Source organism: Brassica rapa, chromosome A09 (assembly GCF_000309985.2).
Source record: "Brassica rapa cultivar Chiifu-401-42 chromosome A09, CAAS_Brap_v3.01, whole genome shotgun sequence".
NCBI classification, from domain to species: Eukaryota; Viridiplantae; Streptophyta; class Magnoliopsida; order Brassicales; family Brassicaceae; genus Brassica; species Brassica rapa.
In genome coordinates this window covers 20,425,652-20,497,096 of record NC_024803.2, presented here as the reverse complement: position 1 = coordinate 20,497,096, position 71,445 = coordinate 20,425,652, and the positions used below count along the sequence as shown (strand labels likewise).

General features: G+C 40.4%; 3 protein-coding genes and 5 non-coding genes across 9 annotated transcripts in view; 3 read left to right on the top strand and 5 right to left on the bottom strand.

The window, feature by feature from the left end:
• Positions 1-94, top strand: part of LOC117128681 — a 106-nt gene extending 12 nt beyond the window's left edge. Inside the window, exon 1 of the small nucleolar RNA XR_004452075.1 lies at positions 1-94. This exon is cut by the window's left edge and continues 12 nt beyond it. This is a non-coding gene — a small nucleolar RNA (small nucleolar RNA R71).
• A 16,007-nt stretch (positions 95-16,101) lies between these two features.
• On the bottom strand, positions 16,102-16,173 carry TRNAD-GUC. The gene has a single exon. It is a non-coding gene; the product is annotated as a tRNA-Asp (tRNA).
• A 724-nt stretch (positions 16,174-16,897) lies between these two features.
• On the bottom strand, positions 16,898-17,004 carry LOC117128666. Its single transcript, XR_004452061.1, has one exon. It is a non-coding gene; the product is annotated as a small nucleolar RNA R71 (small nucleolar RNA).
• Positions 17,005-25,707: 8,703 nt separating this feature from the next.
• On the top strand, positions 25,708-25,818 carry LOC117128674. The gene has a single exon (XR_004452069.1). It is a non-coding gene; the product is annotated as a small nucleolar RNA R71 (small nucleolar RNA).
• A 13,856-nt stretch (positions 25,819-39,674) lies between these two features.
• On the bottom strand, positions 39,675-43,443 carry LOC103874732 (WAT1-related protein At4g08300). 2 transcript variants are annotated; one of them, XM_009153172.2, is made up of 7 exons: positions 43,025-43,443; positions 42,589-42,651; positions 41,780-41,896; positions 41,211-41,451; positions 40,420-40,578; positions 40,189-40,340; positions 39,675-40,105 (listed from the first exon to the last, which is right to left on the bottom strand). In XM_009153172.2, exons 1-7 carry the CDS (start codon positions 43,225-43,227, stop codon positions 39,919-39,921), a joined length of 1,122 nt encoding a protein of 373 aa, XP_009151420.1. In that variant the 5' UTR covers positions 43,228-43,443; the 3' UTR covers positions 39,675-39,918. The 2 variants fall into 2 exon arrangements, with proteins under 2 accessions (XP_009151420.1, XP_009151421.1); XM_009153173.2 differs by lacking the exon at positions 42,589-42,651.
• Positions 43,024-55,521, bottom strand: LOC117128583. Its single transcript, XM_033281310.1, has 2 exons — positions 51,969-55,521; positions 43,024-50,798 (listed from the first exon to the last, which is right to left on the bottom strand). Exons 1-2 carry the CDS (start codon positions 52,495-52,497, stop codon positions 50,179-50,181), a joined length of 1,149 nt encoding a protein of 382 aa, XP_033137201.1. The 5' UTR covers positions 52,498-55,521; the 3' UTR covers positions 43,024-50,178.
• On the top strand, positions 55,030-55,136 carry LOC117128713. Its single transcript, XR_004452107.1, has one exon. It is a non-coding gene; the product is annotated as a small nucleolar RNA R71 (small nucleolar RNA).
• Positions 55,522-63,066: 7,545 nt separating the features above from the next.
• LOC117128584 lies at positions 63,067-67,162 on the bottom strand. The gene is made up of 3 exons (XM_033281312.1): positions 66,435-67,162; positions 66,024-66,150; positions 63,067-65,937 (listed from the first exon to the last, which is right to left on the bottom strand). The coding sequence occupies exons 1-3, from the start codon at positions 66,698-66,700 to the stop codon at positions 65,797-65,799; spliced, it is 534 nt and encodes a 177-aa protein (XP_033137203.1). The 5' UTR covers positions 66,701-67,162; the 3' UTR covers positions 63,067-65,796.
• Between the last annotated feature and the right edge of the window lie 4,283 nt (positions 67,163-71,445).

The window sequence follows — 71,445 nt, the reverse complement described above, 5'->3', positions numbered from 1 at the left end:
GGACAGTCTCGCAGGAAGAACCTAAATCTAATCCACGCATCTTTGAAGGACTCTCCAGCCTCCTGCGAGAATGTTGAAATTTTGTTCCGAAGTTCTTCAGCGCGTTTCATCGAAGAAGTTTCGTAAGAAAGCATTCTTGATGACGGCCCATGATGTTAAGGATCTTGTGGGTTGCTGCCTAAGCCAGTGCATCCCTTCTCCATTCAGCGTGTATCTGAAGAGCTTGCACAGCAGGTAATCTTCGGGGACTCCTTCCATCCGAATAGCAGCGATTAGATCCTCGAACCATTCTAGATGGTCCATAGGATGCTCGTGCGGTAACCTAGAGTAGGGTATCTGCGACACGAGAGTGTAGTATTGAGGCTTCAGCTCGAAATTCTGCTTCTGGATCTCCGGAAGTCGAATAGCTGATCTGTTGGAATAGTACTCATCTGGGCGATTGTAGTCGGCCAGTGGTTTTGATCGAGCGTCCTCGTCTACAGGTTGAGCAGCTCCTGTAGCATCAGCATCAGGGATTACAGTCCCCTGAGCGTCTATTTTCTGACATGTTGCATTACGCAGATGACCCTTCTGGTCATACCGGTTTCCGTTCTCGTCCAGTGTTAGGATAATAATGTTTACCATTTTTGACGACACGGTATCGATCGACGTACGAGGTGTAGTATCGATCGTTATCGAATGATTAGGATCAATCGACGATGAAGGTCTGGTGTCGGCCGACGGTTGGTTGTGTGTATCGATCGACGACGAAGTTGTTGTGTCGAGCGATGTGGAACGTTGACCTCTACGGATGGTGCGTTCCAAATGAGCAGGATCGTCTGAGAACAGCAAGTCTTTCTCCTTGTTGCTTCTTGTACCGCTGGGCATGCACCTGAAAAGACAAGAAAAAGATTATGTTAGAAAGGGGGTAGAGAAAAGAATAAGAATCAATAAAACTAAATCTAATGGCGATCAAAGCTCCCTGGCAACGGCGCCAAATTTGATACCACTCAAATTACCCTAACGAGTGTTACTCTCATCAAAATAGGTTCAGATGTAGTACTTAGGGATCGAATTCACAAGGAGCTAGGGAACAATTAAATCTAGTGTTTATTAATTCTAAGAGTTGTAAATGTTTAAATGAAATAGCAATAGTAACAAGCGAAGTAAATAGTAAATGTAACTTGGTTGGAAATGATATTAGATGCAGGGCCACTATTCAGGTTTTGGAGATTATAATATCTATAGATGCCTAATTGTTGCATGCATGATATGTTAGGACTCAACCGCTTAACTCAGTGATCAGCTGTCGCATGTTTCACTGGTTAACAAGCTAGATCTCGTGTCTCAACGGTTAGTATGTTGACAACGAAAGAGTGTCGATCGATGGTCCTATTGGGCGTCGACCGATACACCTTTGCCTACGTCGACCGATAGTCAGTTGAGAACATCGGTCGACGGGTTCTAGCCAGGCCTATGCGCGAGTATGATATGCCCTATTAAGATACTAAATTGGCGGGTAGCCCTCTCTAGCACTCCTAATATGATGGATAGATGTCAGGATGAGATAACAAGGGTGCTTGAGTATGCAATCCTATGATCAAGTTCTAGTTAGCAAGGCTAAAACAAGCAATGAATACAAATCTATCAGGAATATCACAACAAGGGAGATCTATAGTTTGGGGCTAATCCCACAAACCTATCTGAACCCTGGATCTAATAAATGAACTACTCAGACATAGCAAAGCAATTCATAACAATGAAGAAATGGAAATTCATAGAATAGATGAAAAGAAATGAAAACAAGGAGTTCCAATCACATGTGATCTTCTCTCCAAAACTCTCTCTTCTCTCTCAAAGTAAAACTGTAACAAAAAGCTCTCTTCTGCCGTCAAAACACTTAGGCAGTATATAATCTACTAGGTTAAAAACTCGTCAGGGCATTTTCGTAATTTGGCTTGGCCTTGGGTTTTAAGTCCGCTGGATCCAAAATGTCGCGTGTCCAATGTCTCGACATCGATCGACGGTACTTGTGTACATCGATCGATATTAATCTTCATCTGTCGAGGCATCTCTTGGTGTCGATCGACAGCACTGGATGCGCATCGATCGATTGTCCTTCCTCTCGTCGACCTCTACATGGTCAGCTCGGGTGAAATGTCCTTTTTTAGCTCCAAAATGCTCCAAAGTCATAGCTTTACTCTGAAATGCACATGAACCTGAAAACATACCTAGAAGAGTAGAAAACATAGATATATATATAGTAAAACACCTATATACCATGGATGAAAACGGGTCAAATCCAAGGAATATCAGACACCCATGGTTGGATAAACTGCCAGGATACATATTCGAGCTGGAAGAAGTTGAGGAAAGGATGCACATGTCTAAGGCCTCACACCTTGCGGTCCCTAAATATCAGAGACCACCTATCTGGACAAAGGAAGCTACTGGATTTCACAAGAGATTGAAGATGATACATAATCCTGTGAAGATTGTGGTTCAATGTGCTGTGATCGAAGTTGAATTTCCTATCCCACCAGATAGATGTATGCAGTTAAGTCCTTACATTGGGGTACTTGATTATCCTCTACATGCATAAGCTTCTCAAAGAGGGTTGCGATTTAGAGACGAAGTTGATAAGGGCCCAGCATAAGCAGCAACGATCAACACCGACCAGATACCATTGAACGACACCACAGTGCAATATCGAACGATATCTACTATCAGGCATCGATCGACGCTACCACTTCTTCATCGATCGACACTGGACGAGTATTAGGGCAGAAAGAGTTCGATGTGTGTGGACACCTTAGGATGGAGATACCACCATGCGATCAAACAAGTCTGGGGGAAAGAAGAGGAGGAATTGGAAGAAGAGAAAAAGGATCAGGGGTGATTCTCAGTTATCATTTACCCTCGCTTCTAAGATGGTGTCAGAAAATCCAGAGTGCGCAGCAGATGCTTCTCACAGCCATTTTCAAAGCTTCGAGCACTCCTTATTGCGGAGATGATAGACAAAGGAGAAGAGTCTATGGAGGAGGCTTTCACACAGGAATGATAAAGCTTCAGAGAGTAGACATTGAGACTTGTTTGGAGCGAGTTCTCATTCTCATCCGGACTAAATTAGATCTCCAAAGTCAAGCTAGATGACTATAACAAAGCGCTGAGTGGGAGGCAACCCACTGTTAGGTTTGTTTTAAATTTGGTTTTACTTTCATTTATTATTAATTCTTTGTTTTCTAATGATTTCAGGTTAAAAAAAATGATGGATGAACAGTGCAACGGCACTGTAGTGACCACACTGTAGCAGAGGCATTGTAGCATCGATCGACACTGTAGCAAGGACATCGATCGACACTGTAGCAAACAAATCAATCGACACTGTAGCAAAAAATCGGGAGTTATTGTAGCAGTGTTACTGTAGCAGAACACTGTTCATCGGAAAAATATTTATTTAGATAATTGGTTTTATTATGTACTTACTTTTAGTGTTTTATTTATGTTAGGTAAAAAGAAAAAGATCCAAGGTCCAAGAGTTCTGAACTAGCATAGATCGACGGCCGGCCAGCGTATCGATCGACAGAGCATCATATGTATCGATCGCCACTTAACTGTGTTGATCGATACTCACATGAATGGCATGTATACTCGCGAAACCTTGTTAATATTTTCCTTATGATTTATTTTCTCACCAATTTTAGACTGTATAACACTGGTCACGGTGTTGTTTAAGTTTGCAGGAGGTTTTACTTATATTGTGTTTTAGTTAGCTATTTAGGAAAAAAAAAACCGAGTAGACTATTCCTCAGCACATTGACCGATGAGACCAGCTCGATATTGATCGACAGCACTTCAGACCCAACGATCGATTGTCTCTTCATTTTGTCGAATGATTGCTCTAGCCATCGACAGATGAGGCCATGTCGCTATCAGTCGACAATACTTCATCAACAACGATCGATTGTCACTTCATTGTGTCGATCGACACTGAGCAGGTCATCGTTCTTACTTGTTATATTACGTACTTATGATTATTTATCTCCATAACTCTGACTAGATATACCCTGGGGACAGTGTAATTTAAGTCTGGGGATGTTTACTGATTTTAATGTGTTCATGAGTCTTATCAAAATGTTTTAAAAAGAGTTTTATTGACTCAAGAAGGGGATAATGTACTTATTAGATTTTTGCTTTTTATCTAACCATTCTTTTGCACTATTCTAGACTTACTGATTGCAGATAGTACTAAAGATACTAAAGTGGATCAACCTGTCAACTATTCACACTTGCTGAGATTGTTTAAGGGAACCAAAGCTGACCTCCAACACTAAACCTGACACAACTGTTTGTCTTGGGGCTTGGTATACATGGGATCAGATTCTTCAAACAAGTATGGAAGGTAAGCCTTGTGTAGATTTATCACATTTTCTCTTTCTATTTCGACCCTAGATTTATAGGTAGAGATATTTATAATTAAAAGAAAAAAATATATATATATAATAGGTGTTACTTAGGTGGAATCCGAACAGGACTTTGTGGCTACAACCATTAAGGTTTGCTTCATAAAGATTCCAACAAAAAGAATTCGAACGGGACTTAGTGGTGGCAATCATCAAGGTTCGATTCACATGAATTCTTAGATATAGGTAAAAAAGAAGTGAACAGGACTTGGTGGCAACCACCATTAAGGCTTAATTCATGGAAGCATGTCCAATCTTGGTCAATGATCCTGCAATGGGAACAGACTTTTACTAAAGAGTGAAATTAGTAGAGAGAAAAGATAATAACTAACTTTTACCTGCAGATCGAGATACTTGTTTGAAAATCCTTGCATCATGTGATCGATACTCCCAAGGTAAAGCCATCACTTTTATTTATGTTAAGAAATGAGGTTGGTAGAGGGGAATGTATGACGTGATTTGTTAAGTTGCTGGCTAGGTGAATTTGGTTGCTAAGCTAGGATATGGTATAATGTGCTTTTGTGATTAGGACTTCTTAGATGTGTATTGAAATATTGCAGAGGTGATGATTCTAAGTTTTAAATCATGTGAGTCCCTGCTGTTTTCAAACTTCTTTCAGAGAGGCTGCCCGTATGTTTTGCTTAAGGACAAGCAAAAAGGTAAGTCGGGGGAGTTGATAGACCATGGATTTTACCTACTTTCAGCCATGGTCTATAACTGTTGTAATAACTAATTACTATTATATAGAGTCTATTTGGAATATTTATAGGTTCAGGTAGTTTCTAGAGAAATATGGTGATTTTGGAGCCTTTTGAGGTGCAGAACTGCAAAGGCGTGTCAGATTTCTATCAATGGATGGAGACCTTCCCACCGTTAGATATAACCCATATTTTGACACAAGATAGAATATTGAGTTATCTTTCCAATTCTGCCGGTCTAAGGTTATGCCCGTTTTACTGAAGAGTGGTAAGTCTGCCTCGCGAGAGGAAGCTGTCGAGGAGATGAAGGACTGTCGATCGACGTTACAGCATTGGTGTCGGTCGAAAGTGATGAAAGAATATGGGGTGAACATATTTTTTGACCGACTGAAGCCCAGAAGTAACCACAAATGACCAGAATGTCCTTGGACGACCAAAAACCCTATCAACGTTATTTCTAAGTCATTGTTGACAGCTAAACTCTTGTTTTTAGTGAGGAGAGAAAGGATGAACTCCATCAGAGTCCTCCTGGAACTCCATTGGTTTTGGTTTTATATTATTTTTGCTTTTCATCTATTCATCTATGATTTCTGTGACAAACTTCATGTCTGAATAGATTCACCTGTTAGGTTTAGGGTTCAGATAAGTTATGAAGGATTAGCCCAAAATATAGAACTGCTAAGTTGTGATATATATCATAGGATTGTTCTTACTGCTTGTGTTCTAGAGTCATGAACTAGAACCCTGATCTTAGAATCATTAGGCACAATTGTGAATGCTTGGTCTTTTCTCTGAATTGTATTCTATTGAGCTAGGATTGCTAGAAACATACGAAAGTTGATTTAGGAACACTACTGAACACATATTCAACCTGATCGTAAAGCTTGCTAGAAGCGATATCGATCGATGATCCAATAGATTAATAGATCGATATTGTGAAAGGTATATTGATTGATATTCCTATAGAATAATCGATCGACACTTTCTTGTGATCAATAAACGAGAGTTGAGATCCAAGATCTAGATATTAGACTGTCTATACAACGGAAGTTGTTAGATTTGTACTCCTAGTTGAGTTCTATAATATCTTGCAAGCAACAATTAGGCTCTATATCATTATAATCCAGATTACCTGAATAGAAATCCTAGATCTAGCAACCATCTTTCCATCAAACAACTCTCTGCCAAGCTGAAAAATTGTCTTGTTCAACTTGTTTACTGCTTTATTTACTGCTTTGCTATATTTATTTACTGCTTTATAAACTATTAGCCTAGCTTAATCATATAGCTATTAGATCTAATTGGTTCCCTAGCTCCCTGTGAATTTGACCCCTAAGTACTACAACTCGACCTCTTATTTGAGAGAGTAAATCCCTCCTTAGGTAATTTGAGGGTAATTTGAGTGATATCAATGTTTTACCTAGAGACAAACTTTTAGAGAGATACATTTTTGGAGGCAGACATTTTCTACACTTACGAAGAGAGCTTAGGATTGGAGAGAGAGGTTTGAACTTCATAAACAGAGAAGATCTTAAACTCCATTGTTCTATTTACTCTGCTTTGTTTATTCTTCATATTTATATTATTGAGTATTATTCTGACCATCATAATGTTTCTTATGAATATGTTTGAGTAGTCTTACGTTTAGATTTAGGTTTCTCATATGGTTGATATACGTATTGCTAACTTGAACTGTTGCTAGGGTATTTAAAATATAGTTCTTCATCTAGTTGTTCTTAATGCTAAGTTTAGGATTGATCACCCTTTAACTTAGATCCTAGGATTAATTGAGACAAGCGATAGCTTGACTCAATACCTGAAAGTTGTTGTACTATTGCTTCTGCTGAAAATCAGATTTTTTTCCCTCGAACTGATTTTTATTCTGAAAACCTAGGTTGAAAACTTTCTGATTTTGTTGGTTTCCAAAGTTTTGATTGCTGGTAGATCCCCTAACCACCAATGAATTTCACATTAGTTTGCAGATCTGAATCATCAGCAGTAAGCTCATGGTTAATCTGATCACTCTGATCTTCCACGACATTAACTGACTTCCGATCTCTCTTCATAAGCATCTCAATGTTGGCATTCAGCTCTTCAATCTTCTGAGAATCAGACCCATAATTTTTCTTGAGTCTATCTAACTGTGACCTGCGATTTGCTTGACTAGATGACAGGTTGTCTATCAAGATGTAAGCTTCTTCCACTGTCTTGGTCATGAATTCGTCACTACTAGCAGTGTCCATGGCATTCTGATGGTTCTCATTGACCCCATGATAGAATTTATTCAGTAAGTTCACATCAGTGTAATCATGGTCGGGGTAATCCAGCGTGTACTCCTTCAAACGCTCCCAAGCCTCATGAAAACTCTCAGAACCAAACTTATGAAAATTTCAAATCTTACACTCAGATATGTGGACCTCGACTTAGTAAAGAAGTGTCCCAGAAAAGCAGCCTTTGTCTCCTCCCAATCAGTAAGAGAACCTGGTGCTAAAGACTTCAACCATTTGACAGCCATTTCAATCAAGGAGAAAGGGAACAGTCTGCACTTCAAAGCACCCTCAGGAACTCCATTATGCATGTTGGTGTTGCACAGTCGCTCAAAATGCTCCAACTGATGCATTGGATTCTCTGAAGGAAGCCCATGAAGCTGGTTATGTTGTACCAAATTAATGAAACCAGTATTGATCTCAAAGTCTCTCCTCTCAATAGGAGGTGGACGAATCCCATCACAATCTGTGTAGAAAGCATCAGGGGTGTCATAATACGCAAGTGTCATCCTAGGTATCCCCTAATTCGCAGCATGTTGTCTCGCAGCTACACCAGGCTGCTGATTGTTACTAGCATTGTTGCCATTTTGTCCACCAACAGGAAGTAAATTCTGGCCATTGTTGTTACCCTACTGATTTCGAGGATTATCTTGAAACTAGTTGTTCTAGTTGTCATCCATGTCAATCTTTTCAATTTCTTCCACTACCTCAACAGTTGCAGGTCCTTTCTTTTCCTTTGTCTCTCAAGGCGACCAAACTCTAACTCCAAAGATATTAAATTTGATGACCTTTGATTCCTAGTATGAAATCTGCTCATATACCAGAGAGCACAAACAAAGAAAAAAAAAAGGAATGTTAAACAAAGGGAATTCGGCTAAAAACAACCTCAACTTTACATGAATTGCCAGAAGAAACATGAATTTTTGGACTGACAAAAAAAAACACAAAACTTTCATTGACTTTAGAATTAATTAACAATGTTTTTGTTGACTTGCCAATTTAGCACACCGTCATAAAATTTAACAGATGGTTTCTAAAAATAAATAAATAGATCCCTCGTTTTGAACCAAGGTTGGTTGGTTGGGTCAAATGACAAGGTAATTTACAACTAAGTTAGTGACATTTTCAATGGAGTTACTAACACATTTCGTTTTATTTGGTACTCATTGAATATAAAAAAATTCTCTAAAAACTTATAAAGATTTAAAATTCCCGAAAATTAAAAAAATATAGAAAGTTTTGTAAAATTAATTTCAAAACTAATTTTCATTTTTTTTAAAACAATTGCTATAAAAGTTGAAATTAATTATACACACATAAAAAGATACTCACATATTAAAATTAAATTAAAATGCTTAAAATAAATATTGTACCCATTATGAGTGCGATTTTAATTTTTAGCTGATAATTGTAACTTTAATTTTTTGCATTTTCTTTGAATTTTTAAAAATTTTGGAATTTTATTTTTAAAATTATTTTGGAATTCTTTTCATTTTTAACAAAAAAATTTATATATAATTCAATTTTTGTATTACTATTTCTTGAAGTTTTTTATATTTTTTGGAATTTTAAAGATCTTTTTAAGTTTGCAGAGATTTTTTTAATATTCAGTCAGTACCAAATAAAACTAAATGTGTTTGTAACTTCATTGAAAGTGTCAGTAGGCCAATGGTAAAATGCCTTGCTATTTGTCCCATTCAATCTGAGTTCGAAACCAAGGATCTACTTCTTTTTATTTTAAAATCATGTAAAAGGAAACGACGTCGTTTCACTTAACGCCAACATTTAACGTCTAGTTAACGTTGTCTTAACTGTGGGTTCACGGTGTGTTAATATGGCCAGTCAATCCTAAGTTGCTTAACAAACTAAAAAAGTCAATAAAAGTAAAGTGTTTTTTTGGCCAAGCTCGAGTACAGATTTTTTTTTGGCAATTCATGCAAAGTTTGTGTTTATTTTGGCCGAATTCTCGTTAAACAAAATATAAGAAAATGCAATAATCTGAAATTGTTCTTTTACTCTAAGGTGACCAATTGGTCCTAGCAACGGCGCCAAAAACTTGTTAATGTTAGGTTTTTATCCGATTATCTAACTGCAAGTATACAGTAAAGTATGCAGTAGTAATACATAATCGAATCCACAAGGACCGATGACCACACGTATAGTAGCAAACAAGTTACTAGCTAAAAGCGATCAAAGAAATTTGTTTGTTTGGTTTTCAGTTTCTTAATTCAAATAAGCAAGAGCAAGCAAACAAGAGGCAATCAAAACAAGTTTGTAAATAATTAAAACAAGCGTTGTGCACTGGGAATTCTCAGGGATCTCTCTTCAGCAATGATCATGCAACAAACAGGCAGGGAAACAAAGTACAACAACGTCTCGATCTCAAATAACAATATTAGAATTAACCTACTTCCGTAGCGCTAACACCCTATGCTCAAAATCCTATATGCTAGCTTTCACTGTATCTCAGATTTATTTATTTTTTTTTAAATAATTCTTCTTTATTTATTTTGCAAATGACGAATTACAAAATTTTTGACCTACCTTTACCAAAAAATGAAAAATTGCAGGGACTTAACAATGCCCTTAAAAGATACTTAACCAAGTACCCAAATAAGTGAGAGAGGAGCTGCTTGTGATTCTCATGTTTCTAGATAGAGGATCAAGCTTCAGTCTGATGGTTTGTTTAACCTCTTGAATGATGGCTTGAGGAGGTCTACTCACGCTGGAGTGGAGGCGACCATTTCTTTCTTTCCAAATCATGTACACAATCGCTTGGAAGACGAGTTTGATTATCAAGAGAATGTTAGGATCTGTTGAAGAAGTCTTTAGCCACCTGAGACAATCTTCAAACCCTGTGGGAGGATTCACTTGGATGCGAGAGCAGAAGTACACCCATATCTAAAAGCTGTATACACAGTCAAAGAACAAGTGCTGTCTAGACTCTTCACACCCTGAACAAAGGAGACAGTTTGGAGGTACTTCAAGACCCCAAACTCTAATCCTGTTTCGAGTTGCCAATCTGTTCCAGGCCCCAACCAAGAGATAAACGCATGCTTGGGGATTCTTCCTGCAAACCAGACTTGAGAGTGCCAAAAAACCGGAGGATTTGGAGGGTGAAGAGTAGACCACGTCTTGGCGGTAGAGAAAACATTTGAAAGGGAATCATTTCCCATTCTCCATAGGTACTTATCATCGCTTGATGAAATCACAATCGGCTCAGACGGAGGCAGACATTGCTTAAGCAAGGTGATTATGGCGTTTCTACTACGAGAAGCACTTAACCACCATTCTCCATTCACTAAAGCTTCTGCCACTGTCACATCCTTGTGCAGACCTGAAACTGCTGGGCCTCTGTCATCAGTCAATTGAATCAAGGGACCTAGAGCCGTCCAATTATCTTACCAGAAGCTAGCAGTCGTGCCAGAACCCACTTCGCAGACAACAAAGGGTCTTGCTAGCATTCTTAGTTTGCACAGTTGTATCTCAGATTTTAAAAAAGCTTTAGGTTCTGGTTTGAACAGTTTCAATTTTTAATGTTTTAAAAACACAACACATCACTACGCTATGATCAACTTGATATTGTGTACAGAAGATGCTTGTCAACAATTGATTTTGAACATCAAGAGAGTATATTTTAGCTATATTGAATCATTATTTTCCCGTTTCTTTGGCTCTTTCTTCTCCTTTTATAGGTCTTTCCGGCGGATCATAACGGTGACGCATCTCGGCAAAGATTAGGTAATTTTATGATTGATTTTAATACCTTTGATTTTTGTACGTTTACGTTGACTTGCCGAGCGGTGTGTTAGATTCCTTGAGCTCGGATGGGATTTGACCTTTGTGAGCCGATGTTTACATTTTGGGCTTTAATGATACTCGATTTTGGGCTTTATCGTATTCAGGTTGAACCGGCTCTAACAATTAATATGTATTTTGTATCATAAAAGTGCTTTGCTCTTATCTAAAGGCAAAGCCTATGAATCACACATTTACCAAGAAACGGACTGGAGTGTGTGTGCCAACGAAAAAAAATAATATCGTTACTCGTTAATTTAGGCCAGTAACTAACGCTTCTTAAGCGATTTTTTGTTTCAAAAAAAAAAAAAAAAAAAAAAAAAAAAAAAAACTAACGCTTCTTAAGCGATTATTTCAGCTAGTGAATTCCAAATCGAGCTCATACTTTGAAAGGGATCTGACCTAGATAAATCTAATCCAATATTAAGGTTCATTCGATTTTTATAATATCCATGTCAACTATAAACATTTAAAGGTCTCACTGATGACCATTCTGAAAACAAAAGCAGCGAATAGAAAAAAAATGTAAAGGAATAAAATTGAAAGAACGAAAAGAAATGGTTATTCCATTTCATATTTAACAAGAAATAACTTAATTATTTATTTTTCTACAAAAAAAAAAGAATAGTAGAAAATAAGAAGAAAAAATCAATACCATTAAAAGAGGATCATTCCCAAATTATATCATTAATGAAAATTACATTTTTCTCAAAACACCCTTATTTTTCTAACGAATTGATAAAATTCACTAATGGAATTTAAGTCTTTTGGTTTTAGGCCTACAGATACACCTAAATAGATCTATAAATAATGGTCTATATATATTTAAAAGATATACTAAATTTAAATTTAATATAAGTATAAATATATTATGAACTAGAAATAAATTCATAAACATGAAATATTATTTTCTTAAATATATGTATCAATAAATTGATCATCTGAATATTATACCGATTTTCAATACAAATCCAAACCTTATATCCTACACCATATATCATATATATATATTTGAATATCATATTTCCATGTACAATGTCATTTTATACATAATATTGATATGGCAATTACGAGTGTTCAAGAATATTTTAAAAACTATCTTAAAATCAAATTTTAAATCTAAAAAAAAACACAAACTTATAATAGGTTATTAATAATAAAAATAAATTAATATTGTCATATGAATAAGATTTTTTAATTCTAAGGAATCACTAATTTATGTAATATTAAAAAATATATGAGAAATTTAATCATTTAAAAAAAAATACTATCAGATATTTTGTGTCTTATCGGATCAATGGTATCAGATCTCAGGTTAATATTGAGTTTGGGATTTTTACCGGGTTATATCGGATTTATAATTAACAAATTTTTGATTAAATCCGAAACGGATTTGGCGATTTAGGCAAAGATAGGCGTATCAGACGAAGTTCACACTCTAAACTCCGCAGAGGAAAGTCATCGAGAAAGTATATGTTTATAAAAATAATAAAAAAATTCTGAGCTCATACTTCTATTAGTAGTGAGCTCTTATCATTCATTTCCTTCATACCTTCCCTTCTTCAAATCTTCTCTAGCTTCTCTCCTAAATTTTAGCTTTCAAAATGTCTTCCTCCCAAGGTGGCAAGAGAAGTTCCGACGTTGAGATGGGCGAGACAACCACCCTGGCTCCGATTCCGACTTCCTCTGTTGAAGCGCCAGCTTGCGTCGCCGGCCATCTTTCTTTCCGAAAGAAACTAGCTCGACGTAAAGCCGAGAAGGAGCCAGTTCGAGCTGGTACCGAGTTCCCATCTTCTTCTGCTCTGGCCGTTGCTCCGGATCGCAGAACCGAGGTCCAGGTTCTGCAGGACGCAGGAACCCTCGCTGGCACGAGTGTTCCATGTGTTCCGGATACTTCGGTTCTTCCAGCCGGTTCGTCCATGACTCCGATTCTTGTCGGGATAAGGAGCGGGCCGCTGAGTCTATGCCTCCTCCCCCGGCTAGAAAAGAGATCGTCCTAGCGCTGCGTGCTCCTAGTGCTGTTCCGATCGCTCAGCCTAAGGGCCGGAAGAAGAAATTTACCAAGGGTGGTGATGGGGAATCTTCGCAGCAAGGAGGCTCGAGTCTAGCGTCGAGGCTCCGCGGAAAGGTTTGTCGCCTGTTTTGTGGTTTTTTTTTATATGACTCCTTTTTTGTTTATATCTCTAACTGTTTTCTCGTCTCGCAGTTGATGTCGTTGATCGATGGGATGATCAGCGAGTGCGGTTCCGAGGTCAGTCATCTTGCTGGGGAGTTGACAGAGCTGCAAGGTAGATGATCTGAGACTGAAGCCATGCTGACGGCTGTCAAGGATTCTCACTCCGCGAAGGTGTCCAAACTCGAGGTTGAGATCGGGGAGCTCGAGAGGGATCTTGGGAAGAAAGCTAGCTCTTTACTTAAGGAGAAGAAGGCCAAGAAGGCCAAATCTTCGGAGGTGCGTCGACTTCAGCGTTAGATCGAGGGTGACGTAGGATCGGCGAGCCGTGGGATCCGAGAGGCCACGCATGCTCTCCACTCTGAGTTCCAGCCTTGTTTGGCAAACATCTCTGCCTTTCTTGGCTCTCTCGAGTGCATCCGGAGCAGGGATTTGGCCTTGGCGAAGATTGAGGGCGGGATGGCTGTAGTTCGGGCGTTCCAGAGCGAGACTCCTTGGTCCTTAGAGGCCGAAGAGACCCGGTTGTCTGATTGCAAGGGAGATTTGGCAGCCGTGGATGGAGATTTTGATCTCGTCCTAGCTGACCTGAAATCCGCGTGCTTCCTTCCGACGTGGTCAGAAGACCCAGAGGGGAAAGATCCCGTGGTCGGAGAAAATGGGGGTGACGCGGTTCCAAGCTTGGACGAAGTGATGGGTGAAGAGAGAGCTTGAATTCAGAAGATGACTATGGTTTAGATCTCTTGTGAGAGATTTTTTTTTTGTGTTGATGTTTGGGCCTTAAGTGGCTTTATTTCATGTTTCGGGACTGGCCGTTTGTGGCTTCGAATCCCTGCCGTGTTGCGGCTTTCTTTTTATTATAAGATGATCAATTTGTGTTTTTCGTAAGTTAGTGTATGCTATGGAAGGAAGATGATGAGTTGTCGTCTCATATCCTTCTTCGATGTGAAATGCTTTGTTCGCGATCTTTCGAGAGTTTTTCCATTTCGCGAGATATCTGAAGATGTTGAATATAAACATAGAGGCATGGTTTTAGGATCTCATATCTTTTCGATATCATGCCTTAAGATGTTAGAGACCATTGTGCTGGGTTTAGGGCAAGACCTAGGTTTACTTTTGGTTTTAAGATTTATGTGGTGACTAGCCGGCTATCAATTTATCTGTCGCGATTTTAACCTGATTCGTACCGATTTAAAGTCCGCGATAGGTTCTCGGCTTATTGATATTACGTGTATACGCACACCAATTAACCTAATGTGCACACTACCTCAATCGAATGGTATGTCGATGTAGCACTTTAGGATCGAATCCACAGAGACCAACGATTACACTTTATCTTTATGGGATCAATACTTAGCTAAAACAATGATGGGTTTTGAGATTAAGGTTTCGTAACAAGCAAGTAATAAGATTAATTAAAGATTTCAGATGATTAAAATGCTATTCTAGGGTGGTTTGGTTGGGTGTTAAACAAGTGTGAGCCAAACAATTATTCAAGTTCGATTAAAGACCAGTTTAGAACTCGGATCACTTAAGGTAGATGATATATGGTGTTTTATACATCTTGTATATATGCTTTTCAATTGGTTTTCAACTCTTTATCGAGTCTTCCTAGTCCTTTTCGAGTCATTACAGGTCTGGAGTTGCATTGGATGGGAGATGGACCAGCTGGAACAAAAGAGGCAGAAAACAGTGCAATTTCGTGATTTTCACGCAGAACAGTCTTGATGACTGTTTCAGATAGCGGAGCAACCCGAGTGACTGTTCCGAGTGCCTGTTCCAGCGGCAGAGATTTTTAAGGAAACTACAATCTATTTCGGGATTTGCCCTAATCTCTCTACTTTCTCTCCCAGCCGCATGTGGCTTGGATATATCTTCTTTTTCTGTTTCTTTTTATTATTTCTACGCTTTTTCTCTGAGAAAACCAGACCTTAGAGTTGGAGACTTGAGATTTTGCTACTTTGTAAAGGGAGAAGGCCATCTGTCTCGATTTAGAGAAGAACCCCCTGAACCCTATTACTTTATTTCAGTCATATTTCATGTTGTTTTATACCTCTGTCTCTGTGTTTTCTTGTTTCATGGCTGAGTAGTCAGCTTGCTTAGTCTAGGGTGTTAGATCCGTGAGCTTGACATAAATAAGTTATAAATCAATTGTCTTCATTCACTTCTGTTCTTAAGGCTTGCATCAAGTTAACCACTTAGTGCCTGATTCTAGGTTTAATCTATTTATCAAAACTGTTATAGGTTGCTCTATCGGACCAGCGAAAGTAGATGTTAGGGTGTTTTGTGAACATATCGGACTTTATCTCTATTGCTTGCTGTTGCATCTTGATCCAAACGAGAGTTTAGGTATCAAGATCGATCAGCATAGGGGGCAGTACCACGACAGTGGACTGTTCTATTTGAGTGATCCGAGTTCTAGACTTGCTCTTAATTGAACTTGGATAATTTTTTGGCTCAAACTTGTTTAACACCCGACTAAACCACCCTAGGCTAGCATTTTAATTATCTGAATACTTTAATTAATCTTGTTACTTGTTTCTCACGAAACCCTCAAATCTTAAAACCCCCATATTGTTTTAGCTAAGTATTGATCTCATAAAGATAAAGTGTAACCGTTGGTCTCTGTGGATTCGATCCTAAAGTGCTACATCGACATACCATTCGATTGTGGTAGTGTGCACATTACGTTAATTGGTGTGCGTATACACATAATATCAGTTTGGCGCCGTTGCCGGGGATCGAACCCGGGTCACCCGCATGACAGGCGGGAATACTTACCACTATACTACAACGACCTCTATTTATTTTTACCTTTATTTTTCGGTTATTTATTTAGTCTAAGACCTCTAACTTGCTCTATCCTTTTTATTGTAACTAATGTTCCAGGTGCATGATCAGTAGACATACTCGGAAAAATGCACAAGGAGAATTGATTACACTTACCAACCAGGAGCTAGGAAGGTTAGAAAGAACAAATCGTCAACAGCCAAGGCAAACCGACACAACTATGGGTGATCACGCCAATCAAGAGCAACTCACTGCTCAGTTGCAACAGATGCAACAACAGATGCTTCAAATGCAGCAGACCATCCAAGCTCAGCAGGATGCTGCTGAACAGGCTGCTCTCGCGCGGCAGGAACAACAGGCGCAGACTGTTCCAATCGGGCAGAGAAACCTTCTTTGTAACATCCCTACTACGCGCTCTGCCATTGTTCCTCCATCCTGCACCAGGCAGGACTTCGAGATCAAGCCTGCTTTAATTGGTCTAGTACAGAGAAAGGTGTTCTCTGGTCTCTCTACAGAAATTCCAATGGAGCAAATTGAGAGCTTCGAAAAAGTCTGCAGTTTCACTCGCGCGAATGGTGTTCCACCAGATTACATCAGGTGCATGTTATTCCCATTCTCTCTTGATGGAAAAGCTGCACGGTGGTTGAACTCTCTCCCTACCGGCTCTCTCATTCATGGGAACATGTCCGATCAGCGTTCCTCAGCCATTTCTACTCTAAGGCGAGAACAGCTGCATTGAAGAACAAGATCACCTCCTTCAGACAGCTCATTGATGAGCCTTTCTGCGACGCATGGGAGCGCTTCAATGACTATCGCAGAGAATGTCCTCACCATGGATTTGATGATGATTACCTTCTGGACATTTTCTATGATGGCGTGGACTGGAAATACCAAGGTGCTCTAAACTCTGCGAGAAATGGAGACTTCATGACTCAAACCACTGATGGAGCATTTAAGCTGATTGAGAACATATCTGCTAGCTCAGCTAATAAGAAAGAGGAGAGTGATTTCTCCATGAAAGGGAACAGTTCCGACACCCAGAAAATAGATGAGCTGACTGCCAAAGTTGATCAGCTACTGAAAAACAACCAAGGGCACGTCTTCAGCATGGAGCAAGCTACGACCGGGCATATTCAGAACCAGAACAAGCGACAACCGCAGAGCAATCAGCAAGCTGTTCCAGCTAACGGGAACAGTCAACCAGATGAGTTCAAGGGTCTCAGTATGATGATGCAACAGCTTTTGCAGGGTCAGCAGGTTCAGGCCAAGGTCATGAATCAGGTAACGACGAAAATGGACACCAGGATGGGCAACATGTTCACTGAGCTGAATAACAAGTATGACACTCTTGCGATCCACCTAAGAAAGATCGATGTTCAGCTTGCTCAAACAGCTGAGAGTGTCAAGAGGCAACAAGAGACGCTCCCTGGAAAAACTGATAAAAATCCTAGGACTGAGCACTGTAGAGCAGCCGTTCGCTGATACTGTTCTAGGCACAGAAGAGAACACAGAGCAGTCTGCTAGATCTGGAGTGACTGCTCCTAGCGAACCTGCTGAAACTCCACCAGTGCGAGACTATGTTCCTAAGGTTCCCTATCCAATTCCACCTAAACATCTGATGGATCCCATTAGTGAAGAGCAGCTGATAGGTTTTAACAAGATGGTGAGAAGGCTTCCAAAAGAACTTGCATTCGAAGATGCTCTGCAGATTCGGTCATTGCTCAAGTTCTTTAAAAACTGTAGAGAGACTCAAGAGGAGATCAAGGTCCTCTATACCAAAGCACTGTCTACACCAGCACTAAAGGTATTGCCTAAGGTTGATGATCCTGGAAAATTTGTTTTCCCATATTCCATCGCAGGAGCGACCTTCAAGGACGCTCTTTGTAACTCTGGTTCTTGTGTGAATCTCGTCTCAAAGGCTATTGTTAACGGTTTGGGTATTGCCGATGTTGAGCGTTCTCAGGTGACCCTGACCTTTGCAAACTCTTCCAGAGCAGTCCCATATGGAACCATCTGCAGCCTTCATGTTCAAGTAGGGGAATGCATTGTTCCTACTGAGTTTGAAGTTGTTGAGATGAACAAGGATCATGAGATGCCTTTGATATTTGGAAGGACATTCATGGCTACTGTTGGAGCAACCATCGATATGCCCAACAAGAGAGTCTGCTTCTCCAACACCAACAAGAAAGTTTTCTACAAGGCTGTACCCACCAGATCTTTCTCATCACACGCCTCTTGCATCTCAGTGTTTGATGTAGAAAATTTGAAGGTTGTTCCAGAGAAGGAGCATGGTGATAAGGGTGAGAGCAGGCTGTTCTCTGATGAAGATCCTAGCACTGATCCTACTAAATTCAGAGGGAATTCAAGGGTGAAACAGAAAGTCCAAAAGAAAATGGTCAAGGGAGATCCTACAATGACTTTGATACCTCTCAAGTGTGATGAGAACTCCATTGAGTATGAGGTAAAGTGCAAGGGTACCTCCAAACCGTTCTCTAAAGTCAGAGCCATTATCACACATGAGCTGAAGGAGAAAGGGGAAGATGCTGTGAAAGGGTTGTTGAGCAGGGTTTTGAAGCTGAACATGTCTGATTGTGGAGCTTGTTTTGGAACAAGCCCTCCTGCTCAACCCGACTGATCCCAGTCACCAAGTCAAGCTAGAGACTTAAACCAAGCACTTAGTGGGACGCAACCCACTGGTAAGTGTAAATATAACTTGGTTTTATTTTTGGTTGCTTATTTTCGTTTTAGTTTATTGAGTCTCAGGTCAAAAAGCAAAAAAATCCGAGATACTTCAAAAATTATGGGTTGCAGAAACGGAACAACCTGCCCCCTGAAAAGAGCGGTTGTTCCAGGTGACCATCTGACGATATAACACCAATATTTGCATGGAGCACCCGCTCCACTCAGGTAAGTATCTCAACCAAAAAAAAATGTTTATTCTTGTTTTCACCTTCTTTCTGATTTATTTTCACACCAGGGATAGTGTGAAGTAAGTCTGGGGGAGGGTTTTCGTCGTTTACTAACTCGTTTCTTTCTTTTGTTTTTCTTTTGGGTCACTTTGAGACTGTTTTTATGATCCAGTCAGTCAAAACTTTGTGGGAATTAGGACCTTATTTCGTGTTGATCACTGACCACCTCGTGCTTTACTTATCTTATTCAGTGACCTTAGCAGTGGTGAAAGACACACATGTGGACCTGGAACATCCTGACATATCTCACATGATTCTCCGGAAGTTCTCAGCCGATCAGGTTACACTGGGTAGACTTAACTCCATCTTACTTGAACCTAATCTTGACTGAAATTCTTCTTGTTATGGGCATTAGATCAGGGAAACGAGAACACACTCCGGACTTCTTATCCTTTTTATCCATCTTGCTGATCATGAGTGGCTAGCTCATTTTTACCTAGTTCCCACCTGCACCTTAGCCTTTATTCCACCTTCAAGCATTTGTTTTTCAGTGTCATATGTGCAGATAAGTGCAAAAAGGTCGGAGCGGAAATGATCAACGCAGCCTCCTACTCGTCACTGGTGCAGAAATTCTGTCAGAAAGGAGAACAAGCATATTAATGGAGCAACCGCTCCATAACCAATGAACTTCGCAAGAGAAGGGAGAACCAGAATGGTTGCGAAATCAGAACCACCAGTGGCACTCAGAACCATCATGTATGACCTCCTTCTTCGTCACATCACCATATCAGTCTTCAAAAAAAAAAAAAAAAAAAAAAAACCAAATGAAGGTGATGGAGAAGGGTATGAAATCAAAGAAACATGAACCACTGGGAAGATCGAGCAAAGGAGTGGGTACCAAAAGGAAAGTGGAACGCAGAACAATCAGTTGCCTGTTCCGTCATCAGAACAGTCGCACCAGATAGAGCAAAAACGAGTAGAGGCAGTGGACATCAATGGATCTATCCTCTCATGCCATTTTGTGTGATATCATGCATCCTCTTCAATGAAATGGTAGCCCCTAAACACTCTTAACTCCACCATTAAATAGCCTGTTCCACACCTAGACCGTCTACCCTGAATGATGCCTGTGATGAGAAGCTCACGCTACTCTTAAATGAATGTAGGGAGTTCTGTCTCGATAGTGTTGTTTTTCAGGTTTGAGATGAAGAGTATGGAGCCGATTTTTGAACAGCAGTCAGTGGGGTTCCGGTAAGGGTGTGTTGTCCTAGTTTTACTGCTTGTATGGTTCAGAGATTCGTGGTTAAAGTATGTTTGCTGAGAATAGGAGAGTTCCCACACTTTCAAACCTTTCTCCCTGTTCTTGATACTTGACATTGTTTGAGGACAAACAAGGATCTAAGTCTGGGGGAATTGATATATGGTGTTTTATACATCTTGTATATATGCTTTTCAATTGTTTTTCAAGTCTTTATCGAGTCTTCCTAGTCTTTTTCGAGTCATTACAGGTCTGGAGTTGCATTGGAGGGGAGATGGACCAGCTGGAACAAAAGAGGCAGAAAACAGTGCAAATTGGTGATTTTCACGCAGAACAGTCTTGATGACTGTTCCAAATAGCGAAGCAACCCGAATGACTGTTCCGAGTGCCTGTTCCAGCGGCAGAGATTTTTAAGGAAACTACAACCTATTTCGGAATTTGCCCTAATCTCTCTATTTTCTCTCTCAGCCGCATGTGGCTTGGATATATCTTCTTTTTCTGTTTCTTTTGATTATTTCTACGCTTTTTCTTTGAGAAGAAACCAGACCTTAGAGTTGGAGACTTGAGATTTTGCTACTTTGTAAAGGGAGAAGACCATCTTTCTCGATTTAGAGAAGAACCCCCTGAACCCTATTACTTTATTTCAGTCATATTTCATGTTGGTTTATACCTCTGTCTCTGTGTTTTCTTGTTTCATGGCTGAATAGTTAGCTTGCTTAGTCTAGGGTGTTAGGGTGTTAGATCCGTGAGCTTGACATAAATAAGTTATAAATCGATTGTCTTCATTCACTGTTGTTCTTAAGGCTTGCATCAAGTTAACCACTTAGTGCCTGATTCTAGATTTAATCTATTCATCAAAAGTGTTATAGGTTGCTAGACATAACTTGAATGAGCATCATATCCCTAACCAGCAAAAGTAGATGTTAGGGTGTTTTGTGAACATATCGGACTTGATCTCTATTTCTTGCTGTCGCGTCTTGATCCAAACGAGAGTTTAGGTATCAAGATCGATCAGCATAGGGGGCAGTACCACGACAGTGGACTGTTCTATTTGAGTGAACCGAGTTCTAGACTTGCTCTTAATTGAACTTGAATAATTGTTTGGCTCACACTTGTTTAACACCCGATCAAACCACCCTAGGCTAGAATTTTAATTATCTGAATACTTTAATTAATCTTGTTACTTGTTTCTCACGAAACCCTCAAATCTTAAAATCCCAATATTGTTTTAGCTAAGTATTGATCCCATAAAGATAAAGTGTAACCGTTGGTCTCTGTGGATTCGATCCTAAAGTGCTACATCGACATACCATTCGATTGTGGTAGTGTGCACATTAGGTTAATTGGTGTGCGTATACACGTAATATCAATAGATCAGCCCACTGTCGTGGTGCTTCACCTTTTGTCAATCGATCTCAGTACCTAAACTGTCTGTTGGACTGAGATGTGATGACAAACATTAAGATCAAGTCCGATATGTTCACAAAACACCCTAACATCTACTTTCGCTGGTTAGGGATATGATGCTCATTCAAGTTATGTCTAGCAAACTTTTGATGAATCGATTAAACCTAGAATAAGGCACTAAGTGGTTAACTTGATGCAAGCCTTAAGAACAACAGTGAATGAAGACAACCGATTTATAACTTATTTATGTCAAGCTCACAGATCTAACACCCTAGACTAAGCAAGCTGACTACTCAGCCATGAAGCAAGAAAACACAGAGACAGAGATATAAAGCAACATGAAATATGACTGAAATAAAGTAATAGGGTTCAGGGGGTTCTTCTCTAAATCGAGACAGATGGCCTTCTCCCTTTACAAAGTAGCAAAATCTCAAGTCTCCAACTCTAAGGTCTGGTTTCTTCTCAAAGAAAAAGCGTAGAATGTAAAAAGAAAGAGAAAAATATGATATATCAAAGCCACAGGCGGCTGGGAGAGAAAAATGGGATAATTAGGGTAAATCCTGTAATGACTTGTAGTTTCCTTAAAACTCTCTGCCGCTGGAACAGGCAGTCGGAGCAACCCGCTCTATCCAGAACAGTCACTCGGGTTGCTCCGCTATCCGGAACAGGCATCAAGACTGTTCTGCGTGAAAATCACCAAATTGCACTGTTTTCTGCCTCTTTTGTTCCAGGTGGTTCATCTCCCATCCAGTGCAACTCCAGACCAGTAATGACTCGAAAAGGACTACGAAGACTCGATAAAGACTTGAAAACCAATTGAAAAGCATATATACAAAATGTATATAACACCATATATCAATTCCCCCTGACTTAGATCCTTGTTTGTCCTCAAACAATGTCAAGTATCAAGAACATGGAGAAAGGTTTGAAAGTGTGGGAACTCTCCTATTCTCAGCAACCATACTTTAACCATGAATCTCTGAACCATACAAGCAGTAAAACTAGGAAACACACCCTTACCGGAACCCCACTGACTGTTGTTCAGAAATCGGCTCCATACTCTTCATCTCAAACCTGAAAAAGCAACACTATCGAGACAAAACTCACTACATTCATTTAAGAGTAGCATGAGCTTCTCATCACAGGCATCATTCAGGATAGATGGTCTAGGCGTGAAACAGGCTATTTAATGATGGAGTTAAAAGTGTTTAGGGGCTACCATTTTATTAAAGAGGATGCAGGATATCGCACAAAATGGCAAGAGAGGATAGATCCATTGATGTCCACAGTCTCTACTCGTTTTTGCTCTATCTGGTGCAACTATTCTGATGACGGAACAGGCAACTGATTATTCTGCGTTCCACTTTCCTTTTGGTACCCAATCCTTTGCTCTATCTTCCCAGTGGCTCATGTTTCTTTGATTTCTTCCCCTTCTCCATCACCTTATTTTGGTTCTTTTTTTTTTTTTGAAGAATGATATGGTGATGTGACGAAGAAGGAGGTCATACATGATGGTTCTGAGTGCCACTGGTGGTTCTGATTTCGCAACCATTCTGGTTCTCCACCTCTGCTCTTGCGCAGTTCATTGTGAGATATGTCAGGATGTTCCAGGTCCACATGTGTGTCTTTCACCACTGATAAGGTCACTGAATAAGGTAACTAAAGCACGAGGTGGTCAGTGATCAACACGAAATAAGGTCCTAATTCCCACAAAGTTTTGACTGACTCGATCATAAAAACAGTCTCAAAATGACCCAAAAGAAAAACAAAAGAAAGAAACGAGTTAGTAAAACGACGAAAACCCTCCCCCAGACTTACTTCACACCATCCCTGGTGTAAAAATAAATCAGAAAGAAGGTTAAAACAAGAATAGACATTTTTTTGGTTGAGATACTTACCTGAGTGGAGCGGGCGCTCCATGAAAATTCTAGGTGTTCTATCGTCATATGGTCGCCTGGAACAGCCGCTCTTTTCAGAGGGTAGGTTGTTCCATTGCTGCAACCCAGAATTTTTGAAGTATCTCGGGTTTTTTTGCTTTTTGACCTGAGACTCAATAAACTAAAACAAAAAATAAGTAAACAAAAACAAAACGAACTTATATGTACACTTACCAGTGGGTTGCCTCCCACCAAGCGCTTGGTTTAAGTCACTAGCTTGACTTGGTGATAGGGATCAGTCTGGTTGAGCAGGAGGGCCTGTTCCAAAACAAGCAATCAAACATGTTCAGCTTCAAAACCCTGCTCAACAACCCTTTCACAGCAGCTTCCCCTTTCTCCTTCAGCTCATGTGTGAGAATGGCTCTGACTTTAGAGAACGGTTTGGAGGTACCCTTGCACTTTACCTCATACTCAATGGAGTTCTCATCACACTTGAGAGGTATCAAAGTCATCCTAGGATAACCCTTGACCCTTTTCTTCTGGACTTTCTGTTTCACCCTTGAATTCCTTCTGAATTTAGTAGGATCAGTGCTATGATCTTCATCAAAGAACAGCCTGCTCTCACCCTTATCACCATGCTCCTTCTCTGGAACAACCTTCAGCTTTTCTACATCAAATACTGAGATGCAAGAGGCGTGTGATGAGGAAGATCTGGTGGGTACAGCCTTGTAGAAAACTTTCTTGTTAATGTTGGAGAAGCAGAGTCTCTTGTTGGGCATATCGATGATTGCTCCAACAGTAGCCATGAATGTCCTTCCAAATATCAAAGGCATCTCATGATCCTTGTTCATCTCAACAACTTGAAACTCAGCAGAAACAACGCATTCCCCTACTTGAACATGAAGGTTGCGGATGGTTCCATATGGGACTGCTCTGGAAGAGTTTGCAAAGGTCAGGGTCAGCTGAGAACGCTCAACATCAGCAATACCCAAATCGTCTACAATAGCCTTTGAGACGAGATTCACACAAGAACCAGAGTCACAAAGAGCGTCCTTGAAGGTTGTTCATGCGATGGAACATGGAAAAGCAAACTTTCCAGGATCATCAACCTTAGGCAATACCTTCAGGGCTGGTGTAGACAGTGCTTTGGTATAGAGGACCTTGATCTCTGCTTGAGTCTCTAAAGTTTTTAAAGAACTTGAGAATAGATGAATCTGTAGAGCATCTTCAAATGAAAGTTCTTTAGGAAGCCTTGTCACCATCTTGTTAAAACCTATCAGCTGCTCTTCACTAATGGGATCCATCAGATGTCTAGGTGGAATTGGATAGGGAACCTTAGGAACATACACTTGCACTGGTGGAGTTTCAGCAGGTTCGCTAAGAGCAGTTACTGTAGAGCTAGTAGGCTGCTCTGCTCTCTCTTCTGCGCCTAGAACAGTCTCAGTGAACGGCTGCTCTATTGCATTACAGTTCTCAGTCCTAGGATTTTTATCAATTCTTCCATGGAGCGTCTCTTGTTGCCTCTTGACACTCTCAACTGTTTGAGCAAGATGAACATTGATCTTTCTTATGTGGATCGCAAGATTGTCATAGTTGTTATTCAGCTCAGTGAACATGTTGCCCATCCTGGTGTCCATTTCCGTGGTTACCTGATTCAACGCCTTGGCCTGAACCTACTGACCCTGAAAAAACTGTTGCTTCATCATACTCAGACCCTTCATCTCATCTGATTGATTGTTCCCGGTAGCTGGAACAACTTGCTGATTGTTATGCGGTTGTCGCTGGTTCTGGTTCTGAATCTACCCGGCCGTAGCTTGCTCCATGTTGAAGACGTTCCCTTGGTTGTTTTTCAGTAGCTGATCAACCTTGGTAGTCAGCTCATCTATTTTCTGGGTGTCAGAACTGTTCCCTTTCTTGGAGCAATCACTCTCCTCTTTCTTATTAGCTGAGCTAGCAGCCATGTTCTCAATCAGCTTAAACGCTCCATCAGTGTTTTGAGTCATGAAGTCTCCATCGCTCGCAGAGTTTAAAGCACCTTGGTATTTCCAGTCCTCACCATCATAGAAAATGTCCAGGAGGTAATCATCATCAAATCCATGGTGAAGACATTCTCTCCGATAGTCATTGAAGCGCTCCCATGTGTCGCAGAAAGGCTCATCAGTGAGCTGTCTGAAGGAGGTGATCTTATTCCTCAATGAAGCTGTTCTCGTCTTAGAGTAGAAATGCCTGAGGAACGCTGATCGGACCTGTTCCCATGAAGTGAGAGAGCCGGTAGGGAGAGATTTCAACCACCGTGCAGCTTTTCCATCAAGAGAGAATGTGAATAACATGCACCTGATGTAGTCTGGTGGAACACCATTCACACGAGTGAAACTGCAGACTTTTTCGAAGCTCTCAATATGCTCCATTGGAATTTCTGTAGGGAGACCAGAGAACACCTTTCTCTGTACTAGACCGATCAAAGCAGGCTTGATCTTGAAGTCCTGCCTGGTAAAGGGTGGATGAACAATGGCAGAGCGCGTAGTAGGGATGTTACACGGAAGGTTTCTCTGCCCGATTGGAACAGTCTGCGCCTGTTGTTCCTGCCGCGCGAAAGCAGCCTGTTCAGCAGCATCCTGCTGAGCTTGGATAGTCTGCTGCATTTGAATCATCTGCTGTTGCATCAGTTGCATTGCTGCAGCGAGATCATCCTAATTGGCGTGATCACCCATAGTGGTGTCTGTAATAACCCTCACGAGCAGATAGAATTTTGGTCGAGAAAATTCTTTAAGATCAGTTTGAAGATTGATCGATTAGAATTTAAATAAAAATCGACACGGTGAATTAATCTCTCAACGGGCTGTATTTTGGTCGAAAAGCCATCTCTTGATGGTTCTTGTCGAGTGTTAATTATTATTGTCGATTTTTATTCATGCTAGTCGAGTTTATTCAGAGCAGGACGAGATTCAAATGATGAAAAATATTTAGTCGAAACAGTCCGAAAAATATCGACAAAACTCTTAAAATTATTTCTGAACAGTCACATGCCTTGCACTTTCTAGCCTACTTGCTTTCTCAGTAATTAGGTCACATGACAAGCACCTACTTGTTTACCTGCTTGCTTATTAGAAGTCACATGCTGGTCACAAGCTGTTTGCTTCAGTTGCTTGCAGCTTTTTTCTTGTAAGGGAAAGGTGAGCTGCTTGTGCTGAAGCTGGTTGCCACATGTTTCTCCAAACTACCACTTTGTGTAAAGAGAAAACCCTGAGCTGAAGCAACCCCATATGGTATAAAACATATTATTCTCTCCTCTGGACGTCCTGTTACTGCAAGAAAAACCAGAGAAAATTCAGAGAGAAAGAGAGAAAGAAAAGAGAAAAATCTATGAGAAAAATTAGTTGAAAAATTCAGAAAAAAATCAGGGAAGAGAAGTGAGCTTGGACGACCCTTTCTCACCATCCTATGACTTTATCCAGTGTGTTCTGGTGTGGTTAAGAGCTGAAAGTTTGGTGTCCAAGAGTTTAGCTGAACTGAATTATCCTTCAACCGAACTGAACTGCTTTGAACTAATTTTTTTTTTAAGTACGGGTTCCATATGATATTAGTCCTTGTCCGGACGAACTAACTATCGGGTATTGCTTTTTCGGGTTGAAAAGCCTAGAGTGATATCTGATAGGAGCGTTGGTGTTCTTTGGTTGTTGGTCTGAGGCGATCATAAGTATTCTGAGAACCTCAGATCGACCATCGAGGAACATCGACCGTGTCATTTCCGGTCATCTACGATCAGGGGTGTCACAAAGGTGGTATCAGAGGTGGTATCAGAGCATGGGACTTGTTTCAAATGTTTTTCGAGTCAAAATGAGTCACAAGGATAACTAGGATATGCTGGCTGGTTCCTTCATTTTAGAATAGATAGTCATGGGTAGTTACCTAACCTGATCTTTCATAGCAGAAGCACCAAGAAAAGCTTGAACGGGTGAACCGTACTTATCGATGTTGCTATCATCATGCTCGAGTTTTCTACTCTCATGGCCGGGTTCACTACCGTCCTTTTAGGAGTCACTAACGTCATGCCTTCCTGCCGTTATTTTGAGTTCTAGTGGGGATGCCAATTCTTTAGAGAGATATATGGGACATAATTGATACATCGAATACATCTCCAGACTCGTGTGTTAGCGATGTCAAGGTGGGTGTTGATTGTGATCCGATTCAGAGAGATTCGACTACACATGATCACTCAGATGCCCTTGTTCTACCTTCTGCTCATGTTGATCCAGTTTATGATGAGCCGTACCAGGACCAGAGCCGTACAATCCTGAATTGTTCATCATTTGTTTTAAGCTTAGAATTGATAGCTCCACTTTATTACAAGATGGTAGAAGCACATGAAGCATTTTGTTTGCAATGAGACATCATGAAGCTTATGATGCAAAGAAGAAGAAGTTGGGACCATAAGATACTGAAGAAGCACTAAACCGTTTGAGGTATACTTTGGCTTGAGGCAGATTTGGGATGAAACACCCAGAGCAAAACATTTACGTGGCCAATGTTCAGAGAATTACATGAAGGATTTGTTAGCAAGCTATTTGGAGATGAACGCGATGAGTTGTTACTCGAGAGTCAAGAATTACTTCAGAGAGGTGAGATCGAGTTGGACAGATCTCAAGAGTTTAAGAAGTAGAATTTTCTACACAAGATATGGGACCGATTGAAGATTCAGTTTACGGAGTTGGTACAGTGGGATGTTTCCGCCAGAAGGTTCAGGTCGAGTTAATCATATACAACAATTTCAGCATCGAGATATGTTGTCGAGTGAATTTCATTCATCGATTATGGTTTGAAGAATAAGCCAAAGATCATACGGAAAATCTTTGGGAACTTAGCCAAGAATTTTGGAGTAGATAAAAGACCATGGAGTTTCAAACCTTTGAGGAGATGTTAGAGTATGACGTGAATGTTAAAGAAGCTATTATTGCTGAAGAAGTTATCCAAGTCATGCATACTGTCTATTTTCCAACCGGTGCAAATCAAAGGTCAGTTTCAAGCACTGAGTTAAGTAAGTCGTTGGGGATGATTTTTGGTGTACATTTCATCGGATCAAGATCGAGGACCTTGAGCCGTTATGGTTGTGACTCGAAAGGATAGAATGGTCGTGATTGTCAAAGTGTGGGAAATCCTGGAACGCTTTCATCATTCGCGCTTTGGTGGTTCTTGTGAAGAGTTAGGATTTTAGGTGACCCTTCCTCATGAAGTTACCCGATCTATGTTATCTATACCTAAGATAACACTTGTTGAACTTGTCCGCTTTTCCTTACCGTTAGTCCACATCCAAGTGTTAGGCTATCTGGGAAGAGCCTACACTTTATAGTTGACTGGACCGTCAAAACCCCTGAAAGGTCCAATCACAGGTTTGCTTCTTATCCCATTGTGTGTTGTGTGCATTTTTAAAATTTTATGAATGATTGAAATTAAAAAAAAATGTGAATTGTGATCAAGATGTCGTAAGAGACCTTGCCTATGGATGGAATTTTCCGTCCATATTGTGTTTGATTCGGGAACCACACGTAGTTGTAGTTCCCGAGTAGTGTCATAGTTGTAAGTAGGATTCACTTTAGTGAATTCAGTACCCGTTCTTATTCTTGGAAGTACTGACTGCCAGTTAAAATTTGTGGTATGCCTTTCCCCATTCCTTGGTACTTCCGTTAGAGCGGTATGTTTCTATCTAGAATGAGATTGGCTATCTAGTTACCAAGCTCAATTAGGATATTAAGGAAAGAAGTCTTTTGAAGAGGACCAGTTATTGTTGGCCTACAATGGTATACTACTAAGTGTTCGAGTATCACTCAAATCAGTCTGGCGTGTTGAAGAACGTTTGGGAAAAGGTGAAGAAGTGTACTCTAGTAACTTGATCGTTTAAAAAGTAGAAGATGAAAAGGAGCAGAGTAGAAGACAGTCTGATAATCAGGGAAGATGAAGATGTGTTTAAGGCATTGAAAGGATGGTCGACATCTAAAAAAAGTAACATGTTCAGTATTCTTGTTGAACATGAATTCACTGCACTAGCCTAGGGATTTCACCGAGGGGTTCTTGTCGAGTTCTAGTAGTAGTTAGAAGATTATGAAGAGCATTTCAGATAGATCAGAAGTGTAAAGAATACTGTAAGTGAAATTATTCTTGGAATGGGTGAGTGTGTTTATTTGAGAGTAGCACCCCTGGTCTGAATCATATTGGTGTGATTGATCGTGCATGTTCTTGTTTGATTCTTGCACGGTTAATCAAGTTAACATTGACTAGACTGGAGATGTTACATTCACGTATGGCACATCACCTCACGTTCCAAATTTCATGTTGTTGTTATGGGGGAGAGCCAGATAGAAAAGGTTGAGAAGTAATAGTCTACAGATACAAGATTGTTAGAAAAAGTATGCAGACCGAAGTTGACAAGAATTGTGCAGAGTAAAGAATTTGGTTATCTTGAAAGTGGCTGCTCAGAAAAGAAAGGATCGATTGGGGGAATCAAGGGATCGACCATGAGTTGTTTTGATATGGGCAGATTAAGATAAGGTTAGATCTAATATCCAGAACTCCTTTCAGAGACTGTTCAGTAAAGAGTGTACAGCTACGTTTTTAGAATTCGGGGACGAATTCTTTTGAGGGGGGAAGAATGTAATAACTCTCACGAGCAGATAGAATTTTGGTCGAGAAAATTCTTTAAGATCAGTTTGAAGATTGATCGATCAGAATTTAAATAAAAATCGACACAGTGAATTAATCTCTCGACGGGCTGTCTTTTGGTCGAAAAAACATCTCTTGATGGTTCTGGTCGAGTGTTAATTATTATTGTCGGTTTTTATTCATGCTAGGCGAGTTTATTCAGAGCAGGACAAGATTCGAATGATGAAAAATATTTAGTCGAAACAGTCCGAAAAATATCGACAAAACTCTTAAAATTATTTCTGAACACTCACATGCCTTGCACTTTCTAGCCTACTTGTTTTCTCAGTAATTAGGTCACATGACATGCACCTAGTTGCTTACCTGCTTGCTTATTAGAAGTCACATGCTGGTCACAAGCTATTTGTTTCAACTGCTTGCAGCTTTCTTCTTGTAAGGGAAAGGTGAGCTGCTTGTGCTGAAGCTGGTTGCCACATGTTTCTCCAAACTACCACTTTGTGTAAAGACAAAACCCTGAGCTGAAGCAACCCCATATGGTATAAAACATCTTCTTCTCTCTTCTGGACGTCCTGTTACTGCAAGAAAAACAGAGAAAATTCAGAGAGAAAGAGAGAAAGAAAAGAGAAAAATCTGTGAGAAAAATTAGTTGAAAAATTCAGAAAACAATCAGGGAAGAAAAGTGAGATTGGACGACCCTTTCTCACCATCCTGTGACTTTATCCAGTGTGTTCTGGTGTGGTTAAGAGCTGAAAGTTTGGTGTCCAAGAGTTTAGAATCATCCAAGTTCTTTAGCATTGGATTTTATCGGTAAGAACATATGGGTTTGATGAGATCAGTTTTGCTTGAGCTTCAGTTCTTGTTAGGTAACCAAAACGATTTGGTCTGTTTCTGATCTTGAACCTATCATGGGTATCTTGTCCTGATCAGGTTAGACGTGTGTTCAGATTGAAGTTTATATCAACCAAGTTCATCTTAAAGCTTGAGGAAATCGGTAAGCCATAGCTACTAGTTCAGAGAAGTTTTGTTTGGAACAAGTGGAATGATTTGTTAAGCTTCCTGTCTAGACTAGTTTTTAAACCTGTATGTGGATTGATCTTGGTTCAGTTATGTCCCTTAGATATTTTTTTAAAGGCTTAGCTGAACTGAATTATCCTTGAACCGAACTGAACTGCTTTGAACTAAACTGAGTAGAGTTTCTGTTGGAATAAACCTGACTGATTTTGTATCCACACATTCTGAATCAGGAGTGAAATGGAGTGTTATTAGTTGAGCTCGAGTCTTGTCTTCCCTAGCCAATCTCATGGAATCAAAGGTGAGTCTAGATAGATGATTGTTGAGTAGTGAATGAATATTTCCTGATTGAGCGTATTGATTGTAGATGATTGATAGGCTTTGTCTCTAGATCAATATTGAATTGGTAAGGTGTTTAGTTAGTGTAAACACTTATTAAATATTTATGAATGATCATAGAGGTTTATTCCAAACCTTAATACTTGTTCTCAAGTACTAATACATATGTATAGTATTAAGTATAATTAAGTATGGAAGTATTAATCATGTGAAGTCCTATTATAAACATGTCTTCCAAAATATTCCCGTATGAATGATGATTACCGTGAATTAATCCCGCGATATGGAACAAGGTCACGAAGACACGATGATGGGGTCGCACCCTGGAGGCCGTGTAACTGCATGCAGTGTTAGATGTTCAATTTTTGAATATCTGATGGCGATGATGGTGATGCTAACTCGCTAGACTCGTTTAACCTTTGTGGTTTCTCGGGTCTGGTATATATATATATATATAAATATGATTATATGAATGATATGAGAAACGGAAATAGAAAGTGAGGTATATGATTAGATTCACAATGATGGAAGAATATTCCTTATATATAAATATCCATATATGAAATATATTTCCACTGCATACAAATGAAGTTGATTGCTTGAGATATTATTAATATATGTTGGGGTGCGGGACTAGGTTCACTGAGTAAACTAGTTACTCATGACTCATTTGTGATACAGGTAACCAATAGGTGGGAGACCTTACTCTAGGACAGGAAGGAGCATCATTAGCCAGCGGTAGTTTTATTATCCTTGCAAAGTCATTTTGATATATCTTATGAATCAGATTTGTAAACCGAAAACCTCGAGGTTAATTTATAACAAATTTTGTAAGATGATTTTGAATGATATATAAATAATGCTTTTTTAAAAGTCCTTGTCCGGACGAACTAACTATCGGGTATTGCTTTTTCGGGTTGAAAAGCCTAGAGTGATATCTGATAGGAGCGTTGGTGTTCTTTGGTTGTTTGTCTAAGGCGATCAGAAGTATTCAGAGAACCTCGGATCGACCATCGAGGAACATCGACCGTGTCATTTCCGGTCATCTACGATCGGGGTGTCACAAGTGTCGGTTTGCCTTGGCTGTTGACGATTTGTTCTTTCTAACCTTGCTAGCTCCTGGTTGGTAAGTGTAACCAATTGTCCTTGTGCGTTTCTCCGAGTATGTCTACTTGTCATGCACCTGAAACATTAGTTACAACAAAAAAGGATAGAGCAAGTTAGAGGTCTTAGACCAAATAAATAACCAAAACATAAAGGTAAAAAGATGGTCCCCGGCAACGGCGCCAAATTGATATTACGTGTATACGCACACCAATTAACCTAATGTGCACACTACCACAATCGAATGGTATGTCGATGTAGCACTTTAGGATCGAATCCACAGAGACCAACGATTACACTTTATCTTTATGGGATCAATACTTCGCTAAAACAATGATGGGTTTTGAGATTAAGGTTTCGTAACAAGCAAGTAATAAGATTAATTAAAGATTTCAGATGATTAAAATGCTAGCCTAGGGTGGTTTGGTCTGATGTTAAACAAGTGTGAGCCAAACAATTATTCAAGTTCGATTAAAGACCATTCTAGAACTCGGATCACTTAAGATAGATCAGCCCACTCTCATGGTGCCTCACCTTTTGTCAATCGATCTCAGTACCTAAACTGTCGTTTGGACTGAGATGCGATGACAAACATTAAGATCAAGTCCGATATGTTCACAAAACAACCTAACATCTACTTTCGCTGGTTAGGGATATGATGCTCATTCGAGTTATGTCTAGCAACCTATAACACTTTTGATGAATAGATTAAACCTAGAATCAGGCACTAAGTGGTTAATTTTATGCAAGCCTTAAGAACAACAGTGAATAAAGACAATCGATTTATAACTTATTTATGTCAAGCTCACAGATCTAACACCCTAACACCCTAGACTGCGCAAGCTGACTACTCAGCCATGAAGCAAGAAAACACAGAGACAGAGATATAAAGCAACATGAAATATGACTGAAATAAAGTAATAGGGTTCAGGGGGTTCTTCTCTAAATCGAGAGAGATGGTCTTCTCCCTTTACAAAGTAGCAAAATCTCAAGTCTCCAACTCTAAGGTCTGGTTTCTTCTCAAAGAAAAAGCGTATAATGTAAAAAGAAAGAGAAAATATGATATATCAAAGCCACAGGCGGCTGAGAGAGAAAAATGGGATAATTAGGGCAAATCCCGTAATGACTTGTAGTTTCCTTAAAAATCCATGCCACTGGAACATGCACTCGGAGCAACCCGCTCTATCCAGAACAGTCACTCGGGTTGCTCCGCTATCCGGAACAGTCATCAAGACTGTTCTGCGTGAAAATCACCAAATTGCATTGTTTTCTGCCTCTTTTGTTCCAGCTGGTCCATCTCCCATCCAACGCAACTCCAGACCTGTAATGACTCGAAAAAGACTAGGAAGACTCGATAAAGACTTGAAACCAATTGAAAAGCATATATACAAAATGTATAAAACACTATATATCAATTATACGACTTGTTTGATACGAATCGAGCATCTCTCCAGAGATAATTTTTAAGCCAACTGGAAGTGCTAGAGCAAAATTTCGGGTTTCTTTTATAGTGCTATTATTCTTGTGTCGGATTTACGAGAGTCATCTTCGTGAGATGGCTATGTTTGTTTAGGACGTTCAAGAGTTCGATGCGATCAGCACCAGACTTGGCGGCAGATGTCGCCATTTGAGTTTTTGCGCAAAATATGTATTTGGCTGAGGCGTTTAAATTGTTCATTGTTTTTCGTGACGAAGGTTTCGTTTTGTCTGCCGGGGAAAAACAACTCTTAAGGCATTTTTTGCGACGTCTCGTGATGCCAAAGGTTGATTTTCCCTAACGACTGGTTTATTTTCAAGGACCTGAAAATAATTTGCGGATGAAAATGTTCCGCTTGGTTAAAATGTGTCAGAAACATTGAGGGCGTGGTCAGATGTTTTTGAATTTGAGAGTATACGAGTATACGTATCCACTCCCCCCCCCCTTTTTAGTGTGGGGGGACAGCTGAATTTGCCTTTCGTCAAACTGCCTACGTACTCCTTATCGAGATCAAGCCGTCTCGTAGTTTGGCAGTTGCGAGGTGGTTTGTTTAGTGATAGTATTTTTTTAGATGCATTGCGTTCCAGGTTCTCGGAATTTTTACGCCTTGCATGTTGGCTATTTCGTAGGAGCCTGGTCGAACGACCTTTTTCGATCTTTTAGGGTCCTTCCCAGTTCGCTCCAAGTTTTCCCGCGTTTCGTTTATCGGTGTTTTGGAAGACTTTGCGAAGGACCAAATCCCCTTCGTTGAATTTACGATTCCGTACGTTGGAATTATAATACTTTGCGGCTGCGTGTTGTTAATTTTGGATTCGACTGAGTGCTCGATCTTGGCGCTCGTTAATGAGGTCGAGATCATCTAAGAGCATGGCGTCATTAAGCTCTTCTCGTTCCGGTAGCAATCTTCTTCGAACACTGGGGAACTCGACTTCTGCGGAAATCATGCATTCCGTTTCGTATACCAGAGCAAAAGGCATTTCTCCCCTTCCTCGCCTTCGGGTGGTGCGATGGGACCAGAGGACTCCCTCGAGTTCGTCGGTCCACCTTCCTTTTTTAGCCTTTAGGTGTTTCTTAAGTCCGTCGAGAATGGACTTATTGATTGTTTCAGCTTGTCCATTGCATTGTGGATACCTGGGCGTCGACTTGTTTAGTCGTATCTTCCATTTTTCGTAGAATGCCTCGAACCGGTTGGAGATAAACGGAGATCCGTTATCGGTTACGATCTCATAAGAAACTCCATGCCTACAGATGATGTGTTTCCATACGAAATTTTCAACTTGGACATCTTTTTTACTTGCGTATGAATCTGCCTCTACCCATTTTGAGAAATCGGTGAGGACTAAGAGGAAACGCTTTTGCTTTGAATTGTGCAGAGGTCCGACGATGTCCATGGCCCAACGCATGAAGGGATAGGGTGATGTGATGGAGGAAAGAACTTCGGCTGGTTGTCGGATAGTTCGAGCCTGCCATTGGCATTTTTTGCATTTTTGCACGAATTTCTCCCAATCTCCGATCATCGTTGGCCAGTAGTATCCATGGCGTTTGATTTTCACTGCTAGCGATCTTCCACCGGAATGGTTTCCGCAGGACCCAGAATGTACTTCCTCCATCACTTTTCTCGTTTTTTCTCCTTCCAGACACGTCATGACTGGTCCGGAGAATCTCCATTTGTAAATTTTACCATCGACCGTTACGTAACGCGCAGCCTGCGTTCGGACTTTGCGGGCCGCCCTTTTTTCGGTAAGTAGCTTTCCGTCGGTGATGTAGGCTCGAATCGTCTGCAGCCATGGGGTATCGCAACCGTAATCGGATTGCTCTGATTCTGGTTGTATCGTAATTTCTTCTGCCTCGTCCTCTTGACCTTCTATTAGGTTGACGACGATTTGTGGTCTGATACTCGGGTGTTCGATGAACTCGACCGGAATCAATCTTTTAAGACCTGGGTCGGAACTTGACGCTAGGGCCGCGAGAGCATCTGCATGGACGTTTTCAGAACGAGGAATTCGCGTAAGAGCAAAACAGACAATATCTTGAACTAAATTTTGGACCAGTTTGAGATATGCGTCAATTCTTTTGTCCCGTGCTTCATACTCTCCGCTAAAATGACTTGCCACTAGCTGGGAATCGCAGTAAGCATGGATATTGCGTATCTTCATGCCGTGAGCTAAACGCAGCCCCGCGATGAGTGCTTTGTACTCGGCCTCGTTGTTGGAGGCGTGAAATTCCAGCCTGAACAATTGTTCTAGGATCTCGTTGGTCGGAGATGTGAGGCGGATTCCGATGCCTGATCCTTGCTTGAATGAGGATCCATCGACGTGAAGGAGCCAGGTGGAATTTGGTTCCTCATTGGTTACGGTCCCCATTGGTAGTTCGACCAAGAAGTCCGCGAGCACTTGTGATTTTGTACTCGTTCTCAGACGGTACTCGATATCGTACTCGCTCAACTCAACTGCCCATTTGGCTAGTCGGCCTGACTGACTCGGGCTATGCAGAATCGTCCATAGGGGGAAGGTCGTGAGGATGACGATCGTGTGGGATTGGAAATACGGTCTTAGCTTTTGGGCCGATGTCACGACCGTGCATGCTAATTTTTCCATTAGCGGGTACCTGGAATCGGCATCCAGAAAGGTTTTGCTTATATAGAAAATAGGTTTCTGTTTGCCGCGTTCTTCCCTGATCAGGACGCCGCTCACAGCCGTTGCCGATACAGCGATGTATAAAAACAAAGGTTCCCCCTCCACGGGTTTTGCGAGGACTGGAGGAGAAGCTAAGTATCGTTTCAGCTGCTGGAAAGCATTTTCGCATTCTTCCGTCCATTCAAAATTTTTATTTCCCCGTAGGACATCGTAGAAAGGCAAGCACTTGTTCGTCGACCGCGAAATGAATCGGTTAAGTGCTGCGACTCTACCGATCAGCTTCTGGACTTCCCGCTTATTCTTAGGTGAAGCCATCTCGACCAATGCGTTGATCTGTTTGGGATTAGCTTCGATACCGCGGTATGTAACTAGGTAACCGAGGAATTCTCCTGATGCTACGACGAATCTGCATTTTGTCGGGTTGAGCTTCATGTTATTAGAATTTAGATGTGCGAAACATTCCTCGAGATGTGATACGTGATCTTTTTCTTGGAAAGATTTGACGAGCATATCGTCGATATAAACCTCCATTGTTTTACCGAGTTGTTCGGAGAACATACGGTTCAAGAGTCGTTGGTAAGTTGCGCCAGCGTTTTTGAGGCCGAAGGGCATTACCCTGTAGCAATAAGTTATGCGATCAGTAATGAACGCAGTCTGTTCGTGATCGTCGGGATTCATCATAATTTGATTATAGCCTGAGAAGGCATCCATGAAAGACAGAAGTTTGTTTCCTGCTGTTGCTTCTACCAGCCGATCAATGTGCGGTAGAGGGAAACTATCCTTTGGACAGGCTTTGTTTAGATCGGTGAAGTCCACGCAGACTCGCCATTTCCTGTTTTTCTTTTTGACTACTACAGGGTTGGCGAGCCAGTCTGGATATCTCACTTCTGTTATTGAGCCGACTTTAAGCAATTTTTCGACCTCGTCGTTTACCGCGGAAGCGCGTTCGGGTCCAAGCTTTCGTCGTTTTTGTTTGACTGGTTTGAAAGTCGGATTGATATTAAACTCGTGACATGTTATGTTAATGTCGATCCCTGGCATATCCTTCGCAGCCCACGCCAAAAGTATTGAAATTCTTTTTCAGACAGGTTATGAGTTCTGTCCTCAAGGGCTCGTGGAGATTGACTCCGATCTAGACGCACCACTCCGGGAACGCTTCGTCGAGACACACTGTCACCACAGGTTCGCAAGTTGGTTCGCGTTTTTCCTCTAGGCCCGCGATGTTACGGGACTGCCAGAAGAGTTCCGCTCAATCCTGACTTCGCGAGTTTTTGTCAGAGACCTTTTTCTCCACTTTTCTAGGAGTGGTTTCGAGGTCTGGTCATTTTCGTTTTTGTTCTGCTGCGAAATACACCTGCGATACTCTCGGATTTCCCCATATTACATCAATTCCGTTAGAAGTTGGGAATTTGAGGCAAAGGTGGTATGTTGATGGGATTACACTCATGGCATTCAACCTTGGTGTTCCCATGATAACGTTGTAAGATGCGGGATGGTCAACGACTAGAAACTCTGTGACTCTTGTCACGGTCCCAGTTTTAACTGCGAGATTAATCAATCCGTAGGCTATGGTGGTTTCTCCCAAAAGTCCCAACAGTGGGCTAAGATGTCTCGAGATTTCAGATTGCTCGATCTCCATTTTTTCGAGAGTATCTTTGAAGATGATATCAACCAAACTTCCAGTGTCGATTAACACCCTAGCGATGTCGATGTCGCGAATCGTTAGCTCGATAACAAGGAGATTGTTACGAGGTTTGGCATGATCGACCGCTGCTTCCCCCTTGAATGAGATGACGTTCGCGCACGTCGAGTCTTGCATATCGTTTCTGATCGTTGAGTGGCTTTTGCGGGTTAGATTGATCCGTACCCCCCCCCCTTCCTTCTAGCGCCAAACTGTGGGAACCGAAATTTGCACTGTCGATTTCCGTTTAAATTAGGAAAGTAGGAGAAACTTAGTTATCCTGAGGACCTGGATATCTGCTAATACCATACACCAAACAATCAGAACACGAGATAACAACAACAAAATATAAGAAATCGTAAAAAGAGAGCAAAAAGAAGTCTTATTCCAAATTTGCGTATGAGCATTTACATCAAGGTATAAGCCTGGGCTCGAGAGCTGTCGGTGAGATTCCTACTTCTAGCAACCCTAAGATGGCTAAACCTAAGTGAGTCGCATCTCGAAATAACAAAAATGAAAAATCGTAAGTGGGCTTCGAGTCATGTCATAGGTCTCTTTGGACCGTCTTTTGACTCGAAATGTTTATTACGACTTCTTTCGATAAAAATGAACTTTCCACGGTTTTTATCGCAAAGTTCGATTGGTGACTTCAAATGACGAGAAACATGAAATGGGTTTGCTACGGTCTTCAGGAGATAGCATTAAATGGTAGACGAGAATGCATATATTCGCGTCGTATCGACGTTACGGAAGAGCTCGGTCGCTACGTAGCGATCGAACAGAACGCGCGCTCGTTCGTTACGTAGCGATCGAGCTTGGCTCGAGCTCGGTCGCTACGTAGCAACCGAGCTTGGTTCGAACTTGGTCGCTATGTAGCGACCTTATTCGGGATTTTCTCCGATGTCTCGTGTTTTTGCCGCAAAGCTCTTCGTAAGAACAAATATTTTCCGAAAGAGTATTTGTCGTAAAAAAATTCTCACTTTCTTCTTTGGATGTTTTGAGTGTTAACTTTGTCGCAACCGTTTTTGACCCCGACACTCTTCAAAATCGTCTCTACGTTTAAAGGCTTTCAAAGATGTTTGTCAATAATTAGCTTATAACTGGCGTCTACCTGATGACATTTTACTTCAATATTAAAGCACGTCTATTTTCGTAATTTGACCAAGTTGAAATTGTTTTCATTTCCAATGAGATTCCACAAGCACAAAAGATGCAACACATTAGTTATTATAAACAATAAAATTTAAAATAAACACCAACAAACTTGGAAACGTAAATAACATAAGAACAATACAAGAAAGAAAGATAAAGAAATTTCCCTTCTTGGAAATTTGGTGTTCAAAAATTGAGAGCAATTGACTTTTCTTTTTGTTTCTTTGATTGCTTCATGGGGGTTCCAATCAAGTACTATTAGTCACACCTTTGTTATGTGCACCAGGATTACCACCACCATCCGTTGATATTATGCTGGTGATCGGCAGCTCCTGCATTCCTATTTTCTCCTCCGTCGTTGAAATCACTTCGTCCTTAGCTTTTCCCCAAACGACGCTGTATAGCCCAAAAACGATGAAAACCGCCCCGATTATACTGCATTTACCATATCAAACGACTAATTAACTAACGATTTATCAAAAGATCATTCGTAAAATCATGAATTACATATTATCAACCTTCCGAGATGGATCTTTTCGGCCAAAACTAACGCGCCAAGGAAGGCAGTGATTATCATGCACATGGGACTGAATGACGTCGTAAATACTGGGCCTCGTTCTCTAATCACAATGCTTTGTATGTAATACGCCATTCCCGAACAAACCACTCCCTGATATTAACCATAAAATTTAACTTACTATCACAGAGTACATACACTAGTAATTATTCGTAAATGCTAGAAAACTTACGGAGTAAACAGCTGCGAGCGTGCCCGAGTCCATACCAATTTTCCATGCGCTAAGGTCACGAACCATCACCAGGGAAGCAGCGGTGTTTAAGATCGTCCCCATGCCGCATATCCACATCACTAATGATAGCTCCGCCGGATATTTTTTCAATGTGAATGACTGAAAATTTTACCAAATTTACAGTATTAATGTTTTCTTCAATACCAATGCAAATCTTATGTTTCCAAACATAAAATAACTTCAAAAATCTAGTTTTTTTTTTCTGGACACTTTGTGGTCAAAATGGGAATGTGACTCAATCCATAGACTCGACCAATAAACCGAGTTTTTTATTTTCCGTTTTATCTTAGAATGATTAAAAATAGAGAATTTTCTTCGAATACACCTAAATTTTTTTTGTCACAAATTTAAACCTTAAAAATAAAAATAACCAAAATAAATTTAAATGTTTTATCAAAAAAAGTAAATATATACTTATATCTCTATGATTAATTAATCTAGATATTAGGATTTTGAGTTAAGGAATTAAGTTTAGGGTTTAGGGTTTAAGGTTTAGGGTTTAGAGTTGAGGAGTGGGTTTTCAGGATAAGATTTCAAATTTTAAAATAAAAAAAATGTATTATGCTATTTTGATCATTTTAGTTTTTGAGGTTTATTTTTGTGACAAAAACTTAAAAATGGTTATTCGAGGGAATTTTTTTTAAAAATATCATGATATGAAAACGTATATATGGACATGTAAATACAAAAACAAACTTGGATTTTAATAAAAGTAAATAATGTTTGCTTACTTGTAAAATGAAGAAACCTGCCCAACTGATGATGCTACCCATCACGGCTAATGTTCCCGTAACCCAATGTTGGTCGGTGGTCTCTGAGGAGGATCCGCCATGAATAGAGGTATGAGCGGCCTTGATGAGCTCGATGGCTGGACCTTTGTATAACGTCATTACCATTGCCCCACCCACCGTTATTGCTGTTCCAATCACCTTTGCAAGACTACGTATCTTCTTCAAATTCACAGTTTCTAACCTGATTGTATAAGGTAGATCTATAATCAGTAACAATAAAATTGTGAAAAATTGTTTGTTAATTAGTAAAGATAAAATTGCGAAAGATTTTTTTTTTTAGTAAACATATACTTGTGAATTAACATTTTGTTACTAAATATCGAATCAATTTGTGTACAAAACGATAGGAAGTTCTACTGGATATACTACATTATTAGTTTAGTACAGCTTATTTACCATTTGTGTGATTAGATATTATAATGACACCCATCGTAAAAATCGGAGTAAAAGTAAGTAATAAAAGTAGAAAATGATTATATGCTTGGTTTTGGTAATAAGAAGAAAAATACCTGAAAATGACGGCCATTATGAAGGTGACGGCGGGAAGTGCATTAACAAAGGCAGAACTGTACGTTGCTGATGTGGCTTTCATCCCTATGTAGTAGAAGTTCTGGTCCATAAGCGGTCTGAGTAGACAAGCAACACTTACAACTTGTCAATTTATTATTATTACATATTTTAATCATATGCTTTTATTTTTCATCATTCACTTTAAAGATACGCATAGCTATGAGAAGACGGCAATGGGTGATGATCTCATCAAAGAATATTCGCGACTAGAATCTCTTAGTATGATTCAACTAATTTTTTTTTTTACTTTTTCGATTAAATTAATATAGTTCAGACTAATCTCGGAGGTTTGCAGAAAACAAGGTGCATTTTTTACTTCTTAAAACGTTTTAACGGCCAAAAGAAATTCACAGTAATCTTCCTTGATGGTAGATCATGGCCTTCATTTAAGGGGCAAATCATCTCCCACTCGTATATATTAACCATTAACAATATATTGTTGTTCAAAATTCATTTATAATAAATATTTTAACTTCGTTTATGTATAAGCTTTTAGTTTATCGATTGAGACGGATAAGAATCAAATGTAGAATTTTTTAATGAAAAATAATATCACTTCTTTACGAAAGAAAACACAGCAACATCGTATAAACGTATGTTGCTATGTTATAGAGACACTTACAATCATATAAATGTACTTTTCAAATTATAGTATTATATAAACGTATTATTCAAATTATAGTATTATATATCTCTGCATAAGCTATTACGTGAAAAGGGGATAAAGGTTTTTGTATACGGAGCTTACTCTAGGATTCCGAGGGCAAGGATCCTAAGGAACAATGGCCATGTCATCTTAGGCCTTATTTTCCTGAAAAGTGGAAATAATAGTTATATAAATCACTAATTAATATAGAGACACTTACAATCATATATAGCTTTCATGGCTCTAGATCATATAACCAAACCATGCATACACGGTTTAACCATATGGAATCGATTGAAGGACATAAATAGAAAAACAATTTTGATAATGAAAATTTTGCAGGGAGAAAAATAATACAAATGGGTTCTTTTATTGAGTGGAACTTTGTTAATTATCATGATACACATTTGTGCGGAAATTAGAAATGTTTTAACAACTTCGTGTTTTTACATACATATCCGTAAGGTGACAATATTTATAGTCTCGTATAGGCTCAAAATACTCGAGGGCAGACCACGCAATTATGACACATACATACCTTTCGAGAATGAGAGCAAAAGGAGCCATGACGATTGTAGCGACGACATGTCGGTAGGTAGCAAGGACCCAATGGTTCATACCATGCTTGAAGGAAACCATAGTTATGATGTACATGCCTGCATATCCGAATTGGAGTGATATGATTGCTATTATTGGCTTCAGTTTATCAACTTTCCCACATTGCTTTTCCCCTCCCTTCATTTTCTCTTTATTTGAGAGATATACGTACACTTATGTATTTATTTAGGTATGTATGTATATGATCCTAGATAGAGTATCTTGTTTCTCTCTCTAGGTACAATATATTTGGTGAACAATGAAGAGTTACTTGTTTGATGCAGGAAGAAACCAAGTGGAAATGGCCCTTCTTATAGTCATCAAAAGTTGGAATAAAAAGAAAAATAACAATATATCGTTCAATAATACGGCTACGTATCTTCTCGAATATTATAATGCAAAATATGAGTAATATTATTATTTTCGCTTACCAAATATGATTTATTGTACGGTTGATAATATTTTCGTAAATGGATACAATATTAGGTGTGAATATAAAATTTCAAACATAATAGAAAAGTAGAACATACATTATTTATATCATTGTTCTATAAGGGTTTTAGGTGACCGTTTAGGTAGACGCTATCCTTTAAAAAACATTAATAATTACTTTCTAAACTGTTTAGATAATTATAATATGACGTCAAAAAAAAAGATAATTATAATATTAATAAAATAAATTATTGCATTATTTATAATATTATTAATAATTAGAATTTAAAATAACTGGTATGTATGTTATAAAATTTTATGAAAACAAAATAATGTAGATCTTATTATTTGTACACCGCTAAACTGATAATCTAGGCATTGCATAAATGAAGAACTTATTACTAAATTAGATTTCATATAGAAAAATAACATGTTTTTTTTGTAACTTTAAAAAATCACTTGAAAAATAACATGTTACATATAAAAAATCACAATGAAAAATCTGTCATTCGTTATTCTTTTTTTTTCTGACATCCATTCCTTATTCTTAAAGTACTATATAGTACAGTTCCATCACGGATAATTTTAACAGGCCTCCTCTACATTAGATGTTAGGCAGATTACTTAGCTGAAGATAACTTTCTAGTTTCTGAAGATTTTTTTTGAGAAAACTCACTAATATGCTTTCAATGCTCACTCTAAGGTGCATCTGATGTAAATATTTTTTTCTTGAGTTAAATTTAACATATAATTACAGTTACACTCATATATATAGTGCAATTTAACATATAAATAACTGCATTATTTATAATATTAATAATAATTAGAAATTAAAATAACTAGTATGTATAATATAAAATTTTATGAAAACAAAATAATGTAGATCTTATTATTTGTTCACCGCTAAACTGATATTAGACATGCATAAATGAAGAACTTATTACTATATTAGATTTCATACAGAAAAATAACATGTTTTTTGTAACTTTAAAAAATCACTTGAAAAATAACATGTTACATATAAAAAATCACTTGAAAAAATCACAATGCAAAATCTGTCATTCCTTATTTTTTTTTCTTTTTTTTTTGACATCTATTCCTTATTCTTAAAGTACTATATATATAGATATATATACTTATGTAGTACAGTTCCGTCACGGATAATTTTAACAGGCCTCCTCGACATTAGAGGTTAGGGAGATTACTTAGCCGAAGATAACTTTCTAGTTTCTGAAGATTTTTTTTTGAGAAAACTCACTAATATGCTTTCAATGCTCACTCTAAGTTGCATCTGATGTAATAATTTTTTTCTTGAGTTAAATTTAACATATAATTAAAATTACACACATATATATAGTGTAGTCTCTCTCTCTCTCTCTCTCTCTCTCTCTCTCTCTCTCTCTCTCTCTCTCTCTCTCTCTCTCTCTCTCTCTCTCTCTCTCTCTCTCTCTCTCTCTCTCTCTCTCTCTCTCTCTCTCTCTCTCTCTCTCTCTCTCCAATGAGCTGAGTCAAATTCATCTAATCTTTCTTAAAACACACAAAATAAGTTGGATGATCTATTCACGTTTCCACTAAAAGTTTCATTTCATAACCTTCCAACCACACAAAATTTATGTATTGCTCCACCCACACAAAGATTGAGTTTCTTTAAAGAACTACACAAAATGAAACTTTTCAAGCCAAACCACTCAATGTTTTAAAACGAAACCATACCAGATTTGAAAATCGCTTCAAAACCATATGTCATTTATTAGCACAAAATTTTAGCAAAACACGTATAAAATTTAGGGTTAGTTGTGTAGTAGCCAATTTTGAAAGCAGAATTAAGAATATAACATTGATTTGGACATAATTAGTTCTCATAATATTTGTTTACTTCTCTTCCGGTTATAGCTCCTCTCTATAATGGTTGCCGCCTGTAAATATATGAAGCTGAGGTGTATGAAAGAAGGCAGTGGTTGTTGGGGTAAAATTATGCAGGAAAAGAGATCAACATAGTGTTTATTGATCTTTAAAGTACAAATTACAACGAGTGGTGTATAAATCTTAGTTTTAGCCGTTTAGCTCTAATATTTGTGTATCGGAAACATAAATCTTGTTCAAAAGCTGAAGCTTGAGGATCATCGAGTGATTTGGGTAATATTGATTTCCAATCCTTTGTATCTAATTTTTCTTTCATGCGATGTGGCTGTTATGGGCATTAAATTTCAACTTCTCCATGGGTAAAACTTAACTTATCACTAGTAAAAACATCGCTACAGCCACGTGAATTTTTGTGGGTATGACCAATATTTCGTGGCTATACGGAGGAGAAACCACGAAAGGTTACAAAACGTAAAACATACGTATACGAGCGTAGCAAAAAGAGCGCGTATCAAAAGTCGTAGCAAAGTGCCACGCTTTGCTACGAAACTTCTTGGGGCAAGCTTTGCTACGATTTGAGCAACTTGCTACGGTTTGATACGAATTGTAATGTAGCAACAGGCACGGTTTTGCTACGATTTGTTTCGTGACACGTGCTACGTTTTAGTGACGAATAATTTTGTGGCTAGTTTAAACAATTATAAAAAAAAAAAAAAATTATAAAAAACAAATTTAAAATATATATAAAATGCAATATGCGAATTAAAATCCAGATTATCATTGAAACAGAAATATATTACATAAATGTTGCAGTTTTAAACATTCAAAAGATACATGAACTGGAAACAAAGTACACAAAATATTGTAGTTTAATACATGAAATGACCAAACCTTACATACCAAGGTCTTGGGACCACCTATCTAAATCAGAATGGTTATTGGTCGTGAGATGTTGTAGTGGAGCCGTAGACTGAGCTTGAGGTTGTGGCAGATGTTGAGATTGAACTGGAGCTTGGGGCTGACCTTGAGGTTGTGACTGAGCTTGAGGCTGGAATGGTTGTGCAGTTGAGGCAGGAGTGGAAGCTTGAGATTGGAGAGTTTGCAGAATAATGTTGAGAGTTGCTTGGCTTGCTGATATCCCCCCTGTGACTTCAGTCTTGAAAGCATTGATCTCTGTCTTCAAAGCATTGAAATATTCCTTGACTCCAGCAATGTCTTCCTTGACTTCAGAAATGGTGATCTCGAAGCCAGACATGCGCATATCTGATACCACTCAAATTACCCTAAGGAGTAAATTACTCTCTCAAATAAGATGTTCAATTGTAGTACTTAGGGACCGAATCCACAAGAAGCTAGGAAATCTATTAAATCTAGTAAATTATTAATTCTAAGTGTTTGTTGTTTTATGGTTTAAATGTAAATATCAATCCTAATTGAGTAAGTCTATTGCTCGACTAACAAGATGATTGGGGTGTAACTTATTGGAAAGGTACTAGATGCAGGGTTTCTATTCAGGTGTTGAAGATTATAATCCTATAGATGCCTATCAGTTGCATTCATGATCTATTAGAGCTCAACCCCTTAAACACAGTGATCAGCGATGGCAATGTCTCACTGGTTAACTAACTAGATCTTGGATCTCAACTGTCGTTTGTTGATCACAAGAAAGTGTCGATCGATGGTCCTATAAGGATATCGATCGATACACCTTTCACAACTATCGATTGTCAGAAGATAATATCGATCGATCGATGCTTCTAGTTAAGCCCTAGTCGCAAGTCGATAATGCTCACTAGCTGTCTAGTTCAGCGGTAGCCTTTTTCTAGCAGTCCTAGCATGACAGATTAGTTTCAGGACTGGATGGCCAAGGATGCTTGACTCATGCAGATTCCTAGGTTCAATATTCTAGTTAGCTAATCTAGAACAAGCGTTAAGAACAATCAATCAAGGAATACCACAACTTAGCAATCTATAGTTGGGGCTAATCCCTCTAACCTATTTGAACCCTGAATCTAACAGGTAAACTACTCAGACATAGCTAAGAAATTCATGACACAAAATATAAATAAAAACTACATAGAATAGAATAGATGAATCAATGGAGTTCCAATCACAAATCTCTATATGATCTTCTCTCCTAAAACTCTCTGCTGAAAATAAGAATACAAAGGTGGCCAAAAGCTCTCTTGCCTCCTAACACTTACGCAAGTATATAACTATTAGGTTAAAATCTCGTCAGGGTAATCTTGCAATTTGGTGAAGTCTTGGGTTTAAAGTCGGTTGGAACCAAGTCGTGCTTTCGCGTCTCGACATCGATCGATGGTACAGGATGTACATTGATCGATCATAATCTTCAATCGTCGAGGCTTCTCTTCTGTATCAATCGACGTCACTGGATGTGCATCGATCGATTGTTTCTTCTTTGTATCGACCTCTTATGGTTAGCTCGGATGAAATCTCTTTTAAGCTCCTAAAAGTTCCATAATCATCACTTTACTTCAAGATACTTCTGAACCTAAAAACATACCTAATAGGATAGAATATATACCATGGGTCAAATCCAGGGTATATCAACTCCCCCAGACTTATCCTTTTGGTTGTCCTTAAGCAAAACAAACATGCAGTCTCTCTGAAAGAAGTTTGAAAACAGCAGGGACTTATAGATATAAAACATAGAAATCATCACCTCTACAATTTCACAAACCACATCTAAAAAGTCATAATCACAAAAGCACATTATGCAATATCCTAGCTTATCAACCAAATTCAACTAGTCAACAACTTAGCAAATCCTGTCTGATATTCCCCTCTACTAACGTCATTTCTTAGCATAATTATAAAAGTGCATGCTTTGCCTTGGGAGTATCGATCACAGGATGCAAGGATTTCAGGCAAGTATTTGGAACTACAGGTAAAAGTTAGTTCCTAATTTCTCTCTCTCTCTAATTTCTCTCTTGAGTCAAAGTCTGCTTCCATTGCAGGATCAGTGACCAAGATTGGACAGGCTTCCATGAATCAAATCTTAATGGTGGTTGCCACCAAGCCCTGTTCACTTCTTTTTGACTTATATCCAAGAATTCTTTGTGAAGCGAGCCTTGAAGATTGCCGCCTCCAAGTCTCGTTCGAATTTATTATTTGGAATCTTTATGAAGCAAGCCTTAATGGTTTTAGCCACCAAGTCCTGTTCAGATTCCTCCTCACTAAATCCTAAGTCCTATTTAAAAAATAATTTTCGGATTTTTTAAAAAAATAAACTAACTACTCTAGGGTCGAAATAGAGAGAGAAAATTGTGATAAATAAATCTACATAAAGCTTTACGTTCCAGACTTGTCCGAAGAATCCGATCCCATGTATACCAAGCCCCAAGACAAGCGTTTGTGTCAGGTTTAGTGTTGGAGGTCAGCTTTGGTTCCTTCAAACAATCAAGGCAAGTGTGTATAGTTGACAGGTTGATCCACTTTAGCATCTTAGTACTATCTGGAATCAGTAAATCTAGAATGGTGCTAAAGAGTTGTTAGATATTCAATTAATAAGATCATAGTCTCTTTCATATAGGTAAGCATTATTTATTAAAATCTTTTTTATAAGAATCAGAATAAACTATATCAGTAAACCTCCCCCCTGACTTAAATTACTCTCTCCCAGTGTAACACAGTTGGATATATGGTGGAAATAAATCATAAGTACAAATTTAACAAGTAAGGAAGATAAACCTGACCGGAGTGCAAACGATTGATGTGCATAGGTATGCATCGATCGTCATGTGTGTGTGTGTATGTCGATCGATGTCGACGTCTCCTCCACGGTCGATATGTTGGTAATCATCCTACTTGAGTCTTGCAATAAATCTGAAAGAATAAAAACAAACATAAATACTAATAACTAAGAAAACCTAATAAATAATAGTGGGTTTCCTCCCACTCAGCGCTTTGTTATAGTCATTTAGCTTGACTTTGGAAGGTATGTGGCTAGTTGGTGGATAAACAGCTACTTGTTGGGAAACAAGCATCCACATCATCTCTGCACATTCTCAACCAAGCTGCAATGAAACTTCTTGTGGCCTCATCATTTCTGGTCCATCTCTCATCCATCTTTTGTACTGCATTTGAGATGTTCTGTAGCCTTTCTAGAATGTCTTCAATGCTGAACTGGTACCATCCTATCTTGCTGTAGGCGTATTCTGATAGCTCGTTCAATTGCTCCTGCATTGACTCCATGCTGTTCGGTATCAGCTGCACGTCGTCTGGTGTAGACGTGGTGTCGGTCGATGCGACCAAGTATCTATCGATCGTTGCTGGTGTAGCACTAACGATCGATTTGGAGTGTTCTCTATCGATCAATGCTGATATTTGGTGTTGAGATGCGAGTTGCTTCTGAATGGTTTTGACTTCTTTTTGTAGCCATTCTGCTTGGCTATCTAGTCCACCGAGTTTGACGTCGAATGGAAAATAGATGTCATCACATCGCTTCTCAAGTCGTTCCTCCAAGGTATCTATAGTTGTGTAAAGCTTTGTAGGGAAGATGTGCTGTAGGTTTCTTGCCGTCGAGCGATGTTCTGCGGAACCTATCGATCATTGTTGAACCTTCTTCCTGAAAATCATGTTGATCATTAAGCTTACCATTGTCCTTCTGGACATTCATCATATGTGTAGACAAGGTGTTCAAGTAGCGCATGATAGGTGAGGTGAAACGGTCATGCATATCCTCATAAGATTTTAACCTATCCTCAATGGCTGCAAACCTTGTGTCGATCGATGTGATGTTGAAGATATCGATCGATGTGGCTGGTTGTGGATTATTCATGCAAATGGTATCCAAATCTTGCTGTAGCAGATCAATTTTCGTGCTGAACCAGTCCATGTTGTTGTTGAGAGGGTTGTATACGTCGTTAATCCTCGTGTTGATGTATGCGATCTCCCATTCATATTTCTTCTCTGCCAAACTTTCGGAATCTGGGATGTATGTGGCTTGACGTCGATCGATGTTGCTTTGTTGGCGTCGATCGATGGTGATGTCGTAGCTTCCTTCTCAAGGTTGTGCTGCATACTCTCAATCTCTGTCCCCATCTCTGCCATACTTCTGAAAAGGTCATTGTAACCTCTGTCCAAAGGTTGATAGGTGTCATCTACCAATGTCTTGAGTTCAACTCCTAGCTTTTCCTGAGCTCCACAAATACCAGTCACCATCTCATTGATCTCATCCTTGGTGTAGCTCTCTGGTGCCAGTCTTGTAGGTGTGAAGGAAGTGACATGTTCTGGAAGACATATGTGACTCTCTGCAAATAGGGATGTTCTCTCCAGAATTTTTCTGATGTTGTCCTTGGTGACAGGAATCATCTCACCAGCTACGCTTCTTGCATGTCCAGACTCATCTCTGTAGACAACATATTCGTCATTCTGTTCCCATCTGAATTTTCTGGCTCCATAGCTGTCATAAGCGCGACGTATGATACACTACAAATGAATCCTTGCTAATGTCAAGTTAACAGTGGTAATTGTAATATTTGAGATTCAATCCAGAGGACAAGTTTACTCTTTACTCTTATGAGTTCAATATTAAGCGGAGAAACAAGTGGGGTTTTGAGAATTAATTGTGACACGAGTAACTAGAATGCCTAGATGATTCAAATTCTATTTAAATGAAGCTGGCTTAGGGTTATTAATCGGGTGTCAATGCAGAACTGAACAACTATTCAAGTGCGATGAAATGCAGCCTAGAACTCAGATCACTCGGCTAGAGCAATCCACTATCGTGGCCTTGCTCCCTTTGCATATCGGTTTGAATCCTAAGCTCTCATTTGGAACAAGACGCGATAACAAGCCTTAGAGACAAGATCTCATTAGTTCACTTAATACCCTAATATCTACTCTCGCTGATTAGGGATACAAAGCTCATTCAATATATGTCAATTTATCTCCTAAGCGGTTAGCTAGGGAATTAAATCAGGGATCAAACATTAAGTGATCAGTTCAATGTAAGCAGTAAGAAAAATATGAATGAAGAATAGTTAAGATCACTTATTCGTGTTCAGTTCATGCGGCTATCACCCTACAACCCTAAGCAAGCTTAGCCTACTACTCAATCATAAAACAAGATGACACATACATGATTTCTGAATAATACTGCATATAAAATAAAGTAGAAAGACAAAAGGTTCAGGATGATCTTCTCGTCAGAATGAGAGATGAAGTCTTCTCCCTTACAAGTTGCTTTAATCCAAAGAGAATAGTTCTAGGTCTCTTGCAAAACTAGCGTAAGAAAAAAAAATGATAGCATAGGCCTTTTTATATGGAGGCGCTGGTGGTAAAAAGATAGGAGAGAGTTGAATCTAGGGCAGACTTCCGGAATAGGAAGTTTCCTTAATGATCAGGAGCAGTCAAACGCTTGTTCTCTTCAGGAACAACCTTCGGGTTGTTCTAGATGACTGTTCCGCATCGAATCCGTCAAAACGGCATCTGACTTCCTGAATCTCTCTTCTTTACTCTTTCACCTGCATCCAAACCTGGAATGATATCAATTAAACACGAATTAGGACTGAGAATTAGCTCAAAGCACACATATATTGGTATTAAAAACACCATATATCAACGTCCACATTCGTAACGTCTATCGATCGATGGTGAAGGTGCCATATCGATCGACGTTGGTGTTACCATGTCGAACGATGGAGAAGCAACCTTGTCGATCGATGCTTGGCCAACAGGTGTGCACGATTGGTGTGAACCAATTCCTGTTGTGGTGGCCCTTGGATATTTGTCTGGAACAGCTGGATTGTTTTCTGGAATGCTGTGTTGCTGCGTAAACAAGTTGTTTGCTCCATTGGCCAACTGAAGAATATCTGCTATGTCCTCTCTGGATACTTGTAGAATCCTTCCATCCATAGCTCTTGCATGGCCATCTTGGTCCCTGAAAATACCAAATTCATCAGACAATAGAAAGTCGTAATCAATACAAATATTCTTCTTAGTAGATAAAGAAAGTTTAGGTTTAGAATGAGAATTGATCGATGATGATACTGGTGTATCGATCAATGGTAGACGTTTGTCTGCTGAATTAGGGTTTTTTGATCGAATTCTCTTCCTGGATGTTCCTTCTGATTGGTTTGTGGGAGCATTCATCTTTTCTGTTTCGTGAGAAGTAATCTAGGGTGCAAAACTCCTTATATAGGTATTGGTAAACCTACTTGGAATTAGAATATTCCCTTTTTCCTTTTCTAAGGCGGCGGCTTTAATATCGATCGATGTACCAGGTGTGTTGTCGATCGATGCAGAAGATCGTTTTGCTGGATGAGGATGGGAATCAACCGATGCTGAGTAGATGCTGTCGATTGATGGTGGAGGCGTGTTGTTGAAGGAATGGGTTGAATATCTTTCATCCTGCATAGCAATCTCTTTAGCTCTTTCCTTCCAGTAATCCTCATCAGACTCCTCAGTAGGATCCTCATTAGATGAAAGAATCACAGTCTCCACTGCAAAACTTTCATGGAATCCACTATATGCCCAACTGCCTATGGAATAGTCATCTCGTCCGTTCTTGTTGGGTTGTTGAAAGGAAAAGTCTGGATAATACTGATCTGGTGATGTGGAGTGGTGTACTGGTTGCTTCCCGTCGAGTGACGTGTAATAGTGTTCATCGGTCCTCGGTGACTCATTGGTATCGATCAATGTGATAGTTTGTGTATCGATCGATTCCGAGTACTCGGTTTCGTACTCTGCAATGTAGCCAAGATCATTTCCAAGCTCCACGAGGTTGAACTGTTGTCTCACAACTCAAACTAGGGCACAGTGGACGTCTGGATCTATCAGTGTCAGACACAATCTGTTGGTGTTCATGTCACATACAGCTCCTACTGTAGCTAGGAAAGCTCTTCCAAGCAAAAGTGAAGAGTTCCAGTTAAGCTTGATGTCCAGAACATGAAAATCTACTGGGACACGGGCATTACCAATATGTACCTCAAGGTCTCTTATGATGCCTTCTGAGCTCCTTTCTGAAAGATCCACGAAGGTGAAAGATTCTGATGAGAGCTCTATTTTCAGACCCAGCTGGTCTGCCATAACCTTAGGTAGAATACTGACTGATGCTCCTGTGTCACAAAGTGGATGGGGAAATTCAATACCCTTTACCAGACATGGTATTACAAACTTCCCAGGATCACTCTTGTTCTTCAATATGATCCTTAGTTTCATCCTTTCCCTGACATGGTGAAACATTCTCCTAATATCCTCCTCAGTTTCCTTAGTCTCCCTGAAGAACATCCACAGTCGGTGTGTGTAATGAACTTCATCAAATTGTTTCTCCACTTGGATTTTGAGGACTCTCTTAGTGAAACCATCCATCTCCTTCTCATTAGCTTTCCTCTTAAGGTTCTTAGGAATCTTCTCCTTTCTTTTCCTTAACACTCTTCCCTCAGTTGCCTCATCAACTTGCATAGGCTCTGGTGTAGTGTCTGAAGGGTTGGTTGTAGGTTCTGGTGGGTTTGCTAAAGGTTTAGGAGGTGGTTTGAGTGCGTTGATTTGGTTACTATCAATTGATGGTAATCATACTCGGTAGGTGAGAGGTTCCCGTCGATCAATGGGAGGTGAGGGGGGTCGATCGATGTCGGTCTCTCTTTGTCGATCGACGGCTGGCTCATGCGGTTGATCCATTTTGACGTAGAAAGGGGAGGGTGGGTAAGGATGTTTTTCTGCGAATTCCTCATGAGTCATGATTCGAACTGCACTACACTCCGCAATCGATTCAGCAGATGACGTCGATCGATGTCTAGAGTAATCTATCGATCGATCTTCGTCATGGTCTGTCGATCGATGTGCGTCCATTGACATCGGTCGACACCATTGAGATCCGCCGAAACTCATGGAGCTTTCAACTTCGAAATCTCCTTCTCCAAGCTTCTCATGCTTCACCACTTGCAGAAATCATCATCTAGGATGGCATTCACGTGGTGTTTTGCTTTCTCAACTCCTACCTCTCTAGCCAAGGCTTCTTGCCTCTTTACAGTTTCTCCAGTCTGAGCTACTTGCATTTCAAGCTTCCCCACTAGAGTTCCTAAGGTCTGAATTCTTGTGTTCAGACTGTTGTAGGCAAAATCTATCTTCCCATTGAAATCCACAGTGAGTTGTTGCTGTCCTTCCAGAACTCTGTCAAGCATTGCTTCAGTCTTGCTTTCCTGAGTCTATGATGGTGGATTCTGGTAGTATGAGTTTCCATAGCCTCTGCTGTTGTTGCTGAAAGGTTTCTGGAACTGTGAACTCTGGTTACTCCTCTGACCATTGCCATAGAAGTTTATTTTTCCACCCTAGTTTTCAGACCTTAGAAATCCAGTACCTCCAATGTAGTTCACATCTTCTTCTCCTTCCATGTCTAAAACTACTTCTCCTTCAGCTGAGCAGACCTGCTTCCTAAGAGGCTCATGAACCACATCTAACTTTGCTCTAACTTCGTCCATCTGTTCCTTTCCAAGGGATGCAACAGACTTCTTCCTCTCAAAGTAAGTGTTCTTGGTGCTGCTGCTGTTTACTAAATTTTCTATCAGTCTCATAGCTTCCACCAGATTCCTGGTGTTGAAGTTTTCCTCGCTAGCTGTATAAGGAGCCATCTGATACCTCAAGGCGATACCTCTGAAGAAAGTGCTCAGTAGTGGCACTTCATTGAATTCGTGGTGTGGACAGTCTCGCTGGAAGAACTTGAATCTGATCCACGCATCTTTGGAAGACTCTCCAGTCTCCTGTGCAAATGTAGCAATTTTGCTCCTCAATTCTTCAGCGCGAATGCAGCTACCCTCATCAAAGAAGTTTCGCAAGAAAGCATTTTTGATGTCGGCCCAGGATTTTAGAGATCCTGTGGGTAGCTGCTTAAGCCAGTGCATCGCTTCTCCAGTCAGAGTATACTTGAAGAGCTTACACAATAGGTAGTCCTCAAGGACTCCATCCATATGAATAGAAGCAATAAGATCCTCGAACCTCTCCAGATGGTCCATAGGATGGTCGTGCGGTAACCCAGAGTAGGGTAGCTGCGACACGAGTGTGTAGTGTGGGAACCGAAATTCGCACTGTCGATTTCCGTTTAAATAAGGAAACTAGGAAAACCCTAATTTCCCAGAGGTCCCGGATCTCTGCGAGAGCCAACGACAAGTGATCGAATATATGCGGAAATCATGAAAAGATAACAAACGAGTTTAGAGAAAACAGCAGATCTTATTTTGAGTCCGCGTAAGAGCGTTGCGATCATTACAAGGGATCATAAAAGCTTTGGCCGCAAAGGCTGTCAGCGAGTTACTTAGTTCTAGCAGCCTAAAAGCTCAAACCTATTTGAGTCGCAGCTCGATAACAAAAGACGAAAAAGATAAATAAAAGGTTTTTGATTGATTTTGGACTGAACCTTGTTAAAGGCTGCCTACGTACCCCTTTCGAGGATCAAGCCGAACGTAGTTCAATTGATAGAGCTGGACAAGAGATTGAACTGCCTGGGCGAGTTCGTCTAGTAATTGAGTGCCAGTCATAGAAACCGAACTTGTCGAGAATAAAGCCTAAAGTTTCTAAGTGCAGAGAATTCCGAGTCTAAAAAGTTCTTTTTCTTGCTCCTCGCCTAGGACTCCTTATATACTAGCTCCAAGGTCGGTTTACGATTTTACTCTTCTGCCTTTAAGCCGTCATAGCATAAAAATGGAGATATTCCATTTTTCCCGATCTTCACAATTATCTTCAAAACTTCCGTATTTATCCGCGGAAACTTGACATTTATCCTTCCTTGTGGACCAAGCGTAAACCAGGCTGTGGTTTACGGGCTTTTGGTTAGGAAAATCATAGGATGGGCCTCGAGTCGTGTTTTAGGTCCCTTTGGGCCGTCTTCCGACTCGACACGTTTACTACGAGTTTTCCGTGGTTTCTAATCCGCGAAGTTTGATCGATGAATTAGAATGGCGGGAAACATGGACTGAGCTTGCTACGGTCTTCGGGAGATAGCATTCGAAGGTTTTGACGAGAATGCAAGAACTGGTGTCGTATGGACGTTCGGAAAGGTTCAATCGCTACACAGCGACCGAACTTTGGCTCGAGTCCGGTCGCTTCGTAGCGACCGAGCGGGACGAGCGCTCGGTCGTTACGTAGCGACCTAGCTTGGCTGAGCTCGGTCGCTATGTAGCGACCGAGCGGGACGATCGCTCGGTCGCTACGTAGCGACCGAGCTTTGGCTCGAGCTCGGTCGCTACGTAGCGACCGAGCTTGGCTCGAGCTCGGTCGCTATGTAGCGACCGAGCTGTGTGCATGCTTGGTCGCCGCGTATCGACCGAGCTTGGCTCGTCCGCCGTCTGATTTCCATACTCGAGCTTGTCCGCGGCCGATTTGGATACGTGTCCGTTGCCTTCGGACAATCGATATTTAGTGGTTCGATTGAGATTTGGACGATATTTTACTGCAAGGCTGTTCGTAAAGATATCTCTACGAAGATTACTTTTCGTAAAAACGGTTATGCTGATTTTTACGGACTTTCAGACATTGATTCCGTCGTGACCGATTTTGACCCCAACAGTTAGCCCCCCAGCTCGTTAGAATCATGAGCTTCTAGCGTGAGGTTCTAGCGAGTGGCTTTAGGCAAGTTAGGTGAGTTAGGCGGAATTAATGGTTGAAAAGGTCTGTGGTAAGTGATCTTCTCGCTCTCCTAAAAGTAGAAAACGCGATAAGATTGGGGCTGCGCCTTATGACGGCTGCCTACGTACCCTTGTTGAAGGGATCAAGCCTTTCGTAGTTCATCTTGGAGTTAAGGTTCTTATGACTAGTTTTCCAGTAGGACCTTTATGGTCTAGTTTTTATGTAGCGGTTATAAGGCGTGTTGCTGCCGATGGCGTTTTGTATGGGTGTAGAGGGAAGACTACGAGTTGTCGTCTCGTAATCTAACTCTGTGTGAATTGCCATATCCATAATCTGTTTCGAGAGTTTTCCGCAGTGTGTAAACTTGCGGGATTTTTCTGAAGACGTTCGAATATTGGCAAAGAGACAAATTTTGGGATCTCGTATCAGGGTGTTTGATACTATGCCTAGAGATGTTACAGACCAGTGCGCTGGGTTTAGGGCAAGACCTAGGTTTACTTTCGGTTTAAGGATTGTGCGGTGACTGGCCGGCTATCGTTTTTCCTGTTGCGATTTCTTCCTGATTCGTATCGATTTAAAGTCCGCGATAGGTTCTCGGCTTATACGACTTGTTTGATACGAATCGAGCATCTCTCCGAGATGGCTAAGTCTGGAAGTGCTAGACCAAAAATTTCGGATTTCTTTTATAGCGCTATTATCCTTGTGTCGGATGTAAGAGAGTCATCTTCTACGAGATGGCTAAGTCTGTTTAGGACGTTTAAGAGTTTGTTGTGATCAGCAACAAACTTAATGGTAAAAATTACTATTTTGAGTCTTCGCGAAGAATATGTTTTGAGAAGATGTTAGTGCGTATGACTGTCTAGTCTTCCATGAAGGTGTATTTATCGAGGAAGGAAATTTCGTCGAAGAACTAATCTTCAGGCGTCCGCGACGTCTCGCGATGCTGAAGATTTGTTATTCTTTCGTATGCCACGTTTCGTGCTTGAAATGTTCGCGGGCTTTGAAGATATTTCGCGATGTTGCGAGGGTTTAGTATTAGCCCTGTGTTTGAGAAACGTTCTTGTTTGACTATGAATGTTCGCAGCCAAAAATTGTTGTTCCTGTCGGATGCTAATAGCTTTATTTGCGATCGAGGAATTATGACTGAGGTGTCGTGTAAATTTGTCCATGGGAACAAGCGTTTTCCTTCATGGTTCTTTGTGAAGAGTTGGCCTTCCGAGATGTATTTCGTGCATTTTTTAGGATGTTTCGTATAGCTCTAGAAGCTTTGTTATGAATTTTCCTTACATGTCGCGTATTATGGTTAAAACGTTGCGGGCTTAAAGTGAATTGTGGAGCGTATTGAACTTGGTCAATTTTCGAAAAGTTTAGATTTTCCGTTAACCGGTTAGTTGTTAGGACTTAGTTTCGTTACGAAGAATTTATCATATGATTTCCGACTGTGGGCTACACGATAATTTATCATATCATATAACCGATTTTACGAAGGTTGTAAATCAGTGATATGTAACATATGTCAAAGTAGCATTGTTTCTGCGGGTTCTACGAGAAACGTTCCCGCTGTGATTTTGATCTTAGGTGAAAGTTGCTTGGAGTTACTCATGGAGTATTACCGAAGTTTATTTCAATACGATCTAGTCGCGGAACGTTTTTCATAGGTTTTTCGAGAGGATTCTCATGACACATTCGTTTCTTGAACGAATTGGTCAACCAGAAGTGGATCTAGCTAACCATCGGGAGGAAAGTGCTCCTTTTAATGTGCACGATGCTACATATATTCTCTAGTTTTCTTCGTCGCAAATGTTTTCGATGCTTTTCTGTGACTTACTTGGTACAACGGAAACTGAAAGAAATGCTTTGGTGATTGAAGATTTCTCGTAGAAATTTTTAAAACGAAACTGGCTTTCTGAAGCCGGAAAAAGCTTCAATACTTTGGCTAATCGTCGAGTTTCAGTTTGATATTTGTACAAGTTTTCTGTACGCATGATTGCGACAAGAAATGATGTATAGTTTTTGAGATTATGTTCATGATCGTCTGGATATGTTGCTAGCATTTAGACGAATATTAAGATTGTCGTTTGCCTATTCTTGAAGATTTGCAGAAGTTTTTTGAAGTTTGGGAGTATACGAGTATAGTATACGTACCTACTCCCTTTTTTTTTTACGAAAGAAAAAACGGTTGAACCGATACTTTGAAGGGTTGTGTACGTTTCCTCTCCTGATGTTTGGAATGATCGATAATTCGGGACGATTTATAGACGACGCTTGGACTGTGATTTGGTTGTTTCCACGTTGACGAGTTGGGATACGTCGGTTCCGAGAAAATTGCCAGAAACGAATCGGTTTTAAGACGACGTTCATGTCTCTAACTTTTTCTCTCTTTAGGAAGCGAGCTTGATATGCGTGGCGATCGTTTCTCGACTTTTGGAAAGTTTAGATCGGTTTGCAAGATCTGGATGAACAATTATGGAACAATATATCGAGACAGAAAAAATCGCTTAAAACTTAGTTCGCTAGACTATCCGCCTAGGTTTTACGTTCCCTAAGGTTCTATGGCAGCCTCAAAGTAATTTCCTACGAAAATTCCGAGTCTGATTTCAAAAGTTTCAAGTCGGAAATACCTTAGTTCTCTCGAAGATGCAGTTTTGTCCCTTCTCAGTTTTGCGTGCTCATTTCCGTTTCCTATTCTTGTGTATGTTCGCCATTTCCGATATTGGTGTTTATCCTTTGAAACTTGACATTTATCTTCCGAACTTGACTGTTATCTTCTCCTTAGATAAGACGTCGATTTTTGTAAAAAGGTTCAACGTAATCGTATAGTTAAGGCGGCTAAGGTGTTAAGTTAACCATTGCCGTTTTATACGATTAATCTGAATCCATGCGAGAAAATAGGTCTTTGCGGTTTTTTTTTATATCGTAAAGTCTCAATGGTAACTTCAATCGAGGCGAAACAAGAGACGTTTCGATCGAGATTCGAAAGTGAACGCAAAGATGGAGGTAGGGTGAGCAGAAACAAGCCAAGGAGTTTAAGATGAGGTTTACTTGTTTTTGTCGTAAAATCTCAACGGAAACTCCGATTGAGACGAAACGAAAAGCGTTTCGATGAGAATTCAAAGGAGAACGCAAAGGAGGACCCCTTTGAGGCCTGACAGGTCGCTATAGCGAGTGAGGATGTCATCTCGGTCGCTATAGCGAGTGGAAGGGAGCCGAGACGAGTCCCACTTGTTTTCGTCGTAAAATCTCAACGGAAACTCCGATTGAGACGAAACGAAAAGCGTTTCGAAGAGGATTCAAAGGAGAACGCAAAGGAGGAACCCTTTGAGGATTACAGGTCGCTACGTAGCGACTGACAGTCTGACAGGTCGCTACGTAGCGAATGGAAGCAAGCCGAGAAGCGTCCTACTTGTTTTCGTCGTAAAATCTCAACGGAAACTCCGATTGAGACGAAACGAAAAGCGTTTCGATGAGGATTCAAAAGACAACCCAAAGGAGGACCTTTCTGAGGCCTTACAGGTCGCTACGTAGCGACTGACAGTCTGACAGGTCGCTACGTAGCGAGTGGAAGCAAGCCGAGAAGAGTCCTACTTGTTTTCGTCGTAAAATCTAAACGGAAACTCCGATTGAGACGAAACGAAAAGCGTTTCGATGAGGATTCAAAAGACAACCCAACGGAGGACCTTTCTGAGGCCTTACAGGTCGCTTCGTAGCGACTGACAGTCTGACAGGTCGCTACGTAGCGAGTGGAAGCAAGGTGAGACGAGTCCCACTTGCTTTCGTCGTAAAATCTCAACGGAAACTCTGGTTGAGACGAAACGAAAAGCGTTTCGACAAGGATTCAAAGGAGAACGCAAAGGAGGAACCCTTTGAGGACTTACAGGTCGCTACGTAGCGACTGACAGTCTGACAGGTCGCTACGTAGCGAATGGAAGCAAGCCGAGAAGCGTCCTACTTGTTTTCGTCGTAAAATCTCAACGGAAACTCCGATTGAGACGAAAGGAAAAGCGTTTCGACGAGGATTCAAAATAGAACCCAAAGGAGGACCTTTCTGAGGCCTTACAGGTCGCTACGTAGCGAGTGGAGAGTTGGCTTGAGCTCGGTCACTACGTAGCGACCGAGCAGTGTGTGTGCTCGGTCGCTACGTAGCGACCGAGCAGCGTGTGCATGCTCGGTCGCTACGTAGCGACCGAGCAGCGTGTGTGCTTGGTCGCTACGTAGCGACCGAGCAGCGTGTGTGCTCGGTCGCTACGTAGCGACCGAGCCGTGTGCGTGCTTGGTCGCTACGTTGCGACCGAGCAGTGTGCGTGCTCGGTCGCTACGTAGCGACCGAGCTGTGTAATCGTTTTGTTGTGTTTCCTTTTTCCGCGATTAACGTAGGGGTTTTTCAGCGGTTTTTTTGGGAGAACAAGTTTTATCCTTCCGAAATGTTTTCGGAAAACGTGTTTTGGTAAAACCCTTACGCATCGAGATTTCTTTACGGAGTTTTGATAAGATTTATCGTTTCCCTTCTTGTTTACAGGGAGAAATCGCGAGCTTGTTTTAGTGCTCTTCCTGTGGCGGAAGGTCGCGACTAAGTTTTCGATTTTGTTGAAAACTACGGCGTTTGCGTAAGCGTTGGCCATAGGAGCAGTCAGTGCTGCGAGTTTGTCTTTCATATATCCAAACATCGTTTCGATCAAGCGTTTTGTGGCCATGAGTAAGAGTAATCCGTAACCTCCCCTCCTTCTAGCGCCAAACTGTGGGAACCGAAATTCGCACTGTCGATTTCCGTTTAAATAAGGAAACTAGGAAAACCCTAATTTCCCAGAGGTCCCGGATCTCTGCGAGAGCCGACGACAAGTGATCGAATATATGCGGAAATCATGAAAAGATAACAAACGAGTTTAGAGAAAACAGTAGATCTTATTTCGAGTCCGCGTAAGAGCGTTGCGATCATTACAAGGGATCATAAAAGCTTTGGCCGCAAAGGCTGTCAGCGAGTTACTTAGTTCTAGCAGCCTAAAAGCTCAAACCTATTTGAGTCGCAGCTCGATAACAAAAGACGAAAAAGATAAATAAAAGGTTTTTGATTGATTTCGGACTGAACCTTGTTAAAGTCTGCCTACGTACCCCTTTCGAGGATCAAGCCGAACGTAGTTCAATTGATAGAGCTGGACAAGAGATCGAACTGCCTGGGCGAGTTCGTCTAGTAATTGAGTGCCAGTCATAGAAACCGAACTTGTCGAGAATAAAGCCTAAAGTTTCTAAGTGCAGAGAATTCCGAGTCTAAAAAGTTCTTTTTCTTGCTTCTCGCCTAGGACTCCTTATATACTAGCTCCAAGGTCGGTTTACGCTTTTACTCTTCTGCCCTTAAGCCGTCATAGCATAAAAATGGAGATATTCCATTTTTCCCGATCTTCACAATTATCTTCAAAACTTCCGTATTTATCCGCGGAAACTTGACATTTATCCTTCCTTGTGGACCAAGCGTAAACCAGGCTGTGGTTTACGGGCTTTTAGTTAGGAAAATCATAAGATGGGCCTCGAGTCGTGTTTTAGGTCCCTTTGGGCCGTCTTCCGACTCGACACGTTTACTACGAGTTTTCCGCGGTTTCTAATCCGCAAAGTTTGATCGATGAATTAGAATGGCGGGAAACATGGACTGAGCTTGCTACGGTCTTCGGGAGATAGCATTCGAAGGTTTTGACGAGAATGCAAGAACTGGTGTCGTATTGACGTTCGGAAAGGTTCAATCGCTACACAGCGACCGAACTTTGGCTCGAGCTCGGTCGCTACGTAGCGACCGAGCTTGGCTCGAGCTCGGTCGCTACGTAGCAACCGAGCTGTGTGCATGCTTGGTCGCCGCGTATCGATCGAGCTTGGCTTGTCCGCGGTCTGATTACCATACTCGAGCTTGTCCGCGGCCGATTTGGATACGTGTCCGTTGCCTTCGGACAATCGGTATTTAGTGGTTCGATTGAGATTTGGACGATATTTTACTGCAAGGCTGTTCGTAAAGATATCTCTACGAAGATTACTTTTCGTAAAAACGGTTATGCTGATTTTTACGGACTTTCAGACATTGATTCCGTCGTGACCAATTTTGACCCCAACATGTAGTATTGAGGCTTCAGCTCTAAATTCTCCTTCTGAATCTCTGGAAGGCGAATAGCTGATATGTTGGTGTAGTACTCGTCTGGACGATTGTAGTCGGCCTGTGCCTTTGGTGGAGCAGCCTCTTCTACAGGTTGAGCAGCTCCTGTAGCATCAGCATCATGGATTACATTCCCCTGAGCGTCTAGTTTCTGACCTGTTGCATTATGCAGATGACCATCCTGGTCATACAGGTCTCCATTCTCATCCTGTCTGAGAATAACAATCGCAACCATGCTTCGCGACTGAAGATCGATCGATGTACGCGGTGTAGGATCGATCGATGTCGAACAATGTGGATCGGTCAACGATGAAGGTCGGGTATCGATCGATGGGTGGGTACGAGAATCGGTCGACGATGAAGGTCGGGTATCGATCGATGTGGAACATTGGTCTTTGTGGATCGTGCGTTCCAAGTAAGCAGGATCTTCTGAGAATAGCATGTGCTTTTCCTTGTTGCTTCTGGTACTGCTGGGCATGCACCTGGAAAACAAGAAAAAATTTAGTGTCAGAATGGGGGTAAAGAAAAAGAAAAGAATTAATAACACTAAATTTAATGGCGATCAAAGCTCCTCGGCAACGGTGCCAAATTTTATACCACTCATATTACCCTAAGGAGTGAATTACTCTCTAAAATAAGAGGTTCAATTGTAGTACTTAGGGATCGAATCCACAAGGAGCTAGGGAACCTATTAAATCTAGTAAATAATTAATTCTAAGTGTTTGTTGTGTTATGGTTTAAATGTAAATAACAATCCTAATTGAGCAAGTCTATTGCTCGACTAACAAGATGATTGGGGGTATAACTTAGTGGAAAGGTATTAGATGCAGTGTTTCTATTCAGGTGTTGAAGATTATAATCCTATAGATGCCTGTCAGTTGCATGCATGATATATTAAAGCTCAACCTCTTAAACACAGTGATCAGTGATGACAATTTTCACTAGTTAACTAACTAGATCTTGGATCTCAACTGTCGTTTGTTGATCACAAGAAAGTGTCGATCGATGGTCCTATAGGGATATCTATCGATACACCTTTCACAAATATCGATCGATTGTCAGAAGACAATATCGATCGATGCTTCTAGTTAAGCCCTAGGCGCAAGTCGATAATGCTCACTAGCTGTCTAGTTCAACGGTAGCCTTTTTCTAGCAGTCCTAGCATGACAGATTAGTTTCAGGACTGGATGGCCAATGATGCTTGACTCATGCAGATTCCTAGGTTCAATATTAGTAGTTAGCTAATCTAGAACAAGCACTAAGAACAATCAATTAATGGATACCACAACTTAGCAATCTGTAGTTGGGGCTAATCCCTTTAACCTATTTGAACCCTGAATCTAACAGGTAAACTACTCAGACATAACTAAGCAATTCATGACACAAAATATAAATAAAAACTGCATAGAATAGAATAGATGAATCAATGGAGTTCCAATCACAAATCTCTCTATGATCTTCTCTCCTAAAACTCTCTGCTGAAAATAAGAATACAAAGGTGGCCAAAAGCTCTCTTGCCTCCTAACACTTTGGCAAGTATCTAAATATTAGGTTAAAAACTTGTCAGGGGTAATCTTGTAATTTGGTGAAGTCTTGGGTTTAAAGTCGGCTAGAACCAAGTCGTACTTCCGACTCTCGACATCGATCGATGGTACATGATGTACATCGATCGATCATAATCTTCAATCGTTGAGGCTTCTCTTCTGCATCGATCGACGTCACTGGATGTGCATCGATCGATTGTTTCTTCTTCGTATTGACCTCTTATGGTTAGCTCAGATGAAATCTCTTTTACGCTCCTAAATGCTCCATAATCATCACTTTACTCCAAGATACTTCTGAACCTGAAAACATACCTAATTGGATAGAATATATAGTATATAGATAATAAAATACTTATATACCATGGGTAAAAATGAGTCAAATCCATGGTATATCAATATCCAAGTCACGATTGCGCTTGAGTGAGACAGGAATTGACACAGAAGCACTACTGTTCTTGTACTGAACATTGCCAAGGCCGTAGATTGTACCCTTCTTTGTCTTTCCTCTCTACAAAAAGAAAGGAAAAATAATCATAAGCAAGCATTTCCAATCACAAGCACCATAACTAACTAAGACAATCACACACATTTCCAATAATTAAATTAGACAATCACAAGCATTTTCAATCACAGTTGAATAACCAAGTATTAAACCAGTAAGGTGAAATAAATAAAATGAGGATGAGAGAAGAGATGACCTTGATGTATTCTTGGTTGAGAAGATAGCGCTTTGCATTTGAAGCAGCAGTGGAGTCAGTTTGACTGTCGCAAAGTGGAGATTCATCTTGTAACATCTCTTCAACGGCTGCCTCAACCTCCAGCACCAGTTCCTCTGTACGTTCGTCTAGGAAGGAACCATCTTTACCCATGTGAGTCTACCTCGCAAGGGCTGTGTATGAAGGTGGTTCATCTAAACCTTCATCAACCATCTATAAGAAAGGAAACAGATGGAAGTCAGACAGCACTTAAGGCAAAAAAAATTATGAAAAAAAACTCAAGGCAAAACTTACCATTTTATACTCAATGTTAAGGAAACAGCGTGGGCCTGCACCGTGCTTGTGCATCTTCTTCCCAATTGGAGCAGACTTGCGAGATATTGCAGCTTTTGCACTCTTCTTTTTTTGCTTGCTCAGTGCTGTACTTCTCAACCACTGTTGCCTAGTGAGTGTCTGACATGTAGGAAGGTTGTCTGTTATCTCTCCTGTTCTGGCTGATGCGGCCACAGACGGTAACCTGAGTTTGTTTCTTCCATTTCAAGTAGATTTCATCATGGAATTGGTCCTCCCAGTAGTAGTGTTGCTACAAAGAACATAAGTCACTAGAGTTAAACACTGATCGTTACTTATAGTTGAGAAAGGGAAAAGGAGAGGGAAAGAAGCACTTACAATGAACGCATGCCACCACTGATCCTTCTTCTCAGATGGAACGAAGTTCCAGCTTGCCCACAACCCCCAATATTTTCCCTGCCATGTTGCTCTGATAAAAGCATGGACTTCAGGATCCATACCAAACCTGAGACAAGACAATGGCAAACATCAAACAGAAATCATATATTAAACTCTACACTTAATCTACTAATACATGGTTCATCAAACAAAAATCATATTTTGAACTCTACACTTAGCCTACTAATACACGGTTAATCTACATCAAACAAAATCATATATTAACCTTGCATACAATTTTTGTTTACCTAACTAAAAATATTAGTGGTTTCCATAAGGACCGAACTAACATAACTACTTAAAACTAAAAATTTACAACACAACATTAACAGAACATTAAGTTCAACTTACCACAATGCTCCATTGATCTTGTCAGGATGGAGGTGTGGCTGGTTACGTCTGGATGGCGCACGTAGCAGAGCATCTTCTCTTCTCCTGACATAAGGGGCAGGAACCGCAGGCACTGCACTTGAAGAACCGACAGATGTGTGAGGAACAGCTCCAGGAGGTACAACTCCAGGAGGCACAGATCCAGGAGGTACAACTCCAGGAGGAGCAGAAGATGGGGCCATGGCAGAAGGCTCCGATAAGGTCAACTGAGGTCTCCCTTGCCGCATATCTGTAGACAGAAAAAAAAAAACAAAACTTTCAACCTTTGAAATCTAAACTTGAAATGGAGACAAAAACGAAAACAAAAATTGAAACTTGAGATCAAAACCTAGATGTAAACCCTAAATAAACATGTAAATCGAAACTGAAAAAAAAACCCCACAGTTTTAGATGTAAACCCTAACTAAATATGTAAATCGAAACTAAAAAAAACTAGATTGAAACCCTAGGAAGTCTAAATCGAAACCCAATGAACCCTAGATGGAAGAGGAATCGAGACAGAGACGAGGGGCTCACTAACCTAGGAGCTGTAATCCGGTAGAGCGCGGGCAACGACGGGATTTGTTTGTGGCGTCGTTACTCCGATTCGAAGGAGCCATCATTGAGAGAGAGGGAGAGGAATCTGTGAGAGAGTGTCGAGAAAGAATGAGAGAGGCGGCGAGGGTTTGAGTGTCGTTTGTGAGAGAGAGAGAGAGAGAGAGAGAGAGAGAGAGAGAAGAGAGAGAGAGAGAGAGAGAGAGAGAGAGAGAGAGAAGAGAGAGAGAGAGAGAGAGAGAGAGAGAGAGAGAGGAAGAGAGAGAGAGAGAGAGAGAGAGAGAGAGGAGAGAGAGAGAGAGAGAAGAGAGAGAGGAGAGAGAAGAAGAGAGAGAGAGAGAGAGAGAGAGAGAGAGAGAGAGAGGAGAGAGAGAGAGAGAGAGAGAGAAGAGAGAGAGAGAGAGAGAGAGAGAGAGACGTGAAGAATTGGTTTTTGGGAAAAAAAATTGCCTAAGTATAGGAAATTGGGCTTTGGTTTAGAGGAAAATTTTGGGTTTAGAGGGAAATGGGTTTGGGTTTAGGAGGGAATATTTTTTGGGTTTATTACATGGTGGGAAATAGGTTTAGGGTATAGAGAAGGTTTAGGGTTTAGTTAGGTTTTAGAAAAAATTTATTTTTTATGAAATCTCAAAACTGTTAATTAGAATGTAATAATATAAGAAACTAAAAAAACTTAAATATATTAACATTTTAAAACTAAGAAATCTAGTTATTTTATATTTCCAAATTTTAAACTTCATAAATTATAAATTTATTTTATATTTCTAATTTAAAAACTTCATAAATTTAAAAACTTCATAAACTACTTATTTATATTACAAATTTTTTAAACTTCATAAACTACAAAGTACTAAGTGATTACCTATTTATATTACAATTTTAAAAAACTTCATAAACGACAAACTTAATAAGAACTTGAATCAGATTCAGAATCCGAATCAGTACAAGCCTCGTCTAATTCATCTTCTGAAACATATTCGTCATTAGGAGGAACAACTGGCGTGGATTCATAATCTGGTTCATCTTCGACAACATACGCCTTAATGCGCAACATCACGCTCTGTGCAACAACTTGGTTGTGTGTATCATCTTGTAATGCAACAAGAGCATCCTCGGACATTTCTCGAACCCCTATAGTCATAAATTTTGTACATGCCCACAAATCGTTGGCTAATGTATGTCGTACCCGCGGATAAGGAATAAAACAAACTTGATCAGAATTACCAGATAAGATAAATGGATCATATTTCTCATACTGCCGGCGCGGAGACACATCAACGATTCCTGATTTATGTTTTCGAATTCCCCGTCCTTCAATTGTATCAAACCACTTACATTTAAAAACCATGGCCTTCAGTCCAATAGAACCAAAATACTCAACCATCATTTTCTCCTCGATCAAACCGTAATAGTCAGTATCTGTGGTTCCACGAACTTGGACTCCGTAATGTTGGGTTTTCTTATCATGGCCATGGGTATGTGTGTGGAAGCAGTAGCCACGTAAATGGTAAATCGGGCAAGATTGATACTTACATTGTGGACCTTGTACAAAATCCAACATCCACATTGGAAACTCAAATGTGTTACTCGCTTGCACAACCTGCTAATTAAATTTATATCTATAACTGATAAGTTTCATTCAAATTATTGTGGGATCCGAAATTCGCACTGTCGATTTCCGTTTAAATAAGAAAACTAGGAAAACCCTAATTTCCCAGTGGACTCAGATATCTGCTAATACCACACGTCAAGCAATCAGAACACGAGAATAACAACGATAAAATATAAGAAATCGAAAAGAGAGCAAGGTAGATCTTATTCCGAATTTGCGTATGAGCATTTACAACAAGGTATAAGCCTAGGCTCGAGAGCTGTCGGCGAGATTCCTAGTTCTAGCAACCCTAAGATGGCTAAACCTAATTGAGTTGCAGCTCGAAATAACAAAAACGGAAAGTTGCCTAAATTGCTCTAAGTGCTAAGTTTGCTCTGAAAAAAGTCCCCTCCATGCCTCTCGCCTAGGACTCTTTCTATACTCGCTCCAAGGTCGGTTTACGCTTCTACTCTTCTGCCCTTAAGCCGTCATAGCATAAAATGGAGATATTCCATTTTTTCCGATCTTCGTAATTATCCTCAAAATTTTGTATTTATCCGCGGAAAGTTGACATTTATCCTTCCTTGCGCCCAAGCGTAAACCGTGCTACAGTTTACGGGCTTTTGGTTAAGAAATCGTAGGGTGGGCCTCGAGTCGTGTTTTAGGTCCCTTTGGGCCATCTTCCGACTCGAAGCGTTTACTGCGACTTCTTTCGATAAAGAACAAATTTTCCGCGGTTTTAATCCGCAAAGTTTGATCGATGATTTAGAATAGTGGAAAACATGAACCGAGTTCGCTACGGTCTTTGGGAGATAGTATCGAAGGTTTGACGAGAACGCATGGACTGGTGTTGTATCGATGTTTCGGAAGAGCTCGGTCGCTACGTAGCGACCGAGCTTTGGCTTGAGCCCAGTTGCTGCGTAGCGACCGAGCTGGACGAACACTCGGTCGCTACGTAGCGACCGAGCTTTGGCTTGAGCCCGGTCGCGCTCGGTCGCTACGTAGCGACCGAGCGGGACAAACGCTTGGTCGCTACGTAGCGACCGAGTGTGGGAACCAAAATTCGCACTGTCGATTTCCGTTTAAATAAGGAAACTAGGAAAACCGCATGCTTCCTTCCGACGTGTACAGAAGACCCAGAGGGGAAACACCCGATGGTCGGAGAAAACGGAGGTGACCCGGCTCCAGGTTCGGACGAGGTGACGGGTGAAGAGGGGGCGTGAGTTCTGAGGATGACTTGGGTTAGATCTCTTGCGAGAGATTTGTTTTTATGTTTTTTATGTTTCGGCCTTAGATGGCCCTATTTCGTGTTTTGGGACTGGCCGCGTGTGGCTGTGAATCCCTGCCGCTTGGCGGCTTTTTATGATGAGATAATAAAATGGTTCTTTGTTATGAGTTAGTGTATAGTGGGGAAGGAAGGTGATGAGTTGTCGTCTCATATCCTTCTTTGATTGTGAAATGTTTCATTCGAGATCTGGTTAGAGAGTTCTTCCGCGAGATGTAGGCTTCGCGGGGGTGCTGAAGATGTTGAATATAAACATAGTGGCATGGTTTAGGGATCTCGTATCTTTTGATATCATGCCTTGAGATGTTAGAGACCAGTGCGCTAAGTTTAGGGCAAGACCTAGGTTTACTTTCGGTTTTAAGATTTATGCGGTGACTAGCCGGCTATTGATTTATCTGTCGCGATTTTAACCTGATTCGTATTGATTTAAAGTCCGCAAAAAGTTCTCGGCTTACGTGACTTGTTTGATATGAATCGAGCATCTCTCCGGAGACAATTTTTAAGCCAACCGGAAGTGCTGGACCAAAATTTCGGGTTTCTTTTATAGCGCTATTATCCTTGTGTCGGATGTAAGAGAGTCATCTTCGTGAGATGACTATGTCTGTTTAGAACGTTCGTGAGTTCGATGTGATCAGCATCGGACTTGGTGGCAAATGCCGTTGTTTTGTGTTTTTGCGCAAAAACAAGTGTTAATGTGTGCATGTATATATCGTTTTTGTGACGGAGGTTCCGTTTTCGTTGTTCGGAAGAAATAACCTTTGAGGCATCTTTTGCGACGTCTCGCGATGCTAAAGGTTGCTTCTCCTAAACGGCTGATTAATTTCCGAAGATCGAAAATGATTTTGTGGGTAAAGATGATTTGATAAGTCGACAACACCGAGAGCGTGGTAAGATGTTTTTCGAATTTGTTAGTATACGAGTATACGTATTCACTCCCCCCCCCCTTTTTTAATGAGGGGGGACAGCTGAATTTGCCTTTCGACAAACTGCCTACGTACTCCTTACGGAGATCAAGCCGTCTCGTAGTTCAGTGGTGTGAGAGTTGGTTTGTTTAGTGATAATATTTTTTGAGGTGCATCGCGTTCCAAGTCCTAGGAATTTTTACGCCTTGCATATTGGCTATCTCGTAGGAGCCTGGTCGGACGACTTTTTCGATTTTATAGGGTCCTTCCCAGTTTGCTCCAAGTTTTCCCGCGTTTCGTTCAGCGGTGTTTTGGAAAACTTTGCGAAGGACCAGATCTCCTTGATTAAATCTATGATTCCATACGTTGGAATTATAGTACTTTGCAGCGGCGTGTTGGTAATTTTGGATTCGGATAAGCGCTCGATCTCATCGCTCGTTAATGAGAACGAGATCATCCAGGAGCATGGCATCGTTGAGTTCTTCCCGTTCTGGTAGTAACCTTCTTCGGACGCCGTGGAATTCTACTTCTGCGGGGATCATGCATTCCGTGCCGTATACCAGAGCGAAAGGAGTTTCTCCCGTTGCTCGCCTTGGGGTGGTACGGTGAGTGATATACCTTGGATTTGACCCATTTTTATCCATGGTATATAAGTATTTT

Excerpts from the sequence above, each read along its gene's own strand:
- LOC103874732 (XM_009153172.2), bottom strand. The coding sequence starts at position 43,227 with ATGAAGGGAGGGGAAAAGCAATGTGGGAAAGTTGATAAACTGAAGCCA. Across the intron at positions 41,452-41,779 it reads ATAATGGCCGTCATTTTCAG|GTTAGAAACTGTGAATTTGA; the intron begins GTATTTTTCTTC and ends TTATACAATCAG. Across the intron at positions 40,106-40,188 it reads GAAAAGATCCATCTCGGAAG|TATAATCGGGGCGGTTTTCA; the intron begins GTTGATAATATG and ends TGGTAAATGCAG.
- LOC117128583 (XM_033281310.1), bottom strand. The coding sequence starts at position 52,497 with ATGAATGCTCCCACAAACCAATCAGAAGGAACATCCAGGAAGAGAATT. Across the intron at positions 50,799-51,968 it reads TAGACGTTACGAATGTGGAC|CCAGAAAATTCAGATGGGAA; the intron begins GTTGATATATGG and ends ACAGCTATGGAG.
- LOC117128584 (XM_033281312.1), bottom strand. The coding sequence starts at position 66,700 with ATGCGGCAAGGGAGACCTCAGTTGACCTTATCGGAGCCTTCTGCCATG. Across the intron at positions 66,151-66,434 it reads AAGATCAATGGAGCATTGTG|GTTTGGTATGGATCCTGAAG; the intron begins GTAAGTTGAACT and ends GTCTTGTCTCAG. Across the intron at positions 65,938-66,023 it reads AGTGGTGGCATGCGTTCATT|CAACACTACTACTGGGAGGA; the intron begins GTAAGTGCTTCT and ends TGTTCTTTGTAG.